Source organism: Cheilinus undulatus, linkage group 2, assembly GCF_018320785.1.
Source record: "Cheilinus undulatus linkage group 2, ASM1832078v1, whole genome shotgun sequence".
NCBI classification, from domain to species: Eukaryota; Metazoa; Chordata; class Actinopteri; order Labriformes; family Labridae; genus Cheilinus; species Cheilinus undulatus.
In genome coordinates, this window is record NC_054866.1 from 52595749 (window position 1) to 52665128 (window position 69380).

At 38.9% G+C, this 69380-nt stretch overlaps 2 protein-coding genes across 3 annotated transcripts; both read left to right on the forward strand.

Annotated features, from left to right (window-relative positions):
• Nucleotides 1–625: 625 nt before the first annotated feature.
• Nucleotides 626–46341, forward strand: LOC121522567 (interleukin-1 receptor accessory protein-like). Of its 2 annotated transcripts, XM_041807101.1 has the most exons (12): nt 626–1184; nt 9084–9169; nt 18479–18674; nt 20352–20435; nt 24873–25095; nt 26433–26601; nt 26701–26772; nt 35998–36127; nt 38009–38157; nt 39916–40059; nt 41349–41492; nt 43640–46341. In XM_041807101.1, coding segments are annotated over exons 1-12 (1848 nt in total). In that variant the 5' UTR covers nt 626–1182; the 3' UTR covers nt 44089–46341. The 2 variants fall into 2 exon arrangements, with proteins under 2 accessions (XP_041663035.1, XP_041663041.1); XM_041807107.1 differs by lacking the exons at nt 626–1184; nt 9084–9169 and adding an exon at nt 24638–24662 and having other exon boundaries at nt 18505–18674.
• Nucleotides 46342–47589: 1248 nt separating this feature from the next.
• On the forward strand, nt 47590–49532 carry LOC121517203. The gene is made up of 2 exons (XM_041798778.1): nt 47590–47593; nt 48612–49532. Exons 1-2 carry the CDS (start codon nt 47590–47592, stop codon nt 49490–49492), a joined length of 885 nt encoding a protein of 294 aa, XP_041654712.1. The 3' UTR covers nt 49493–49532.
• The last annotated feature ends 19848 nt before the right edge of the window (nt 49533–69380 follow it).

Here is a 69380-nt window from a genome sequence, read left to right on the forward strand (position 1 = left end):
TCTTTTCCTCTTTTCTGAATTTAAGGATCTTTCGGGGGGCGGACAGGAAGCTTCGGGGGGCCTGATATGGCCCCTGGGCCGTCAGTTGATGATCAGTGGCTTAGCTATTCTGTGAACTTTGGCCGTTAAATGTTTAGTCTTTTCACAACAGAACGTGTTTGAGATGTTTCTATTGATTTAATGTTGTATTTTTAAACGGGTTCTTCTATAATGATCCAGCAGCAACACAGATTTATTTCTATTTCCTGAAAAAATGAAATATTAATAATTAAAGCAGTTGGAGGGGCATTTTGTAACTAATCAGGTTATTTTGCAACAGGTCAGTGACATGACTGGTATAAGAGGAGTATTTTAGAAAGGCAGAGTCTCTCAGAAGTAAATATGAGCAGCAGTTCACCCCTGCCCCCCTTCTAGTCCACCAGTGTTGTGAATACTGGTCTTGGTTGTATTCTTGCAGAGTTACAGCTCATGCTTAGGGTGTTTGAAGACTTTTCCTCTGAGTCAGTGAAAACAGATCAGACAGTGATCAGTGCTCTCTCTACTGGTAAATCCCACTGATCGATGTCGCAACATGTTGTTGAGAAGGAGGAGCGACTACCGGAAAACAGTGAGCCTGCACTTCCTACTTAAACACACCGGCACAGACACAGAGCTCTCAGCTGCGTCATATGCTCATTTTTAGCGGGTTTTACAGCTATTTTAGCGCAAATTTACACTCATAAAGTTTAAATGAACTCGTAACAGTGTGTTTAAACCTTACTTTCTATCTCTGTGGGCCTCTGTTAGCGTTAATTGTAACTCTTCCTTAGCCGAAAATCATTTAATTTGCGCGTGGCTCGTTAATTAACGGGACAGCATCCTCGCGCGCATTTGGAAGAGTTCCCAGACCCGCAGAGACCGGCTCCGGTGCTCCAGCCGTTATTCCTGGAGATTTACAGCCGTGATCGGGCCGTGACACGGGGTCGTTAATCATCAGAGCCCCGCTGCCCCCGGTGGTAACGGAGAGAGTTGCAGGACTCTTTCTCTCACCTCGTACAGTAAACACAGACAGACCCGGGATACCCCCACTGTCACGGCCGGTCCTGGTGCCGCCCCGCCCCCTTGGGATACTCGGATCTGCAACCCCAGGACGGTTTATCCCTCCTAGACTGGCACCGAGCAGCGCTGCCTCACCTGCTGTCAATGTAAGTCAACCTCTGTATACTTCACCTATTTCGCCTTTAATTATAGATTTTATCTATGGGGTTCAGTACGAACCTGGAGTACACTCAGTTCAGTGAGAATTAAACGTATTCTGCAAGGTTTATTCAATGACAGTGGCTCATGTAAATCAAGCGTAGTACCATAATATTGTGGCGGAAAATTTCCAACATACGGTCAAAATATCCATGGTTTTGCTGTTAATTCCTATCGACAACTCTGCATGCGAATATTGGTTTTAAAATAACAGAATTTAATGTTGTATTGGTTAATTCTACCCTAAACAAAAAAGCTATTATCAAAACGTCACATTTCCATTGATGTTTGTAATAGATGCTACCTTTCGGCTAACAAACACAACACTAACATCCCCTCATATTAACATAAATATTACTTTTATCGCCTACGCGGTGATACGACGATCCCAAGCACACCTCGTTGTCTTAGTATAGTTGACTTCGGTGAAACTAAACTGTAGAATTTGTGAATATTTTTGTAGCCGAATAATGCTCAAGACTCTTAAGAGTCAATAAATATTACTAATTTGTAAGAATTTATTTAAGTCGACATTCTGCTCTTGTGCTGACCGTAATTCAGCATTTGTTCAACCGAGTTTGGTACTTGCCCGTGAGGTTGTAGTCGTAAAATTAATTTTAACGGCAGTTAAACACAGTTTTGTGGTTTTATTCAATGACAGTTGCTCAGACAAATAAGGTTGTTAGATTAGTTTTTGTGTTTGAGGGAAATATCCATTCGAGAAAACGTTACGTTGCTGTTAAGTCGTACCCAGAGTTCAGTGCACAAATATTTATTTGAAACACCTCAGTTTATTGTTTAATCGGTGAACTTTTCCTTAATGTTAAAGCTAAGGTTTAAATATCACATTCTCATGCATTTTTGTAACAATTGCCACCTTTCGGACAAAAATACCACACCAAACATCCTCTCATAGTTACACAACCATCGTAGAAAGTCAGTGGCTAATTCCGTATGAGTTGCGTGAGCGAATAATCGTTTGGAAATTCTCCAGCTTAAAGTTTATTGTCGGTTATTCCTTCCGAAATGTAAAAGCTGAGATCAAACTGGAAGTTAAATCATTTTTGCTTTATTTCGGCTAATACTTCATCAACCTGCTCTAAAGTCATCATAACTATTTCGTTTTGAAATCTACGGTTATTATCACTACAATCACAAAAACCTTGTTTAGCCATGAAAGTCAAGACAGTCTGGCTGCAGACTGTAGATCTTTGACGCATCCCTTATAGACCACTCAGTGAGACACTGCCTCTGTCAGACTGGGAACAAAAGCCAAAACTTTCAAAATAAAATAAGGCTAAGAAAAGTTACACTTAAAAACCTGACCTACAAGCCTAATCATAAAACGTGTGGTAAAGCTGAGTAAACAGTCAGCTTTAAGGAATGAAAACACTTGACACTGCTATCGTAGCTAAGGCTAAAGCTAATGAAGCCATATTAGCTGCATAAGATATGTAGGTAATAAAGCAGAGCAACTAACGTAGCTAAATCTAAAGCTAACAAAGCTATGTAAGCTACATAGCTAAAGTAGCTACAGAAGTAAAGTAGCTAAAGTTAAAGCAAAGAAATCTATGTTAGCACGTTAGATTAGACTATGTTCACCAAAGCTGGACCCGTTTTAGAAGTGGTTGTGTGAACGTCATATAACATGTACACAATAACATTTGCTATGTAGTTAGCGAAGCTATGTTTGCTTTAGCTAAACCTTACAAAGCCCAAGCGAGCCACTGTTAGCATAACTACTTCTAAAACCGGTCTATTCAAAATTGAATCCCGAACACTTTTTCTGTTTTGTTTATGAAATGCTGCTTAGCCTTTAATATTTGTGACATTTTATTTTAAGGATGTAACTGCCAGACATTGTTTATGGAAAAATGGGAATTTTAAAAAAACTTGTGGGCAAATTACGTCACTTCCATTCTGACAGAGGCGGCGTCTCACGGTAGCGGCCTGCGAGAGGGGGCGTCATCCAGACCCTTCTAATAAAAGCTGGCATTTATTTGGACTGAGCATGGATAACTGAATATTTTTGTGCACCCTAAGACCCTTAAGGCTGAAAAAGTTTGCTGCTATAAATTCTCATTCTTTAACCGAGTTTGGTACGAGCCTGTGTTGCTGTAGTAGTAAAAGTAATTTTATGAGAGTTCAACACAGTTATGCCTGTTCATTCAGTGACAACAGCTTATTTTAAACAAGATTTATTATATAATTATTGATACTGAGTGAATTATCTGATGTTTTATAAAAGCAAACTCCTGTTTTCTCTTTACTTGTATCGACAGTTCTGCATTCAAATAGTCGTTTTAAAAATAAAAAAGATTTCACATTACCTCAAACCCTTGTCAATAACTACTTTTCAGCTAACAGAAAGGACACCAGCCTCCATTTTAAAAATTATAATTTTATAATCCCATAACACCTCACTGTCATATCAGAGAGGTTAGCTTTTAAAAAGTTTAAGTATCACTGGGTGAATATTTCCAGAGCTTAATTCTCCTTAATTTCAGGAATGTGTGTGTAACCGTTGAGTGTTTTTCATTTTAAGGTAAGCACATTTTCTGCTCTCAGCCTGTCAGCTGGCAGCGTCGGTACGTCCCATCGATCCAGGCTGATAATCAGATTATCGTCAATCAGATCAGTTTGGGGACTCTGCAGTGATCAGCAAAAAGCACTGCAGTCCACCTGCCTCTTCATCATCATTATGATCACCGTCATCATCATCATCAGAGGTCTGCAGTCAAAGGAAAGAGTGTAGGATTGAAACAGATGGTGACAGTTCATCATCAGACGTCTGCTTTTAATTAAAACTAGAAATATAAAAATGTCTGCTGGCAGAGCGGCTCGAATAATCCGAACAAATGATTTCAGGAAATGTTCGCTGGACCAACATCAGTCAGACCAGAGCAGAACTTAGCTACTCCTGGATTCAGACTTTATATGAATCCTCCCAATGATGCAGGCTGGATTTTTATCCAACTTTCAGCCTTTTTGTCGTCATAAATAAGGGTAAAAATCTATTTACTTGCATCTCATGGTGCTGTAGTCAGAGAGATTTCGGCCTACTTTAGCGTGACTTGTTATACAGTCACTTTGTTTTCATGCTGTTAAAAAGTTTGCTCAAACAGAGTAAGTCAAAGTGCTTTACAGAGTTAAAAACAGTTACAAAACTGACTGGATTAAAGAGCATAGAAATTAAAACATAAATACGTCTGGGTGTGGAGCTTTATTTGGTTTCATGAACCCATGTAGAGATCATGTAGATCCTGCCAGGAAGTTTAAAATAATGCTCTTTGTATATGTGGTAGTTCCACTTGTCAGCAGATGGTGGCAGTATAACAAAGATTCTTATGTGTCGATGTAGTTGGGGCAGGACTGATATTCATCATTTAAATCAAAGGAAGCTAAGAGATTTTATGTAGGAGGTGTTACCGCCTACAGTTACGGCTTCTTACAGCAAAACAATGAAATTCACTTTTGAATGCGTAGAAGGAAAAAACCCTAAGACATATCAGATGTTTCATATGAGCGCAAGACCATCTTCTTGTGAAATGGCGAGATATGGAAATGCCATCACCCCTGAAGTTTCCTTTAATAAAAGATGTCAGTGTCATGGAAACTATGACGCTACTTTCAAAATAAATAGTTTCTGTACAGTGAGAAGAATAAACAATTGGCCCAATTATGTTACCTCCTGTTGCCAATAGGGGGCGCTTACATGAATTTCTGAAGAAGTTACAGCAGGTTTAACTCTATGAAAAAGCCTTATTTTGAAATTGAGGTGAAGCTGGTAGACTTCCTGTTGGGATTTGTTCATGGTCCTGGATGGTTTTTAGTAGCCATGCTAATTATTTATTGCAAAGATGATCTTAGATGAGATTAGAAATTATTTAACTCAGGCAAATCTTAAGCAAGGGAAAAAGTCTGCTGTCCACAGGGGACGCTGTGACTAAATAAAAGATTATGATTATGATTATGTGTTGAGGCTCAGTGATGTGTGATCATCCCTCTGTGATGTTTGCTGTTAAGAGTTGTATGGAATTATCGGTGTTGGTGCACAGTTTAAAGTACTAAAAAATAGAACAGCGTTGGGCCTCACTTCCTGTACATTTTAGAGCAGGGGTGTCAAACTCATACCGAGTCAGATTTGCTCAAGTGAAACATCCTGAGGGCCGGACTAGTTAGGCCAGGAGTGTCAAAGTTAATCACAGATTCTGAATTTAGACCTAACCTAAGAGCCTAACAAGGTCAACATTTAAACATAAACTGTCAACCTCATTTTCACCATGAGTAAAACATGAAAAAATATAAATAAGACAATAAATCATTGTGAGATGAAATAAGTCAAAATGATGAGTTTAAAGGCTCAAAGTCTGAGATAAAAAGTCAAACTTATTGGTTCAAAAGGTCAAAACAAATTTAAAGGCAAAATAATGTTTTAAAATGGCAAATATAGAGAGTCAAAATCACAAGTAGAAAAAATGTCTTAGAATTTTAAATTGTGAATCTTGAAAGTTTAAACATGAAAAATGTCAAAATCATAAGCTTAAGTCAGAATTGTGAGATGCAAAATTAATAATATGAAATGACAACATCAGTTTCTTTTCCCACCTTCCTTTTTATCTAATTATTTTTACTCTTTACTTTTTCAGGTGTTAATAATTTAACGAGGATATTTGAAATCATTAAGGTTAAGTTTACACTTTTAAACTGGAGAAAACCTGCAGACCTCTTACTGGTGGGCCAGTTCTAATAGAAAGATCACATGATCTTGCAGGCCCGATACAACTGTACCACGGGCCAGATTTGGCCCCCGGGCCTTGAGTTTGACATCTCTGTTTTAGAGGATGTCCACAAGAGACTTCCTTTTTTTTCCAAGCCTAATACATACTAGGGGTGGGGAAAAAAAAGCCGTTGCAGCATAGTATCGCAATATTTTGTCTGGTGATATATCGTATTGTCTCATCCACCAGGTATCGTTTTTTTTTTTTTTTTCTTTTTTCGGAATAATTGCTGGTATGAACTGAAGTCTATGATAATGGAAAAATAGAATCAACTGTTTGGACAATTGTATGTCTAGTGAGGTCAGCAGGGGGGACAGTGATAGATCAGGAGAAAGTTAGTACAACAAACATGGCAGTACCAGAGGAAGGACATTAGAAATGCAAGCAGAGCAAGAATGAGATGGGCATGACACACGAGGTTTGCAAGAAGTGCTACATGATAATAAAATACTGCAGAAATACGACAAACATGAGGGCAAGACTGATGCTTAGTCAGCTAAACAGTTGAAAAAATGGTATAGATCACAATGTATCGCAATATATGGTATCGCAATACTTTGTGTATTGCAAAATGGTTAAAATCATAATGATATCGAATCGTGACCAAAGTATCATGATTATATTGTATCGTGGGGCCACTTGTGATTCCCACCCCTAATACATATGTGTTCTGATTTTCATACATGCAGCTGTTAACCTGTCCTCTGACTGATGTTTGGGCCCCCCTCAGGACCCCTTGGTGGTGGACTTGCATGAAACCAGTGAAACACATACGTTTCCAGTGAAAAGTTCCTGGAATGTTTGGTGGGTTTTGGGGCGTGTTAAAGCTTCCAAATAGCACTTCTTTTCCTGGAATAATAATAGAAAATCATGAATCCTTCAGTTTCAGTTGGGTCCTCACTCAGAGATCCATGCTCAGGCTCTAGTAAGAGTAGATGTAAAATGTGAATTTAGAAAAAGCAGTGAAGAGAATATTGGATTTATTGGAATACAGTAGTAAATCTAGTTTGAAAGCCTGTTTTAAAGGGGCTAATTGATGTAGACAGTCTCAGGTTTTTGTTCCAGAGATGGCTGTAAGCTGTGAGACAAAATACAACTGAAGCACTGTGCACACAGGATTAGTATTACCTGTGTGTGCTGAAATAATTTAGAGGTAATTTGCTTAGGAATGTTTACTCTGCAAATTACAGACATGGTCGATTCACACAGACTTCCTGCTCTATTATTAGAAATTACCTGAGGTCCCAGGGTAATACTGGTCCCTTGTTACCAGGGCTTAAGAAGTCCAGGAGAGTTTTGGAGGCCATAGAGGAGTATAAAGCTCATGCTGAGAAGGATTTGGTTCCCATGATGGACATCCCACTCGTGTGACGACCAATCAGTGGTCAGTAGAGCCATGATGTCATATTTTAGCTCAGGTGATGGCCAAAAATGACCAGGTAGGATCTCTAATGGAAAACAATGAGTAGAATAAAGAGGATTGGAGCCAGCGTCAGTGAAAAGTCTAAACGAAGTCCGCAGCTGTCTGGGATGAAGCTGAATGATGATCAGGGTGTAAAACTGCTGACTGCTGTTTATGACAGAGCTTCTGTAAATGACCAATCAACTACCCAGAATCCTTTGGGGCCAGGCTAAGAGGAGGGTTAATTGTCATTGCCATACCTGTGGCACTTTACACTCCTACATAAACACACAGCAGAGGCTTTATCGAGCTTCATACAGCATGAGGAGTGTGTGATGGATGAGCTTGTTGAGCAGCTCCCGCTCTGTATGTCCCTCCTGGGATCCACTAGCTCTGCCTGATCGTCCACCATGACACATTATCTCTGCAACTGTCTGCTCTCGCTTCACTCCATCTCTTCCTCCTTCAGCTTTTTAAAACCCTCTTTATAACGTCCAGTCCTCTCTGTTTCTCCACAGTAGAAATACGCTTTATTTTGACGTGAAATATGCAAGAGAGGAAATTTCTGTGATACCACATTTTTAGATGACTCAATTATTTTATTTTAAAGCAACAAAAAATGATGTGTCCTCTGTAAATTATTAAATTCAAAGTTGATCAAACTCTGTCTGTGAGCCAGGCCTTCTGGTCTATCATCAGTTCCTGACCTCATAAATGCTCAACACCAGTGTTGCTCAACCCTACTCAACCAAAGTGCCAAATAGTTGCAAATACCTTTGCATACCAACAATCTAGGTGGTGAAAAGTGGCAAAAAAAAGCTTCAAATAGCAGTAACAATAAGTTAAATGAGGCACAAATGGTCAAAAAGCAACAAAAAAAATGGGTAGGAAAATGTGGAAAAATGGTCAGAAAGTCGCAAAAATGGGTGAGAAGTGACAAAAAAAACAGTTACAGGTGGCAAAAAAATGATCCAAAAGTGGATAAAACATGGCAAAAAAATGGGTGAAAAGTGACTGCAATGGGCAAAAAGCAGTCAAGAGTGGCAAAAAATAGGAAACAAGTGGTATTTAGTGGCAAAAGGTAGCTTTAATGTGCGAAAAGTGGCAAGAAAAATGGTGTGAAAGGGCAAAAATGATATAAAATTGCCAAAAAGAAGTGGCTAAAATGGGCACCAGGAGGAAGAAAGTAGTATTTAATGACAAAAGGTAGCTTAAATGTGTGAAAATGGGGAGCAAAATGGTGAAAAAGGGCAAAAATTGGATAAAAATGAAAAAAAAGGGTAAAAAGTTGCAAAAAAAGTGTCAAAAATGGGCAAAAAAGTGGAATTTAATAGCAAAAGGTAACTTAAATGGGCAAAAATTGGATAAAAGTGGCTGAATTGGAAAAAAAGTGGCAAAAATGGACAAAAAGTATGAAAAAAATCAGTATTTAATGGCAACAAGTAGCTTAAATGGATGAAAAGTGGCAAAAAAAAGTTTCCCCTTTTTAAGGTCTTCTGGGGGAATAATTGTTCAAATTAAGACATAAAAGAGCCACAAATCATCACGAAAGAGCCACATGTTAGGTATCACTGCTCTACACAATGAATGGGCACAAATTCCCTCAATAACAATCTAAGAAATAATTGATAACACACGCTAACAGCCTCTCCATCTCTCTGCAGGGCGTCCTTCATCTCCACCCCCCTCCTCCTCTTCATCGGGATGCTCTGGGTTATGCCAGCCATCAGTCAGTCCAGTGAGCCGGCAGGTAGGTTTGTGATCAGAGCAGAAATCTGTTTGTTTACACACAGCTATGACTATGGCTTAGCTTTGGCCTTTTGACTGGACTGCTGTCCTTGTGCCAGTATGCAAGCAAGGCAGCAAGCAGTAAACTGTTCTTATGTCCAACTAAAACATGGACAAATCTTCCTGCTGTTTAAATTTCATTCATACTCTGCACTTTTAGCACAAATTTGATTTCCTTTATCTCTGTAGCCTACAGCGATAACTGGAGGCAGACCATAGCTTGACTTCTACGCTAAGCATTTATGCATACTTACTTCTGGGTAAAAGCCTGGTGTGGAAACTTTGGAGCATGCTCAGTAGTTTTAACCCAGTTTGGGTTCCATGTACAGTGAGGTGTGCATACATACAGAGTGCATACATGCAAAAGCTAACCGATATCCAACCACATTAAGATATGGTATAGATAGCTCCATTGGATAGCTCCAATTCCAAAAAGGTTGGGGCACTGTGTAAAATGTAAATAGAAACATCTCATAAACAGGAGAAGAGTCTGGGTCCTGAACTGGCCTATCTGCAGTCCAGACCTTTCACCAATAGAAAACATTTGGAGCATCAGAAAAGGAAACAAGACCCAGGAGTGTTGAGCAGCTAGAATCCTACATCAGACAAGAATGGGACAACATTCCTACATCAGCTGGTCTCCTCACTTCCTAGACGTTTACAGACTGTTGTTAAAAGAAGAGGGGATGCTACACAATCATGGTCCCGCCCCTACTTTTTTGAGACATGCTGCTGCCATCAAATTCAAAATGAGCTAATATTTTCATGAATCTGTTATGTTGTTCATGTTCTACTGTGTATAAAATATGGGTTTATAGGATTATTTTTCACATTTTACACAGTGCCCCAACTTTTTTGGAATTGGGTTTATAAACATACTGACAGTAGTCTGACTTATCGTAGCAATTCACCCTAAAACCCACGTTTTACTTTCCTTCATGCAGGTTAATCTAAAACTCTTAAATGTCTTTTTGGTGAATTTCTGCAGAAGCTTTTCTTATTCTGACCTTGAATGCTCAGACGCTGCATTTTCCACGCATCTGCGTGCATTTACTCCTCAGATGAAGCAACATAAATCTGCGAAAGAGGATCCTAATAATATGTTCTATCTCCACATTGTGAACCTCAGAGAAGGTAAAAATCTTCTTCTTCATTTGGTGCAGCTCTGCAAAAGGCAGGGGTTAATTAAAAGCCGAAGCCTTCGCCCCGTGGGACGAGGAATGGATGGTTCCGGAGAGAGGAGGGTCATTTGTAACGCTGTCTGAGTGTGTGGGGGGGGGTTGGGGGTGGATGGTGGGAGGTTGGTTTGGAGGAGGATGGATGGAGAGGAGAGGGGAGATAGAGAGGAGGTAGATGGATGGAGTTGATGGGCTGTGGGTGAAAAACATTTTAGAGAATTGAATGAATCCTTCGGGGATTTTGGCTGATTTCACCAACAAACTGCAGTCATACATTCTTACATACATGTTTAATGAGCTGTGGATTCACTGCAGGAGGAAGCATGCTCGTATATTTTTAAGCTCTGGGAAATAACATGAATTTAAAACCTTCATATTTAAGCAAAGTATTTATTAATGATTGGCAATCAAACTAATGTTTTGTTGCAACTCCAAGCCATGTTTTTTGTCTATGTCTGGTCCGCCTGTATTCGTTATGCAAAAATGCCTGTAGAATCTCAACTCTTTCGAACACGGTCTAGTTAGGACATCTATTTTTTCAGGACAGCCTTGACTATCAGAATATATGTGCTGCAAGGATACCAGATGAGTGCTTCAGTACTTACGTGACCATAAAGACTGAGTAAAAGAACAGACAGGAGATGGAATCTCATAGAACTCTGTACAGATCACACCCAGATCAACAATCAGGCCGGAAAAAATAATTACATGCAAACAATCACAACAGGAACTATCACTGTCAACTATCCCTATTAAACCTGTGCATTTTTTGCATGCATTTGGTATTCCAAATGCAAAAAATGCATGCATCTGTTGGACCAGTGTGAATCTATCTTGATTGGAGGTCAGCACCTCCATGTCCAAGACAGTGGTTCTCTGCCCAATAATGGTGGATTGCTTCCTCCAGGTGGGAGGGTGCCTTTGCTCCAAGTGGAGGAGTTCAAGTATCTCAACCTCTTGTTCCCAAGTGAGGGTAACTGGATTGGTTTGGTGCAGCATTAGCAGTACTGCAGATGTTGTACTGCTCCACTGGGGTGAAAACTGAGCTGAGCTTGAAGGAAAATCTCTCAATATGCCAGTCGAGCTTAGTTCGAACCCTCACCTATGGTCACGAACTCTGGGTAATGACAGACAGAATGAGATCACAGGTTCAAGTGGTTGAAATGAGATTTCTCATGAGGGTGTCTGGGCTCAGAGGTAGGATGAGGACATCCAAAGGGAGCTCAAAGTAGAGCCGCTGCTCCTTCACATCGGGGTTGATTCATCTGATCAGGATGCCTGTCAGTCACCTCCCTTTGTGGCGGTCTTCTTCCTCGGAATCCCCCTGGAAGGGCTGAAAAATGTTGCTGGGGAGAAGAATGACTGGGTGGACTTGCTTGGCCTGCTGCCACCACGACCCATCCCAGATAAGCAGAAGAAAATGGATGGATGGGCCATTTTTTTCTTATCTTTCCAAACTGGTAGATACCTATCTTGTCTCTTGTTGGCTGCTCCTGATTGGTCGCTACCACCAAGAAAACAAGAGCAATAGAAATTGAAGCATTGTGATTGGATGACAGGCTGACAGGAAGTTGGAGTCATTTACTTCAGGTGTTTTCATCATGAAAGCAGTCCCGTTGTCGTGGTTTTAGCCATGTGGATTTTAGTATCAAAGCTCTGAATTGACACACTTTGCTCTTTTGTTAAAAATGTTATGGAAGAGCGATTAACTTCAGGAGAGCTCTGTAGATCAGCTTAAAGGTAAACTTAGATCTCAGTTTACTCCATCTAGATCTGTCTTATGGTTTCTGACGTATTTTAACCAATGCAAGAGCTGCTGCTTGGGGGCTCTGCGATCCAGCAGAGTTCAGTAGTAACTACTGGGACAAATTACAAAAAAGGGCCACTCAGTGTTCCTTATATATTTTAGTTTTACTCAGATTTTTCAGGGGTGTGATTCACCAGATTTTCTGACTTAGATGGTAAACCCACAACATTTTACATGTACGCTGTTGACACTGTAATGTTTCTTAAGAATCCCTCCCAAAAATCTCATCTTAACAGTTTATTCCTCTTCAAAGTAAAGTGCAATCCACTCTAGATATGTTGGAATAAGGCTGCTGTAAACATGTGAAATAGAAAGTTGTTCATCTCTATGGGGAGTAACCCCAACAACCCCCCCCCCCCAAAAGATTCAACGATATAAAATTACCAAGCCGTTTATCTCAGTACAGTCTGTTGTTAGCTGATGTCACTGCCTTCATTGAAAGTTAACAGCCAGCTACATGCTGTGCTTTTGTTCATTTTGAAGCTTAATTTGATAAAATTAGAGATGTTTTTCATGACTGAAATTAGCCTGGAGGTTCCTAACACAGTGGGCTGTCATACAACAAACCTAAATACAGATTTTTATCAGTATACAGGGACCGCAATAAAAAGTGTGCCATTCAATGTTTTTCAGGTTTATTGTTACTTAAAAAAGACAGGGAAGTAAAAAATAGCTGACTTCAGTTTTTTCTTTTCCTGTGTTTCATGCTTCCATTAAAATATCAACGACATTTTTCAAACAGGAAGTGTTTATTTTAAACAGAAGAGTCTAGATGGAAGCCTGAGATGGTTGGACCTACAGCAGGATGTTGTAGATGGATGATAACGTCTGTTTGTGAGGAGGTAAAGGGGTGGATGTTTGTGCACTGGGGCGGACAGCGAGGGTTGGAGGGTGAAGCTGAAGGTATTAGTGTAGATGGATGGATGTAGGGTGAGGCAGGAGGAGGAGGAGGAGGATGGATGTTGGAGAGGGTTTTAATAGAAAGACTAATACCCCCACTGGTAAAACCTGACAGGTCAATTACCACCACACACACACACACGTGCAGAAGGTGTACAGAGCCGCCATTAATCCAGTGTTCAGTGTTCAGCCGGAATGACACTGTCCCACACTGGAGGGTCTCAAACTGAGGCTCTGGACTGTGAAAAGGCCTCAGGTACCCCTGGAAAATGAGGGTTTGAGCTGCTGCAGATATTTTACAGATTTACAGCAGGTTAGAGTTTCAGTGTTGGAAACTTTTTCCACATCTTAAGTTTCTGTGATGTTAACTTACTAGGATTAATACTCTTGATTGATCAGTTTGATAATTTTGTCAGACATGAGTTCAAACTGACAATCAGTGATGTCTTCATTTGGAATAAAAGCCAGTAACTGATTTAGAAAAACAGTCAGTGGCATCATCTTTATCACTCCATGGACTATGGACTAACATTTTTAATAAATATATTAACGGAATGTTAATAATAATTCATCACATAAAGTATACATTTTGCCAATATTTAAGGCTCATATATGATATATAATGTCAATACGTATACCTGATATATCTGCTGTAAATATTGTGAGAATATTTCATATCTGCTGATACCAGTATCGCTCCGATAATATCATGCATCCCTGCAGAAAAGGCAGGCATGCATGATATTATCGGCATGATATCCAGTGTTAATTTTGTCGACTAAAACTATGAGTAAAACTGTTCATCTACAGCTTTTTTTTTCCATGACAAAAACTAGACTAAGACTAACAAAATAGATCTGTGATGACTGAAACTGACAAAAACTATGTTTAGTTTTCGTCAAGATGACTAATCTAGACTAAAATGTAATGAAGTTTTGTCAGACATTCAAAATCCATGATATTCCTCCACTGGTGGTAAATGTGTCAAAAAATAATGCAGCTGTAGCTATTCTGCCTCTCAGCTGTAGAAAGCATGGACCCCAGGAGTGCAGAGAGCACACTACCATGATTTGGTACCAGATTCGACTAAAACTTTAAAAGGGTAGAAATGACTAAAATGTGACTGAAACTGACATTTCATCTGAAGACTAAGATTAAAATTAAAAAAAGCTGCCAAAATTAACACTGATGATTTTGGTATCAGCATATATGAACAATTTTGTTGATATTTACAACCAATATTTTGGCTATTAAAATCTTCCAAACAGCTGTAACCTTGCAAAGGAGATGGATAGACCAGTTTCTGTGTTTCTCACTGGCAAATCCGTCTAGCAAAGGTCCTGTCTGAAGCATTTGGGCCCATTTAGAAAGTGACAGGACAAATCAGTGACGAGTGGCAGTACTTTCAGGCGTGGTGGTCTCATGATATAAGCGAGCAGCAACAAGAGGCCGGTGCAATTATGGTGGAAGAGATTAGCATGGATGCTGCTAAAGAGCCAGTTTCATCAGAACCTGACGACATTTCTTCGTTAAAAGAAGAACAAAGAACAACAGTGAGTTGTTTTCTTTTTATAAATGACAAAAGTCGTGTACTGACATGTCTACAGTCGCTATGTCATGTTAAGATGCTGATATAGAACTATCTGTAGACACAGTCATCACCATTATTTCCACGTATTCAGCAGTCATCATCTTTAACCCCCATCTAATGAACTCATCCATTATAAATGAGGACCAACTGGGATCTCTCTCTTTGATTGATTTGTTAAAGACAGGATCCTCGAGTCAGGGCTGACACCATTAGCTGATTAAAGTTAGTGCTAATTATCTCAGTTAATTAGTAGTTTAAGTCAGTTTTGTCTATGATTATGTGTGGATTTTAAATGTCCTTTTTAATGCGTTCATCAATTAGGATTTTTTAAATGTTTTTAGCCAGAGGGGTCGTCATATACTATGCAGGAGCTCAGCAGATGTTACTGTGGGAAAAAAAAAACAAAAGACCTGATGTGTCACTGATGTGTCAACACCAGGAGGGTTCATTTATTTAAACAGCAGCAGGTCAAGAGGAGCGAAAGAAATGCTCTAAATCTAAAATTTGTTTTATAATTTCTAACCTGTAAAACAACCCTTGACTGTGTCATCAGCTCAACAGTAACAGAACTTTTAAACCCTCTGATTGGGCAATGGCAGTGACCTTGGGGACTTTAAACTTCTCCAAATCATCCTCATGGAGTCTTTCACATCACTGGAGGGGTTTTTTCCCACTGTTCTTTACAGAATTGTTATAATTCAGCCACATTGGAGGGTTTTGAACATGAACAGCCTGTTTAAGGTCATGCCAGCTTCTCAATCAGATTCAAGTCCAGACTTTGACTAGACCACTCCAAAACCTTCATTTAATTTCTTTAATCCATTTGGCATCCATTTGGATCATTGTCCTGCTCCTTAACCTAAAGTGAGCTTGATCTTGAGGTCATGAACTGATGGCCCGACATTCTCCTTCAGGATTTTCTGGCAAGTGGTCCAGGTCCTGAAGCAGCAAAGCAGCCCCAGACCATCACACTACCACCACCATGTCTGACTGTTGGTCTGATGTTCTTTTGACCAAATGCTGTGTTAGATGTAATGGGACGCACATCTTCCAGAAAGTTCTACTTTTGTCTCCTCAGTCCACAGAATGTTTTTTTCAGAAGTAAGACGGGCCTTTGTGTTCTTGTTGGTCAGCAGTGGTTTTGGCCTTGGAACTCTCCCATGATGCCATTGTTGCCCAGTCTCTTTGTTATTGTTTAATCATGACCTCTGACCTTAACTGTGTCAAGTGAGGCCTGCAGGTCTTTAGATGTTGTTCTGGGTTCTTTTAGGACCTCCTGGATAAGTCGTCCCTTTGCTCTTGGAGTCATTTTGGTAAGCTGGCCACTCCTGGGAAGGTTCACCACTTTTCACAGTTTTCTCCATTTGTGGATATTGGCTCTCAGCATGGTTGGCTGGAGTCCCAAAGCCTTGGAAATGTCTGTAACCCTTTCACACTGATAGATGTCAGTGACTTTGTTTTTCATCTGCTCTAGAACAGGCAGCAGGGGTAGAGACTGTGTTGGAGGATGGTTCAGGTCTCAGCTCCACTTCAATGCAAAATCACGCTCCTTCCTGCACAGCTGTGTGGAGGTGTTGATGTGTTCTTTAGTTCTTTAGAGTGTAACCGGTGAGAAACAATCAGAAAATAACACACTGATTACCAGCGCTCTCTCTGCTAAAGTCTTTCCGTCTCACTGCGATTGTCTGACCAGTTCAATTTTTGTCAGACAAGAGCTCGATAACAAGCTAATCAACCAATGGACTGGAGGGTGTAGGCTGTATCGTATACATGCCTGTACTGGAGAGAACTGCAGGTTGCTTCCAAAGTTGAATAGAGCTGAGAGCAGGGGACTATAGTGCTCCGTAGGAATGAACAGGACCATCCTGGTTGTTTATAGCAGGGGTTCTCAACCTTTTCAGCCCATGAGGGGAAAAACGGGAGAGCTTTCTGGGGCCCAGACAAACTGGGGACCAGCAAAATCATAGTCCATTGTAAAGTGAAACTATGATATTTTATATTTAGCCTAAATAAAAAACACTCTTATCAAAGAAACAAATTTTAATTCATTTTTGTAGTAAGTAGTCCTCTTAAAAATGTAAATCCTTTTGTTATAAACAGAATTAAAATACATTAAAAATAGATAAAATGGGTTAATAATGGCAGAAAATGGCGGGGAAGTTGGTGAAATTAAATTTTAAAAGTAGCAGAAATGGGTTAGCAATGCCAAAATTTAGATAAAGGGGCAACAAATAACCAAAAAATGGCAAAATTGGGTTAAAGTGGCAAAAATAGGTGGAAATTTGGTAGAATGGGATGAAAATTGATATAAACTGACAAAAAGGGTTACTGGAGGCAGAAATATTCAGAAACTTGCAAAAATGGGCATATTAAATTGTGAATTGTGGCTTAAAATGTGGTAAAGAGGGGTTAATAATGGCAATAATATGTCCACAGAGCCAACAATAGGCAGAGAATGTCAAGATTTGGTTTAGAAGTGGCAAAAACAGGCAGAAAAAAGTGATGGAAAGGATTTAAAACTGACAAAAAATGTGTTTTAAGTTGCAAAAATGTGTTAAAGTTGGTGAAACTGGTGGGAAAAAGTGATAAAAATGGGTTAAAATTTTGGTGTAAAGTGGCAACAATGTAATTCAAACATGTTCTTGGTTTTTCTTAAGGCATCTTGAGACCCCCTCTCAGGGTCCCGACTCCAGCGTTGAGAACCCCTGGTTTAGAGTGACTGTACTGTTAGATTGCCTTTGATTCAACTGTTTCAAAGTAGAAATGTTTTTTGTTGTTGCTTGAAAGTTTAATATCCCTGTTCCTCACAGGAACTCCGAAAATATCTATTCTTTGTATTTATTGTGCAGCATGTGTAAAAGTTAACTTAAACTTAAAATCTGTCAAAATGTAATCATCAGAACCAAAAGAAACTAAGGCTAAAGTAAAAACAGATGTCAAAGTTGCTCTGAACTCAGACTTTTCCAGCCTGCTACAATAAATAAAGAGACATCAGGGAATTTTTTAATTCTGAGGTTAGGGATGAATACAGTCCTAAAACATCTCCAGTATACTTCCTTTTAGTTATTTCTTTATCCATGCTCATTTGTTGTCTAATGGATGTATTAAATATGAAAAATGAGGGCTGTAGATTGAGTTTAATCTTAGTTAAAGCCAGCCTCCTTGCCATGACTGATGTCATTTTTCTGTAGGAAGCGTTTGGCCTGCAGCTCTGATCTTTCTCAGGGTTTTAATGGAGCGACTGCCCTCTGTGCTGGAATCCTTTAATGAGATGGAAGTGTAATAACGTCCCTTTAACAAGGCCTGTTAACGATGACATCCACTAAGCTCTGTTTGATTCTCACATAAAAACTCTCAATCAGAAACGCTCCAATGGCCTGGACCAGACCCAGAGAGAGAGGGAGCCAGAAATGAGAGAGTGAGCTGTCCTGTCAGCTCACACTATCATTTTTCGTAATATAAAGTTATAAAGGAGGTTTTTTCACCCTGTAATCTTGTCGTTATGTTCAGTAAAGTTATCAGGATTCAATCATTAGTGCTGTAAAAAAGAATCAGAGGTGGTTTTAAATGTTTATTTGAATCTATAACACTTCATGTGAATAAATTGAGGTATCAGCTTTTCTGGGTTTTAATTTTTTTAAGGAAAACTGCATCAAAAAAATGTGGCCGTGGTGTTCAAAAAGTTACCCAACAGGATTTAAGCCCAGGATGTCCAAACTATGGAACTATGGCCCACAGTCAAACCTTAAAGTCAAACCCTAATGTGCCCTAACCTGTTTACTCTCCGTTCCTCAGAACCTCCATGTCTGGACTGGGGGGAGTCTAGCCAGGCAGCGGTCTCACTCGTGCAGGGGGACTCCGGTTGGCTTTCCTGTCCTCTTTTCTCCCATCCCACCGTCTACAACTACTCCTCCACCCAGAGTACCGGACACAACCTGTTCTGGTACCGCATCCCTGAGGGGCATGACCTGGAGGATCCCATCACATACAGGTACAGACATTGGCTAATACTTACATGGCAATATGAGCCATTTTCAGTTGGTAAAGTTTGATTTTTTAAACTGGTATAGGCCAATATTTCCAGCTGTTTTGGGCTAACAATTACAGCCGTTTTAGGTCAATATTTACAGCTGATATAAGCTAATAATTACAGCTGATATGTGCTGATAGTTCGAATAGATATCAGCCTATATTAAAAGTAGATGTAGGTCAATATTTACAGCTATCATAGACCAGTTTTACAGCTGATACAGGCCAATATTTGCACCTGTTTTAGGCCAATATTTACAGCTGTTTTAGGCCAGCATTTATCAGCTGATATGAGCTAATAATTACAGCTAATATGGGCTGATATTTACAGTAGATATCAGCCTATATTTACTGCTGATATGGGCCAATATCTACAGCTGACATAGGCTGATATTTACAGTTGATCTAGGCTGATATTTACAGCTGTTTTAGGCCAATATTTACTGCTGATATGGGCTGATATTTACTGTAGATATCAGCCTGTATTTAAAGCTAAAATAGGCCTGTATGTGCAGCTGATAGGCTGATATTTACAGCTGATATAGGCTGATATTTACAGCTGATCTAGGTCGATAGTTACAAATATTATAGGCCTTTTTTACAACTGATATAGGCCAGCTGAAAAAGACCAATATTTACTGCTAATATGGGTGATATTTAGAGAATATAGGCCAAGATAACAGCTGGTATAGGCCTATATCTACAGCTGATATGGGCTAGTATTTACAGCTGGTATAGGCTTATATTAACAACTGATAAAGGCTAAATTTAAAATTGAAAAAGGCCATCATGTACATCTGATATAGACAGATATTTACAGCTATTTTAAAGCTCATATTGACACCTAATATTGGCCGATATTTACAGTTGATAAAGGTCAACATTTACTGCTGATATAGGCAGATATTTACAGCCAATATAGTTTGATTTTTAAAGCTGATATAGGCCAATTTTTACAGCTGATATGGGTCAATATTTGCAGTTTGTACAGGCTGATTATTGCCCCATATATAGGTTTCATTTACTGCTGATATATGCCACAATAACAGCTGGTATAGGCCAATATCTACGGCTCATACAGGCTGATATTTACAGCCGATACAGGCCTTTTCTTACAACTGATAAAGGCCAGTGTTTACAGCTGATATAGGCTGATAATTACAGCTGAATTAAGCTGATATGTACAGCTGATATAAACTGAAATTTGCTGCTAATATATGTGATATTTACAGCTGATATAGGCTCATATTTACACATTGACTGGAGGCAAGGTCAGTTGAAGCTAGCAATTCGGAGGCAGTTTAGTGTCATACGGTTAGTTGTATTACACATAGAGGGCGTAAGTGAGATCATGGGTGTTTTTACCGAGTTCTTATCCTTTCATAAGGATACAAATATTGTGTTAGTTTCAAAAAATAGCAAAAAAGGATGTTGACTGGCAGATAAACACTCGTTGGACAGCGAAGTGGGAGTAACTAAACGATGGAGTGTGTTTAACGATCTCCCATCACTCAGGATGTATGGTGTTTTGGAGGCGAGCAGCTCGATTAGCGTCTCTGAACACTTCCCAGTTTGTTCTAACGTTGCTCTGATTGAATTGTTTCTGATTTATCACAGTCCCATGTGTCTCTCTCTGCAGCACCAGGCTCAGCAAAGACCGAGACAGACTGTGGCTGCAGCCAGTCACTGCTAATGACACGGGGCTCTACATCTGTATGCTACGGTGAGACAAAGACACGCAAAGACACAGAGACAAACACACAAGCATAGAGATAAGCTGACATGTGAAACAGGGAGACACAACATCCTGCAAAGACTGAAGCTGGGATGAACAGTATGCTGTTTTATCATCTTAGATAGATGTGGCCTTAAACTCCAATGTGATTTTACATGGATAGGTGAATCTCTGCCCATCCATACTTCTGAGAGACTCTGCCTCTCTAAAATGCTTGTTTTATAGCCAGTCATGTTACTGCCATTGAACCTTATTAGTTGCAAAATACACGTACTTTTCCAGCCTTTTATTGGCCCGTCCCTACTTTTCTGGTATGTGTTGCTGCTATCAAATTCAAACTAAGCTTACATTTTTTCATGAAATGGTAAAATCTGTCAGTTTCAACATCTGTTGTGTTGTTTGTTTTTTAGGAATAGAATATGGGTTTATGATGTCTGACAGTCGTTGCATACTGTTTTTGTTTACACAGTGCCCCAACTTTTTTGGAATTGGGGTTTTACTGAATGTCCCTTGGAGAGCTATAACATTATTTTAAGAGTCATACTTGAAGAAACATATGAAAGAACAGATGAAGTGTTCATTCTTAGCGCTGAAGGACCAGATTCAGAGCAGGCAGCTCTGCAGGCAGGCTCAGGCTGAAATTTACTCTACATGACACTATTAATAAAAAACACTGCTATGATTTTTTGGCAGAAAACTTTAAATATTTCCCTTTTAGGAAATCAGGATGAGAGCTGAAGTCACAGAGGTCCAGTAAAGATTTTAAAATACATCCTGATGTGAAAAAGTTCCACACAGCAGCTCAGAGATCAGATAACATCACTCTCTGAGGCTGCTGCGCTTCGATCCTTTGTCTCTGCACTTAATCAGCCAAAGTGGCCTCGAGAGCGCCTTAAAGATCTGCTGCTGCTCGACTCCCAGGATTACACAAATGGAGATTCAGGAGCTCGAATCTGACCCGTCAGCTGGACGTGGTCCAGACGGACATGTGACTCCCATGGAGGGGATCAGAGATCACTGAGTGCCATCTTTAATCACTGCAGGGTCTCAATCCGTGCTCTTTGACCGTCTCAGCGTTTCACTTTAATTTACTCTGGGATGAGATGGAGGAAAAGTGTGTGACGGACTCATACGGGGCAAGTTAATAAATTAGATTTTAACTTTGACTAATCCTATATTCAGGCTAGTGTTATAATAAGGAAACTCTGCAAACCGGCAGCATCATCACATTAAAACACAGTCATGCCAAATCTTTGGCCTCATGAACGTTCCCATCACTCTACAGCAGTGATCACCACTGGCGGCCCGAGGGCCACATCAGGCCCCTACTACATCCAGACCTCAGGAGATTATGAAATTCAGAAAACTTAAGAGGGATAGAATACAATATTTTTAAAGATATATTTTTGGGGGTTTGTGCCTTTATTGATATAGGAGGACTATAGCTGGCATGGCAAATGTAGACTTGATTAAAGCTGTGGTTTTTCACATCAGTTTTCCGCACAAGTCTCTTTGAGGGTGAAGTTTCCCTTTTTGAGATTCTACACTGAAGATCTGTCTCTTCTAGTGGACCTCATGAGGGGGCCAGAAATATGTAGTCAAATATTTCAATCGCCCCCTGTGGCTGGATGAAGTGTAGGTGACAGCGGCTGATTGCAAAAGGCTAAAAGTCCCATTAAAGGACACAATATTTTTACAAGACTATGTTAACCTGACCGTAATCTTGATTTGTATTGTAGTTGATTTCAATGCCCGGCCCCCTCGCTTCTGTTAAGAAAAATCTGGCCCTTGTGCAAATGGAGGTGATGACCCTTTCTCTAAAGCTTCAAGCTGCCACGCTTGTCCCCGGTCAGAGAATGACCAAACCAATCAGTGTCATTTGAGGAGAAAGAGCTGGTAGCTACGGGTGTGGTTTAGTTGAAGCAGCTGCAAACCTGTAAACAATGGTGACCAGTGAAGAGGTTAGCATGGATGCAGCTATAGTGACATTTTGATCAGAATTCAACAACATTTCTTCATAAAGGAAGAGCAATGAGCCACACTAAAGCTTTTCCTGACTGGCTTTTAATTAACCAACTAGCTCCACTGATAGTGAATAAGGTTAGAGATTCTCTCCTCTTGACCAGAGAAAGCAAATGTCCAGTTATCTGATGCTATGTAATGCTGAAATTTTTAGATCACAGACGGCACGATAAAGACAGATCAGTATTTCTTTAACCTGAAATGTTTCAAACCACCAGTTTAAGAAAATGTTTTGGGTGCAGAGATGTCATTTTCCACATACCATGCAAACATTTAAGTGTGTTTTATTAGAATAGTTTACAAAAATCCTACTTTCGTTGTTTTGTTTTTTTTCTTCGATGGACATGTTTTTGATGTGTGATTAGTGGAGTTGAACCCAGGATGCGGAGGCGGAGAAGCAGTTTGAACAGTATTTATTAACACAGGTAAATAATCAGGGAATGTGAGTCCAAGAGTCCGGGGGGAGAGAGTGCTGGAGCTGGCTGCAGTGAGCGGGGAGTGAGGCACTGGAAGGGAAAGGAGGAGGCACGTTAGAAAAGGTCCACAAAAATACAAGCACTGGAAATTACTCAAAGATCAAACAATAAACTCTGAAGACTTCTCTGAGGGTTATCTCAAGAGAGCGTGTGAGCCTGGAGCCAAGGTTTACCGCGAAGGTAGACAAAACTCAGGCGCTGGTGGAGAGCTGCAGCCGATCTTAAGTAGTCCCTCTTGATGAGAACTCGCTGCAGGTGTGATCTCTCCACAGCACCCGGGGGGGGGGAGGGGAGAATGCCTCAGGGAACACAAAGTCAAGTTAGCAGCCAGCAGTAGTGACTCCGGAAACCGGAAGTTAACAAAATAAATCAAAATGTACAACATGAAACACCACAGTTTTACCCCTTTAAGACAAGTTTATATCGGTCTCAGAGGTCCCCAAAACATTCCTGCGAAGTTTGTTGCTGAAAAAATACTCCAGTATTGGATGTTTGAATGTCTAAAAAGCCCCTCTGTTTCAGCCCTGCTCAGAACAAGCTGTTTCTGTGTCTTTGGCTTTAAATGTAAACGAGCTATCTGACTCCGCCCCTCTCAGGAAATGGAATGCTACTGAGAGGAGGATCAGGAGAGGAGGGCAGAACTTTCTTCCAAGCGGGGAGGGCCAACTGAACCTGGGGGCGGGGCTAACTCCCCACATGACATCATGAGGGGAAAATCTGAAAACGCTTTGGGCACACATTTTCTGAAAGGTGGTGAAAGGGGGCGGGGTAGGGAATGGATTTTTCTGGTACTTTAGGGAATTATGGACAGGCCAGGGGCATATATATTTTTGTTTGAAACACCTGAAAAAATAATTTTTGCATGATTCCCCTTCAATATAGCAATTGACATCAAATTTGCAACATGATTCAAAATAAACGCAATTCAATATTTTTTCAGAACCAACCGAGTTCAGTGTACCTAATTTTTTTGCTGGTTATGATGTAGAATGATGTTTTGCTTGTGTTTGTTGAAAAATACATAAGATAAGGAAATATAATGGCATATTAAATCACAATTGCAATACTGGATAAAAAATTGCCTTTTGATTATTTTTGCTAATGGCTCAGCCCTTTCATCCAGCCAGATTTTTCCATTGTGAGGTGTGCTAAGAGCGATTTTAGACACCATGATCTACTCAGTGGACAATCAGAGCTGCTGCGATTAGAAATTATGAATATTAAACATATCAAACATATTTATGATCAGGGATTCTGCTGATACCAGTCAAATACTCTCTCTTTGGATTACTACGAAGAACAGAAAAATGGCCAAGCTAATGGAGGGAGGAAGCACAACAAACACAGCCATGGTTAAGATAGTAAACATGAGGCATCCTCCATTCCTAACCTTTGCAGTCAGAAACTCCCACACATGTCTAACTGGGAAGGTAGCTAACAGCTAGCCACATATAACTGTTTCACACTTGTTCACTGCTCCAGATTTGTGTTGTGTTAGTGTTGACGCTCAAGGTCGTCAGAGATTTAAAATGCTAATTTCTTCAGTTATTGTAGCTCTCCTGCAGTTTAAGGCTCTTTTATGATCTCCCTCTCCTCTAACTACATTCAGCACTGACTGTAGTGAACCCTCAGCCTTTCACAGCTGTAGCTAACTTTCTGTTGATGTGACCTGGTTCCATTTTTTCTCGTCAGAGACGACATCCTGCTTCCTCTTAATGTGAGCATTTGACATTTACACTGAATACCAAGTCTTTGCTTTGTGGTTCATTCTGCATGTCTTTGACCCAGATCTGAAATCTAAAGTTTTTTATTTAGTGAAAGATCTTAACTAATGCCTTTATCATATTTTTAGATCAGTCTCAAAGGTTTTAGCTTTGTTGATAACCTTTTCAAACAAAACTAAAAAACTAAATTGTGTTCTCCACAGGAACAAGTCATCCTGCAGTAAGATCGCCATGCGCCTCACTGTCATACAGCGTGATGAAGTTGTCCATAACGCCTGCCAGCTTCCCGTTGTAGGACCAGCAAGTCAAGTGGTCATTTTTATAAACATGGGGAAGACCCTGCAATGTCCCAGCCTGCAGGACGCTACCAAGATGGCCGACAGTGAGCCAACAGTGAGCTGGTACCACGAGACGCCAGATACCTCGGTAAAGTACTCATCCATGTCTCTGAGAGAATAGTCACAACAGAGTTCAAATTCAACATTCTGTTTGAGTGGGTTAAAATGTTAAGGAAAAATGTATTTATACACTTGTTTGTTTGTATTTAAATCAAGTCTCTTAAAACCAGAGGTGACAATCTCATTTAAGGACCAGATTTGCTCCAATGAGCCGTCCTCAGAGCCAAAAACATCAATCCACCAAACACATGAATACAGCACCAAGGTATTCCCCCTCCTTGGATGTTTTATACTTTTATTGATTTTAGAAATGAATCATGACCAGTATGATTTGGCTTTTCTGACCTCTTTAATGTCAAAGTCAAAACAGAATTCTACAAAATAATGTTAATTAAATAAAAATGTGTCATGTAAAATAAGTGACTGCATAAATACTCACCCCCTTTTAAAGAGACTGACCTAACTCAACAGAGGTCCACACAGTTGGTGCTAGTAGCCTCACAGTTAGAGAAATGTGAATCACCCTAGTGCAGTGAATGTGTCTGAGTGATTGTAGGATAAAGACACCTGTGTCTTGAAGGTCCAGCCACTGGTCACTCACTATTCCTGGTTACCATTACACCATGAAGACAAAGAACGCTCCAGGAACTCAGAGAAAAGGTTATTGAAAAGTCTAAGTCAGGGGATGGAGACAAAAACATTTCCAAGGCTCTGAACATCCCCCAGAGTTCAGTTAAATCCATCATGAAGAAATAAAGGAATATGGCACATGTGTAAATCTGCCTAGATCAGACCGTCCTCACAAACTGAGTGAGTGTGCAAGAAGGAGACTAGTGAGAGGGGACACCAAGACACCTATGACTACTCTGAAAGAGTTGTAAGCTTCAGCAGCAGAAGATGGGATTGCTGTTACTTTGGAGAAATCTGTTTTCACTTTGACATTTAACAGTTTTTGTACATGTCTTTTTTTTTGTCAAAAAGCCAAATCATATTGACCATTATTGATTTATAAAATTAATTAAGGGGTTAAACATCCAAGGGGGTGAATAATTTTAAGAGGCACTGTATTTTACTTAAATACATCTGTGGCTCTTTTCTTTATATTCTGTCCAAGCTATGCTATCCTGCACATTTTCTTAATTTTGCTACTTATTACAACAGTGTACCCCACAAAAATCTGTTATTCCACTTCTTCCATTTCTGTATAAAAACATTTCAAATGCAGTTATTCAGGCTGATTTCAGATGTCATATTTTCTGTCCGTTAATGACATCTCTTTTTTACCTATAAGAGACATAAATGTGGTAAAAAAGTCCTGTTGTTAAACACCTGTCCTCCCCTCTCATCCTGTTGTCTTTTCCTCAGCGTTGTGAGAAATTCCCCTTCTGGAACACGCACCGTCAGCAGAAGGGAGCCGATCTGCGATTTAACCTCATGCTCAAAACATACAGGGGCTTATACTACTGCACAGTTCACTACAAGAGGAGAGGCAAGAGCCTGAACTACAGCCGGAGCATCAACGTCACTGCAGTCTGTGAGACACAACACCACCACTGCTAATCATACCGTTACAACTATTACTCCTACTTTACTGACATTTTTAAAACACCCCTGCTCTGGTTTATTCTCACAGATATATTCAACGGGTCCCAAGTTCCCACAATCCTCCAGCCGTCAAAGGAGCAGATCTTCACTGTCAAACAAGGTGAGTTAACAGAGCAAACATCGCTGTATCTGTTGTATTAGCTTGCATTAAAAATATGCTCATGCCTTTGGGAATATTCTCTAATAGGAGGTTAATATAAAATGAAACCTTAAAAGTCTCAGGTGTATCATCTACTAAGGTAAGAGGCAGAAAAAGTGCCTAAAATGGGTTAATAATGGCAAAAAAAACGTGGGAAAGGTGGTGAAATTAGATTTAAAGTAGCAGAAATGGGTTAGAAATGCCAAAAATTAGATAAAAGTGGCAAAAAAATAATCAAAAAATGGCAAAAATGGATTAAAGTGGTAAAAATGGGCATATTAGGTGGTAAAATGGGATTCAAAAGAGCCTGAAATGGCATTAAAGTGGCAAAATAGGTGGAAATATGGTGAAATGGGATGAAAATTGATATAAACTGGCAAGAAAAGGGTTAGCTGAGGCAGAAATAGAAACTGGCAACAGTGGGCATATGAAATTGTGAAATGTGGCTAAAAAAGTGGTAAAGAGGGGTTAATAGTGGCAATAATGTGTCCACAGGGCCAACAATAGGCAGAGTTGCAAGATTTGGTTTAGAGGTGGCAAAAACAGGCAGAAAAAGGGGTTCGAAAGGGTTTAAAATTGACAAAACATGGGGTTTGATTTGCAAAAATGTGTTAAAATTTGGCAAAATTGGTGTGAAGTGGCAAAAGTGTAATTCAAAAATTTTCTTTAGTTTTTTAAGGCATCTGGAGACCTACCTCTCAGTGTCTTGCGACCCCCAATGGGGTCCCGACCCCAATGTTGAGAAACCCTGCCCTATAGTATGATATGATACAATACAACACAATACAATTCCATATGACATGCTACAATTTGCTACAGTATTGTATGCTCCAATATAATATAATATGATATGACAGTCTTCAATATGGTGTGATACAAAAGGATATGATGCAACATAGATACAGTACTCTATGGTACAATAAAATACAATATGTTACGACACGTCACGCTACAACAGCAACAATATGACACATTTCCCTGTGATATGGTATGACTAGGGCTGTTACACAGTCAGCTCCATGTTTGAGTTTTAGTGGACTGGATAGGATGGTGTCACATGACTAGTGCTTCTTCTTCTCTTGGGTTTACCGCAGGCAACAGGCCTTATGCCTGGCTGTCTCTCAGTTTATGTTGGGGGGGTGCATTAGTAGAGAGAATTTCAAGGGGAAAAAATTAAAATAATTGACACGGCAGGTTTACGTCAGTTTGAGGCTCTAAATGTTGGTTTTGATTATTTTTCCATTAATTGCCCAGCTCTAAGTACCACATATTCCAATATGAAAAATCCTCTACAGTACGTTCCAATTTGATACAATAAGATACAATACAACATGATACGATATAATACAATACGCTATAACAGGAAATGATACAATATGATACATTACGATACAGAACAACCACTACAATACCATACAATACAATGCACTAAAATAAAATACAATAGGTTACAATACAGTACAATATGAAACAATACGATACGAAACCATACAATATGCCAGGATACGATACAACATGGCTACAATATGATATGATACAATAGAGAACAATACAACACGATACAATACATTAATACAGTATGACATGCTCCATTACACTCCAATACTGTACAATTCAACACTTAAGGCAAAAATAAGATACAATACAGTACGATACAATACAGTACGACTAACTACAATACACTACAATATGGTACAATACAGTGATAATTTTGGCTGCTATTTTTAATTTTAGTTTTAGTTTTAGTCATATTTTAGTCATTTCTACCCTTTTTAGTTTTAGTCTAGTTTTAGTCCATAAAAACTCCTCACATTTTAGTCGTTACTTTTGGTCCAAGCATTCATTTTCTTGCCTAAATCTGGTACAAAGTCATTTTAGTGCATTCTCTGCACTCTGCCAAACCTGGGGTCCCTGCTTTCTACAGCTGAGAGGCAGCATACTAGTAGATACAGCTGCATTGTTTTTGTTGACAGATTTACCCACAGTGGAGAAATATCATGGATTTTGAATGTCTGACAAAAACTAAATTACATTTTAGTCTAGTTTTAGTCTTCTTGACGAAACCTAAATTTAAACTAAACATTTGTAGTCATAGTTTTAGTCAAGCAAATTAACACTGGTACAAGACAACACTATAGGCTACAATACGAGCCAATAAAATATGATATAACAGTATAGGCTACAATACAATAGCGTTGATGGAATGAAATTTGGGCATCCAATGAAATTGGAATATTTAAAAACTCATGAATATTCAAATGCTAGAGTCACTATTGGAGGAGGGAGGAGGTGCAACAACAGGGATGCACAGGAGGTTGTATTCCTGAGAGTAATGTACGCGAGTGAAACCACGCTGCCCATGAAAGCGGATTACTGTTGTGGGCAGCCCAGTTCAGGTTCTGTCCCCATCCAAGTTTCCCTTCCTATCCCAGCTGACACACCGTGCATCCCGAGAGTTTTCTCCATGGCTGAGATTATAGTTGAAACAACACACTCTGCTCTTGATCTAGAAAATGTGGATGGCTTTGTGTTTTTGGCTAAAGACATATAGGGACAAAATATTACCAATACTGTATGAAACGTTTTCTGTTTTCTAATGTTTTTCATATTACTATTTGCCGTAAGTGTCGCAGTTTATTTTATTTTTGTTTAAAATTTAATTTCTAACATTTTGGAACATTTTTATCATTGGTCAACAGTCTTAAAACACCTGTGAAAGACCTCTGCAGCAGCTGGCTGTGTTTGAACCACCCTTTATTTCTACTTTGCAATGTGTAAAGTATTGCTTCAAGGCCCCCTAGTGGACAAGTGTGTAACTACATGGTGATTAAGGCACTGGCAGCTGAATGTTTTGTAGCAACCTACATATTAATTAGAATAATAATATATATGCATAAATATTCAAATATTATTCCTAATCTGGAATTAAGTAGAAATGAAATTCATCATATCTGAATGCTGTCAGATATCAGTGAAACAGAGCATGTGTGTGAGGCTGCAGGCTGATCGATTAGGGAGGATGACAGTCAGAGGTGGTGGATGAAGGATGAGGGCTTCATGGTGATTGAGGGGCAGAAACGTTAACTGCGGTAACTCCTTATTGATCACAATCGATTCAAGTTATGCTTATTTACTGTAACATGGCCATGATGAGGATAAATACTGCAATGAAACGAGGAAAAATGGAAATAAATGTGCACATTTTTTACTTTAAACACATTTTGTATCATTTATTTATCCCATGCTGCAGAAGGCTGAATATGAGGCTTCTTAAAAATACACTTTTCTTGTGTCATCCTGTCTCAAGAATCTGTCTCAGACATTTACTGGTCTTAAACAGTTTATAGTGTTTCCCATGTAGAGTACACAGCTCTGTTTTTATTGATCTGATTATTGATTTTATATCCCTGCTCTCCATGCAGAGAGACTCAGAGAAACAGGAGCTTGTGATCCGTCATTACAGAAGCAGTGAGTGAGTTCACAACGCTCAGACAGCAGAAGAGCGGTGGGATTTTAAACCACTGAGTGAGCAAATTTTACCACAACACCGCCTGAGGAGAGCAATACAGATGCTTTGGTGAAGAACAGATCCATCAAAATTGCAAACACCAGCATGAACGGCCTGTTTAAGGTCACGCCACAGCATCTCATCAGATTTAAGTCCAGACTTTGAATAGACCACTCCAGAACCTTCATTTAGTTTTTAGTCCATTCAGAATAGGACTTGCTGGTGTGTTTGGGATCATTGTCCTGCTCCATGACCCAAATGTGCTTGATTTTAACTGATGAACTGATGGCTGGGAGGGGTGTAAAGTAGGGGTGCACTGATCGATTGGCCAAAATCAGTATCGGTGCCAATTTCCTTAATTTTAGGAGATCGGCGATCGGCCGATCCTTGTAAATGAGATTGGTGGTTAAGATTGGTTTCATATGCCTCTACCTACTAAAATGTGAAAAATGAAAGACTAAAGGAACTGATATAATTTAGTAGTTTGGACAGCAATGCTTTAAACTTTTCATTTATATTTGAGAGAACTACCTCGTGCAGTTAAAACAACAAGTTTGTATTGTTTCACGGGTATTGTTCAATGTTATTCAGTAAAAGTAAGATTGGAACATGGAAGGTGTATGCTGTCAGTTATAAAAAAATCAGTGTCGGCCAAAATCAGAATTGGCAGGTCAGGCTTTTTCAAAATCAGTGATCGGCCAGAAAATTGCAATTGGTGCACCCCTAGTGTAAAGTTATCTGTATTTGTCCTGAACTGTCACAGTTCTGTGCTCATTGTCCCACAATGTTTATGTCTAAATTCTTGCTACTACTTCAGTCTGAAAGGAAAAACAGCAGTCACAGATGACAATATTCACAGGTGGCAGTGATGCTCATATCTGTTAGCTCACTGTTTTTACAAAACAAAGGAGAGGAAGAACCAGGCAAAACAAAACACGTGAAAAAGAAACAGGTGCAGTGTTAAAGGAGAGGCCAGACCAACTGGCTTCATCCTTCTCTGCACTGTTATCAGAAAGCCTCTGCATGTGAAAGCAGAGACTTAAACAGATTTCAAAGGCCATATACTGATATGAGGAAACAGAGAAAAGTGGCTACAAATGTGTGTTTATAGGTGCTCTGCTTAGACTCAGTTACAACGTCCCATCCTGTGTTTACCCAAATTTTTCAGCAGTGATTTTGACCTTAGAACTCTCCCATGATGCCCAGTCTCTTTCTGATTGTTGAGTCATGAACTCTGACCTTAACTGAGTCAGTGAGGCACACAGGTCTTTAGATGTGGTTCTGGGTTCTTCTGTGACCTCCTGGATGAGTTGTCATTGCACTCTTGGGGCGTTTTGGTAGGTCAGCCACTCCTGGGAAAGTTCACCACTGTTTATAGTTTTCTCCATTTGTGGATAATGGCTCTCACTGTGGTTCACTGGAGCCTTATTGATCTCAATAAATCTCCTCTTTAATGTAACATTTTGAAGTTTATTGGAATTTTCCATTTAAAACTGGTTTTGTTTCAGTTTGGATTTTAAGTTAAAGGCCTTTGCACACTGAGTCTGTTATTTTTTTGCACATTAAGAAAGAAAATCGAGTCCATGTTGTTCTATTCGTGTTTGCACACTGAAGCCAGAACTCAAGCCCATCATGATCTTTTTACAGAATGGCTTCCTTCTCACTGGCTCACCCCCCTCCCCTCTCTCTCCCTCTCTCGCACTGAACTCTCACTTTAAACGCCATGATTTTTGCAAGAAAAAAAAAAACACAATGGACCCAGTGTGCCAGGTTCGAGTGCGTGACGTTTTTTCAGATAACAATCAGAAAAAAATGCATCTGAAAATAACAGACCCAGTGTGTGAAGACCTTGACTTCCTGTTTGGATACAGATCTGCTTTTGTTTTGAAAGAAAATAAGGAACTTTGGGCAGATTCAAGATAATAGCATTATCTTAACCACAGAAACTGAGTTTTTAAAGGTAAATGAGACATGAAGAAGCAGTGGTGGACTTATTTTACATCACTGTGGCTGCAGAGACGCTAACGCTGATTAACCAAAGAAAAGGACAGTAAAGCATGAGATAAATGCAACCAGAATGAAAAAATCACTCCTTTTAAGACCTTATTTCATTGCAATTAATGCTGACTGCCCCATCAATTTACAGGTGCTGAATAAAAATACATAACACAACATCTAAATGATAAATAAACAAAGGTATGAGTGCAGAGGAGCAGTGAGGTGACTCCTCCCTCAGTAGTTAGAGGTATCTTTATAGCCTCATGTAAGCATATAAGCCTGCTGCACTGTTACCGTCTCCTCTTCCTCTCTCTTTATGACGCTCGTCCACCTGCAGCTGCTCTCTCGTTCATAAAGCTGCTCAGCAGTGATGGAGAGTCTGCTCCTCCTCTGCCAACAACTTCTTTAAATTGGTTTTCGCTCGGAGCTGCGCAGACCTGATTCAACATTCAGAGAGTTAATTGCCCGGACAGAATTAGTGAAGGCTGCAGGGGCGCGTTCATAAAAAAGGACGAGACGTTAACAGCATGTACAGACACACGCTAAAGCTTTACACACACATTTAAACCACACATCACACACTCAGACAGGGTCTTTTACTGCTGATGGAGCTGCAGAGATGTTACAGACAGAGACATGCCTCTATTTTTAAAATAGATGGAGACTGATTTAAAGACTGATTTAAAAACCACATGTCAGATACTGCACGGATGTTTAAGTGTATAATAAACTGACCAAAACGATAAAATACATTAGATTAACTTTTGTAGTTTGGCTGGAAATATATCCTGTTTTTATAAGATATTGATATATTTTCAAACGTGTGAAATTCATTGCCCCCCTTGTTAAATTATGAATTAACTGTGATTAAAAACATTTCAGTCAGGATCACTCATTTTACTACTTCATCAAAATGGAAATATAGTTTAACTTGGTGGAGAAGGCTCTGCTCTAACGATGCTCCCTGGGTTGGTCAGGCAGCATACTTTGGCTTTTTAGGGATTGCATGGCTAGAAAACCCCATGTGGATAGATATATTTATGACAATGTGTGTTGAATACAGTAAAATCAGTTCAGAATCAATGAATCCATAGTAGCATGAATCCGAATATGGGTGTGCAACAAGTTTTAAGCTATAAAGGAGGCAGCTGTGGTGGAGGAAGGGAAGCTTTTCCAGCAGCAGCAGCATGGTGTATCTGCATTAATGCAAGCAGGGATTAGTGAGAAATACGTCATACTTAAATACACTGCTGTGTTGAGAGAAAGAGCTGTGATTGGCTGTGGGAGCTGTGAGGTGACTACTGGGATCAGCTGGCTGTCAGTAGATCACGGCTGTCCATATGACTACCGTGTCCTGCTAGAACTAACACTGAGCTTAATTTAATCGAAAGCTGAGTTCAGTTTGACTATCCACACCCAGGCCTGATCACAGCCAGACCTGTTAAATCTAGAAGTCCCTTAAATAGAACCTGTCTGACAAAGTGAAGCAGGCTAAAAGATCTCCAACACATCATGGCGCCATCCAAAGAACCTCAACAACAGATGAGAATCAAAGTCACTGACATCTATCAGTCTGGAAAGGTTACAAAGACATTTCTGAGGCTTTGGGACTCCAGTGAACCACGGTCGGAGCCATTATCCATAAATGGAGAAAACTGTGAACAGCGGTGAACCTTCCCAGGAGTGGCCAGCCTACCAAAATAACTCCAAGAGCGCATGGATGACTCATTCAGGAGGTCCCAAAAGAACCCAGAACCACATCTAAAGACCTGCAGGCCTCACTGACTCAGTTAAGGTCAGAGTTCATGATTCAACAATCAGAAAGAGACTGGGCAACAATGGCATCATGGGAGAGTTCCAAGGCCAACCACTGCTGCCCAAAAAGAACGCAAAGGCTCGTCTCACATTTAACTAAAACATCCTGATCATCCCCAAGACTTTTGGAGAAATAATCTGTGGTGTGACCAGACAAGAGTTTCGGAAGGTGTGCGTCCTGTTCCATCTGGAGTCAAACTAACTGCATTTCACATCAGACCAACAGTCAAACATGGTGGTAGCAGAGTGATGGTCTGGACCACTAGAACCATGAATTCTGCCCTCTAGCAGAAAATCAGAGCAGAAAAAAGGAGAATGTCCGGCCATCAGTTCATGACCTCAAGCTCAAGCACACTTGGGTTATGGAGCAGGACAATGATCTCCTACACACCAGCAAGTCCACCTCTGAATGGACTTAAAACTAAATGAAGGTTCTGGAGTTGTCTAGTCAAAGTCTGGACTTAAATCTAACTGAGATGCTGTGGTGTGACCTTAAACAGGCCGTTCATGCTGGAAAACCCTCCAATGAGGCTGAAATAAAATCTGCAAAGAAGAGTGGGACAACATTCTTCCACAGCGATGTGAAAGACTCAGTAACAGTCATAAACACTTGCGATTTTTGCTGGCAAGAATAAAAAAACAAGTTAATAGGTTTGGGGGGGTGACTTTTTCACATAGAAAGAGGTAGGGTTGGAGGATCTTTAAACTGAGTTTTGTATTTACTCAGGTTGTCTGATATTTAAATTTGTAGTATGATAGATTTTTGTAGACGTTCTGAAACGATGAAGTGGCGAAAGACTGTGTGGTAAAAAAGCATGCAGTTAATCAAAATGTCTGATTTGTGCCTACTAAGACCATCTATTCTTCTATCTTTCTAAGTTCTACCTGGCCCTGTTGACATATAAAATATTATGTAAACAGAAGTTTGCCTGAAATTTCTGACAATTAAATCAATAAATTGCTTCCATTGAGCTAAAAGCACCCAAAGCCAGAGAACAAAAGACTTTGAAGCATCGCTTTTCAGGTCATAAAACCAGAAAACTACAGACTAGAAAACCCTCATTTATAAATATTTACTCAAAATCAGAGAGGACTGAATCATCTGCTCTAGACGAGTGTCCTTTAACACACAGTTCCCAGATTTCCTCTATGTGGTTTAAGAAACATCAGCATGCTTTCATGGGTGGATTACTAGACAAACAGACCGTGTAAAGGCCGCAAGTATGAAGGTCGGAGAGCACATTAAATCACTACAAAGGTAAAAGGGAGGAATAAACCAGAAATGTATCCACAAAGAGATAATAAGGAAAACCAGAGGACTACAAAGGCCACCAGCAGGCATGGTAGCTACAAAGAAACTTAAAATTACTAAAAATAGTGAGAAGAGTCATGAAATCACTGCAGAGAAATACAGGCTGTCAGTGAGGAGAGATAAAACATACACAGGAGGATCTCTAGTTCAAATACAGTTGTGTATCACCTGCAGAAAGAATTGTATTCCGAAGTTTCTCTCCAATGGGGAAGCAGCAGCGTTCAGTTATTTACCCTCATATTTAATCTTCATCATGGGCTCTACCTACAGCTGTTTTACTCTCCTCTATCCTCACTGACGAATACTTCCTCTTCATCCTCCTTCTTTGCCGGTCAGTGACAGTCTCAGGTTATCACACAATCAAACATGTGACTGAGCAGAGCTAAGAGTGAGTGCTGTAAGATGGGGGCCCTTCAGGGAGGTTTCCTACTGTCATTGCAGACTGTGGACATTTTTAGCAGCTGCTTTGGTTTAATGTTTGTCAGCACCTCAACAGGCCAGGGCAGCTGAACCTGCCACCATCACTGATGTAAATATTGATCTCTCTCATCAGACACCAAGGTGCAATTGGCCTGCAGAGGTCTGTTCCCTTACCACGAGTCACCCTGGGACATTTGGTGGACGGTCGATGGGAAGAAGCTGGATGAACTCCCTGATCATCAGAGATTCTCTAAAATCAACAGGTAGGAAGGACATTTTATTATCTGTATTTATAAAAAAAACACTCAGCCTGTCATCAGCAGAAAAATAAGAAATTACACTGAAGAGAATTATTATTAACCGATTGATTGTTTCATTTAAACATGCATAAAGACCACATAAAAACAGTTAAAGAAAAGAAAATAGAATAAGATCAATCACTGATCAGCACCAGTTCATAACAGAAGTTATCGTAAGATACTTTACAAGGTCTAGACAGCCCTCTGTGATGTGGCCTGATATAATAGACCAGTCTTAATAATTTATAATATATAATAGTATAATAATTTACTATACCCTGTTGTAATAGACCAGTGTTAATCATTTACATTATAATAAAAACTATACCCTGTTGTAATAGACCAGTGTTAATCATTTATATTATAATAAAAACTATACCCTGTTGTAATAGACCATGTTAATCATTTATATTATAATAAAAACTATACCCTGTTATAATAGACCAGTGTTAATCATTTATATTATAATAAAGACTATACCCTGTTATAATAGACCAGTGTTAATCATTTATATTATAATAAAAACTATACCCTGTTATAATAGACTAGTGTTAATCATTTATATTATAATAAAGACTATACCCTGTTATAATAGACCAGTGTTAATCATTTATATTATAATAAAGATTATACCCTGTTATAATAGACCAGTGTTAATCATTTATATTATAATAAAGATTATACCCTGTTATAATAGACCAGTGTTAATCATTTATATTATAATAAAGACTATACCCTGTTATAATAGACCAGTCTTCTTCATTTATTTTATAGTAAAGACCAGTGTTAATTTATCATAGCAGTGAGGTTGTATTGCTCTTGTATTTAATGATAACTGTTTAATTAATGATTGTAGATGTAAGAGTGATGGTAAAAGGTGAAGCATTGATCACTGTAATACTAGCATTAGCAAAATGATCGTGGTGAAGAGAGAGCTGTTTAACATAAAGGCGATAATAGAAATGAAGTTTTATAATTATAATAGTTACAAAATAATTATGGTAATAATAATAATAATTATATAATATAAATCAGAATAGTGATATAATAATATTTATAATAATAAAATTATCACCAATAATATCATTATTATTATTATATTTATAATAATAATAATGATAATAATATTATAATAGTTAAAATGATAATAATTCTAATAATAATAATAATGATTATAAAAATATAACACGTATAATGATAATTCTAATCATAATAATTGATGATATTATTTTTTTATTATTAATAATATTATTATTAAGATAGCTCTTATTAACTAAACGTTGATTTTATTTTGAACCCATTTTAACAATATTTTTCAAAATAATATTTAAAATGTATGATTTCAATTTATATGAAATTTCTCTTTGTTTAATTGAAAACATCCTGTGACCCCCTCCCCACCACCACCACCACCCACCCACTTTAGGAACCCTGCTTTACTGGCTGTGAATATTGATCCAGTCACTTATTTAATATTCCATATGTAAATTTGGTTGACATAACTGTGTAGAAATCTGTTTTCACTTTGACATTTTAAGGGCATTTTTTCCAGAAAACAAAATTATATTGACCATGACTGATTTATAAAATCAATAAAAGGGTAAAACATCCAAGGGAGAGAATACTTTAGAGACACTGTAATATTCAGGATTAGGATCACCTGTGGATCTCTGATAATTTGCGGGTCACCCCCTGACTTCAGTGTTTGATGCTGTACTAGAATCGTTTAATTTAAAACTTATAGACATGGTTGACTGCAGAAATGATCAGAAGTAAATCTTCATGTGTAGATGCTCCAGTAAACTGCTGAGACTGGGTGTGTTTTTATTTCGTCTTTGTTTACAGCCAGGTGAATTACGACTACGGGGAGCAGACAGAGGAGAGCATCCTGGTGATCAAAAATTTCCAGGCTGAAGACCTGAACAGAGAGTTTAACTGCTCGGTGAAGAATGGGAAAGGCTTCAGCACCCGCAGAGCCCAGCTGGAGGAGGAAGGTGAGAAAACAATCTAACCTCTGCCTGTCAGAGACAAGGGTCATACTTCTGAAACAGGGGTGGAAAGTAATTTCTAAGATTTACCCCGGTAATATAATCGAGTAGTTTTCTTGGGTACTTTTTTGAGAACATTTTAAAATCAGTGCTTTTATTTCTACTTAAGTTTTAACTAAACAGGAGTGTTGAATTCTCGGGGTTAAACATTTCAGAGTTGATTTTAACCCCCAAAGTGTGATTTTAACTCCATTCAGACAGAAATGATCTTTGGTGTTGGACTTATTTGACTGTGCTGATACGCCAGTGTTAGTTCAACTCTGGTCTCCTGTTCTTTTAAATTCTGGGGGGATGTGTGGGCAGAGCGTCCCATAATGCTCTCGAGCATGGGTGTTTAGATGTCTCCTGTCCTACAGTGAGTGGGATTCTACTGATCGTGTTCATGATAGACAGTTGTTATTCATGTAAGACACACCGAACACACTGACTCTCCATCTGTAGAAGTTCTTCTTCGGTGTACTCCTGTTCACACAAATATCCTCTCGTGCCCACAGTAAACGGCACATCATCATCACTCAAGTCAAAATCGCTCATATCATCTTTGTTCTATCTTGGTGTTTCTGTGGAAGCCCGCAGACCCACACCGCTGATCAGAGGATATCAGTGCATGGCTGAAGGAGACAAAATGGTGAAAGCTGCATCATAGATTAGTGCCTGACACGGGGGGGGGGGGGGGGTTTGGGGAGAAATAAAGTGCTGTGTACATTTTCGACACAGCGTGCAGGCAAGCCAACATATTTTCTTGGCCCATTTTTACGTAAAACTCATTAAGCTGCAGGGATAAAATGTTCCTATCTACAGCCACTATGCCACAGATCTCTCTGAGCTCTTTATAACCACAGGATCAACTTTCACAGAAATCACTGGAGACTAATGCCACTACTATAGCCAAGTACCTCATACAACCCAACTTAAAAAATCCTGAAATAGAGCTGACCACATTTTTAAAAATACTGATATTATTGTAAACTACACATAAAAAAATTATATCTATCATGTACAAGTTATTATCATGGATACATAAATTAGATATTCTACTGACAGCTGGGGTTCATTTTTCCACAACAACGCTGTTCAGGCTAATTTCCATTACTTCTCTGACCTGGAGACTTAAACCATAATAAAGGGAGCAGGTAGTTTTTAAGTATTTCTGCGTTGTAAACTCTGAGGGCGAGGCTGGCTTATTGGGGTGTTTAATTTGAATGACGGCTGTTTTCAGCTGACACTTATGAAGTCTGTAGCATAATGGAGAAGCTGGGGTGGAGGAGGGTTGCAAAAAGGGGCTTGCAGAGAGAGCAGAAAAGAAGCAGGCTTATATGACTGTGTGAGTGTGGTTAGCTAATCACGCCCTTAGAGTGATTTAGCCGATGAGTGCCTACCTGAGATCAGCTGATCTCAATTATATGGCAGTGCTTGACTCCGGGGCCTGCCTGATCTAACGCTTTGCAATAAGTTTTTGAGGGTTTATGCATTTACATGAGGAGGACGGGACAGTGAAGAGAGAAGATAGGGAAAGGAGCCACAGCTCAGATTTGCCAGCTATCTGCACACTAACATGACCCAACTGAAGCGTACTTGATTGGTGGACGGCTGAAACTATCTCATTAAAAACCAACAACATGAGTCCGAAGAGAGTCACTGTTGATGTCTGAGGATGCCATCAGAGAATACTGGTGTTAAACCTATATAACGTGTGTTGTTTAGTGTCACTGCCATCGGTGGAGCTGGGCTGCGGTCTCGGCATCACTCTGGTCTTGATGCTGCTTCTCTTCGTGGTTTATCACGTCTTCTGGCTCGAACTGCTGCTGCTCTATCGGTCCTGGTTCGGCACCGACGAGCGACACACAGGTGAGCACCTTCAAGTTTGTCTCAGAACATAAAAATCAAATGTCGTAACCATGTATCCATATGGTTGTTTGATGCAGTTTTTACTTTAACTGATGCTTTTATTTTGGCCTTAAAGCTGCCGAACTCGCTCTCTGATGCAGGTGTGAACATAAAGTTGGACCTTTTCTTTGATAGACAAACATTGTAAAGTATAGTTAATAAACTGCCGCTTCTTTTCTGCCAGATAACTAAAAATCTGCCATCTCACCTTCACAGCCTCCCTTTTTATATCCTGATACTAAATTTTTCCTGCTTTAACGATGATGCTTTGTATCTGGCTGCAGTCAGAGCATTTTGATTATTAAACCTCGTAGCACTGGAACTAAAGAAAGTGTAAATTCTTCAGTCAAGCTGCCAGATTTTTTCAATCAACCCCCAAAAATTCTGTTTGACCATGAGGACGGTTGGAGAACGAGTGCCAGATGAAGCATTTCACCTCAGATTTTATGGCAGAGCTTTTAACTCCTGAAGACACAAAGATATCACTGCACCGTGCTCCTTCTGCATGCCAGGGGAACTTAAAAAGAGATCGTAAAGTTTTACTCAACGCTTATTTTTTAAAGGGCCATCCTGGAGTTTCCATATCGAGGTGCAATGTTAGATTACTTTGGGTCAAATGGTGTGTAAATACAGAAATGATTTTGAATTTCTTTGGCAGATTTGGTTATCCTGCAGCAGAAGATTTTGCACAAATATTTAGACCCTATGAAACAACCGTAAATTTAGCTCAGTCTCCTCTCATTATTCTGGATCGTTGCTGAGGTGTTTCTACACCTTGATTAGAGTCCACCTGTGGTGATGTAAATTGGCTGGACATGATCTGTACGGGCACGCCTCTCTGTAAAGGGTATGTGCAGACCCACTGTTGTGTGTGGCTCCATTGTTTTGGGACAGATAGGGAAGCTTGGCACCCCTACAGAAGTGCACCAAATAGTTCTTTCAAGCCCACCTGACCTCCCTGGTGTATCATTTTAGTTCCAAAAATGCAGACAGCAAGTATTTTCTGTTGATTTATTAAATATAAAAGTGACTATGAGTTTAACAGCAAGAAGACGTAGGGCAGGTTATTTCACAGAATGAGATAAAATAACCACAAAAAGCCCAACAGGAAGGAGCTGCACGCGCTTTATGAGTCACATCAGATTGTGGGAGTTTTTATGTTTATGTCAGTGAATATAGACCTGATTTTATCCACACAGATAAAAACGTAAAGCCTTCTATCTTTAATCAATAACTCTGTTTGTGTGCAGATGATAAGGAGTATGACGTGTACATCTCGTACGCCAGAAACAGTGAAGAGGAACAGTTTGTCATGTCGACATTGCGGAGCGTTCTGGAGAACGAGCTGGGATACTCTGTGTGCATCTTTGACAGAGACAGTCTGCCAGGAGGGAGTGAGTATACACTCAAAGTACAGCACCACCTACTGTCAATATCAGGCCAAACACTCAACACACGGTTAGACTGAAGCATAGTTAGTAAAAACACACAAACATAATAAAATAATAACATTTAAATGTATGTACAGAGTCTGATTTTGTGTTAGATATCAGCTTTATTCTGTGGTCATTCTTCCACTGGTTCTGCTTCTTAGATTTATGATCTTTTCTGTTTACATCTCAACACTGAAGCCTTTTTGCTCCGTCTGTCTCTTGCTAACACTAGCACTCCCTAAAACATGCCTCTCTTCTTTCACATAGTACTTCTACCAATGCAACAACTTAAGTGCTCAAGCTGAAATAGGACAATATTTACAGCTGATAGAAGCCTATACTTACTGCTGATATAGGCCAATATTAACAGCCAGCTGAAATTAGCCAATATTTTCAGCTGATATTAACCAATATTTACAGTTGATATAAGCCTATACTTACTGCTGATATAGGCAAACATTTACATCTGATTTTAGCCAATATTTCCAGCTGATATTAGCCGATAGTTAAAGCTGATATAGGCCAATTTTTACAGCTGATATAAACTGAAATTTACAGCTGATATTAGCCAATGTTTACAGCTGATATTAGCCAATATTTACAGCTTATATTAGCCAATATTTACAGCTGATATGAGCCAATATTTACATATGATTTCAGTCAAGATTTACAGCTGTTATTAGCCAATATTTACAGTTGATATAAGCCTATACTAACTGCTGATATAGGCCAATATTAACAGCCAGCTGAAATTAGCCAATATTAACAGCTGAAATTAGTCAATATTTACAGTTGATATTAGCCAATATTTATAGTTGATATTAGCCAATATTTACAGTTGATATTAGCCAATATTTACATATGATTTCAGCCAAGATTTACAACTGTTATTAGCCAATATTTACAGCTGATAATAGCAAATGTTTACATCTGGTTTTAGCCAATAGTTACAGCTGATAAAGGCCGATATTTACAGCTGATACAAATATTTACAGCCAATATTAATAGCTTGTATTAGTTGACATTTATAGCTGATTTAGCTAAATATACACAGCTGTTATAAACTGATTTACTATTATATAGGACAATATTTACAGCTGATATAGGACAATATTTACAGCCGAGATTTACAGTTTGTATTAGTTGACATTTACAGCTGATTTAGCCAAATATACACAGCTGTTATGAACTGATTTACTATGATATAGGATATTATTTACAGCTGATATAGGACAATATTTACAGCTTACATAGGTTGTATATATTTGCAGACATATACTTTTTTATTTTCATATCTGCAGATACTGATAAAAAATAATTAAAATCCTATGTTTTCAATATTGATAATACTCTGACAATATAGAGCACCCCTATTTGATAATTAACATGTTTGATTTTCAAGACTCCTAACTGGACTACCTCCTCCTCAAAACTGCCAAGGAGAGCAAGCAGAAGTGACACCTCATCAACTGGAGGTTTCTTACTTTAACAGCTCACAAACATGGCTACGAACATAAACAACTGTGTCAGAGTGTCAAGATGAATATTTGAAAATAAGACCAGCATGTGGAATAATGGCAATGACACCAGCTTTTTGTAGTAGAAAGACATACCACAGTAGATACAGGATAACTGTTCTGTTTTTCAAGAAAAAAAAAAAAAATACACATCAGAGCAGCCAGTTGATGGTGTTGACCATCCACTACACTTGTTTTTCTCCTTAATTTCTGTTGTATCCTGTGAGTTTCTTTGAAATATCATCTGTGGAATCCCAACTGTGAAATTGATACAACAAAATATGTTAAAATAGAAGAAAGAAAGTTTTAATGTCTCTTATGGGACTGAAATCTTGTCACAGCTTTGTATTTAAGCTTCTTCTCCTGCTCACTCCTCTTATATCACTGCAACTCTTCCTCTTTCATGCTGCTGAATGTCTGCTGTTAGATTTTCTAACATTCTTGCTACACTTCCTTCTCTCTTCATCCTTGTACTTCTGTAGATCAGAGGTAAAGTTGAACAGAAAATAAACCTCCACATGTAGAAGCACTCTTCATCCATCCATCCATCATCATCATCCATCCTTCATTATCCCTCCTCTCTCTCTGCAGCCATCACAGATGAGACTCTGAGTTTCGTGGCTCGTAGCCGCCGCGTCCTGGTGGTTATTAGCCCTGGATACGCCTCTCAGGGCTCCCAGGCTCTGCTGGAGCTGAAGGCTGGCATTGACGGCATGGCTCGGGGCGGGCACCTGCGGGTGATCCTGGTCCAGTACAAGCAGGTCCAGAGGCAGGTCTGGGTCAGGGAGCTGAGGAGGGCCCGGGTGGCTCTAGCGCTGGTCCGATGGCAGGGCGACAAATCGAAGGAGCTGACGTCTCGTTTCTGGAAGAGGCTGAGGGTGGAGTTACCCGTGAGGAGGTTGAGCAGTGGGGAGGAGGGGGGGGGAAGTACGGAGGGGGCTCTGATGAGGCTGATCAGTCAGAACAGCACAAACTCACAGTCAGGACTCATCACCGACAAGGTCAAAGAGCCTCAGAGGGTCTTCAACTCTGCAGTATGACTGTCATATACGGCTCAGAGACATGTTTACAAGTGTTAGAAGAGGATGTTCTTCAGACTGGAGAGCACAGCTAAACAGAAGAGAAGCTTCATCAGGTTTCCGTTCAGAGAAATATTCAAAGACCTGATGATGGCGCTGGAGGGAATTACAGAGTCCAGTTTTTGGCATGTATTCTCTCAGGACTCTGAAGACTGAAACTAACTCAAAGCTAAATCTTTTATGGCTGATCTTAGCCTTTTGTGAGGTTAATGGTATTTATAAATGGTGACTGACAAATGCTTCTGATAAAATACATTTTATGAGAGAATTTTAAAAAGCACTGAACCACTGATGCTGAGGTCAAATAAGCATGTTTAGTACCTTATCTGACGTATCAGGATCCTTCAGCTCCGAAATCAATTCATGTTGTTTGTAATCATGAAGAACGATCAAGGCCAAGTCTAGGATTACGGAAGAGGATTAGGGCCACTGAAAAACTTTGAACCAATCATGTACAGGAATCCTGTCCTGGAAATTTGCTGCAGTTGTAGTCCTGGAAACTTAACCTTCATAAGGACAAGTCTGATTTCTGACAAGTCAGTTTCTACCGTTGCTGTGAGTGTAGCAATTACAAACAGCTGACACTAAGGGCCTCTTAAATGCTCTGGTTGCTGATTGCAGAAAACTTTGGATGGCATCAGTTTTTTAACTGAAAACAAGCACTGCCAAAACAGCTGGCTGTTGACATGGCCCAAAATGTTTCACATTCTTGCATTTATTTTTAGTATTAGCATAAATTTGAAAAATTGACTGCTAAGGCTAAAATTCAGTGAAATCAGAAAGTATTCAGACCATATCTATTTTTCTTGTGTTGCAGCCTGATGTAACAGTGGAAAATAAATATTTATTTTTCTCGTTTATCTACACTTAGTATCACATAATTACAGAGTGAAAACTGAATTGTAGAAATTGTTTCAAATGTATAAAAAAAAAAAAAAAAAAAACTGGAAAATCCCATTGACACAAGTATTCATTAGTGCGAAACACACAAAAGCCCACTTTCACATAGTGAGTTTTGCAAACTCCAAGCGGGCTTTCATGAGTTTTGCACTGAGCTGAGGCTCCCATCTAGCCAGTCTGCCAATCAGTTTAATTGACCACAGGTGGACTCCAATTAAGGCAGGGGTGTCAAACTCAAGGCCTGGGGGCCAAATCCAGCCCACAAGATGTAAATGTACTTTATTTATATAGCCCTTTACAATACCCCACAGGTGATCAAAGTGCTTTACAAAAAATCAAATAGCATTAAAAACACAGCACAAGACAAATCCATAAAGATAAATAACAGATGATCTTATATTTCTGTTATAACTGGCCAATCTGTCTGAGGTCTGCAGATTTCCTCAAGTATAAAAATGTGAACTTATCCTTGATGATTTAAGATATCCTTGTTAGGTCACAAAATCTGATGGAGTAAAAATGATTAGATAAAAAGTCAGGAATGTGGGAAAAGAAAATGTTTTGATTTCAGATTTTTAATTTTACATCTCACAATTAGGACTCAAACTTAAGTTTTTTACTTTTAATTTTGTACTTTGAGTATTTCAACTCATAATTTTGACCTCTCATATAATATTTTGAGCTTTTAGGTTCATAATTTTGAATTTTAAGTCATATTTTGACCTTTTTTTTTTTTACTTTTTCATATTTTGAACTCCTAACTTTTACTTCATAATCCCTTAGTTTGACTTTTCTCAGATTTTGAGCTTTTAAACTTATCTTTTTAACTTTTTTAATGTCAGAATCATTTATCATCAGTGCTAAGATTTTTTTTCCTATTTTATTTCTGGTGAAATGAGGTTGTCAGTTTATGGTTAAAAAGGTGACCCTGTTAGGCCCTCAGGTTAGACCTGAATCCAGAATCCAGCCCATGCTGATTGAGTTTGGCATCCCTGAATTAAGATGTAGAAACATCTCGGCAACAACCAAGAGAAATTGGAGAAACCTGAGCTAAATTCAAGGGTTTTTGTTGTTGTTGTTGTTTTTTTTTTAAAAGGTTTTAAAAAGTGATTTTTTTGTAATTTTTCATACATTTGCAAAAAATTTCTAAAATTCAGTGTAGATTGAGAATAGATTTTTTTCTACTGTATTGTCAGGCAGCACAGAACAAAACTGATAAAGAAAAATGAAGGGCGTCTGATTACTTTCTCAAGATTTTTACCAAGAAGTTTTTTTTTTTTTTAACTTGTTGATGGCACTGGAAGCTGCACCAAAGAAATACTTAGTCCAGTGAGATTTCTTCTCAGGGGATCATGAATGAGTGTTAGAGAAGAACAGTTTCGTGTCATCTGCATAGAGGGAAATTTACAGTTTATTGTAAGAGCTTTTAATATTTTTACAATGATAAATTGTAATATTTCAAGCAAAATTTTCTTAAGGATTACATATACTGAATATTAATTTAAAATGTAGCCATTTCTACACTATTTTAAGCCTTTATTTTTGTATTCCTAATTTTGACAGATTTTAGATAAATTATGTCAAGCCATATATTTTTTTTTCAAAAAAGCTTTTCATCATCTCCAACCCATTTAAAAGGGCAATGTTATTAATATCATGCATCCTGCACTTTGTCATCATTTAATTATGTTATTTTTTCATAATTTTTAAATAAAATGCATTATCATTTGTTAAGTGTTTTTTTTTTTTTCATTTCTTCCATTTGCACAAACACACCAACATGTAGTTAAAGCATATAATCCATTGGTATTCAAAATGTTTACCAAAAATCATGATGTTTTCCAGGAGGCTTTTATACTTTACTTATTCTGTCCACAAATTATCTCAAGAATTATTTTAACACCCTTTTCTGACTAAGAGTTTGTTGGATTATATGTTACTGCTGCATCACCAAAACATCATGTCAACAAATCTGAAATGTTATTCCTTTATGGCCTCAATGGCTGAAAAAGCCAGACTTTACTGAAGCAGCAATCAGTGAATGTCTACAGTGTTTTCTCTCATCCTGATTTCTTATTTTTTACATAATTTGTCCCACTTTCATGTTAAAGATTATCAAACATTTTTTTTTATAAACAAAATTAACCAGAGTGAATATAAAAGTCAGTTTTAAATGATGATTTCATTTATTATGGGAAAACAGCCATCAAAACCTACCTGGCACTAAGTAGAAACAGTAGTCTAATCAAAACCAACTGAAGAGATCAACCTGCCGTCAGTGTGAACAAAGAGCTGAGAACAAGTTATCACTTTTATGTTTAAACAGTTTAAAATTGTGTTTAATCCCTTTATTTTGTAATCATGAGTAACATTTTCATCATTTTGAAAACCCCACCATGCAAATTTGTCCATTTATATTTTAAAACAAAGTTTATATTCCATATTGCCATCAACTAAGATATTATTTTCTGTTACATCAGTTTATGAGTAAAAGAAAAAAAGCCACATCTGGTTAGCTGTTATATAGATGCTAGCGAGCTGGTACATCCATTTATAGGCAACATGTGTAATAGGTATAAAATGTTTTCTGTCAATCCATTGAAAGGTGTTTATGTAAAAAAAGGTGAATAGTGTTGCTTTTTATGCGTCTGATCTTTAGAGATGTGGATGCTTAGGCTTTAAATTATTTATTTATTTATTATTATTTGGATGAAAGAGGACAGACTAGAAATGCCTGCTAAATGTCATTGTAGCATCAGCTGATTAGTAAAAAAGCTAAATTTGGCTAGCTGTTAGCTTCCTGCTTCATCAATTTATAAGTAAAGAGGCAAAATGTGGCTAGCTGTTAGCTACCTGCCACAAACATTTATCAGTTGATAAGCTAAATGTTGGCAGCTGTTATCTACCTGCTACATACTTTCATCAGAAGATAAGCCAAATATGGCTAGCTGTTAGCTACCTGCTAGATCCCCTTAACGGTAGATAAACAGAGTGTTGATAGCTGTTAGCGGCCTGCTACAACCATTAATTTGGAAAAAAGCAAAATGTAGCTAGCTGTTAGCTACCTGCCACAAACATTTATCAGTTGATAAGCTAAATGTTGGTAGCTGTTATCTACCTGCTAATCCTTTCATTAGTAAAAAAGTTAAATGTGGCTAGCTGTTAGCTATCTACTACATCCATTCATTTGTAGATAAGGTAATTTGGCTAGCTGTTAGCTACCTGCTTCATCCATTACATGGTAAATAAGCTAAACGTACCTAGCTGTTAGCTTCCTGCTACACCCATTAAAGAGTAATTATGCTAAATTTTTCAAGCTGTTGCTATGTGCATGTAAACAAGCTAAATGAAGCTAGCTGTTATATATGTACCTGTTATATCAGTTTACAAGTAATCAAGCTGAATGTGGCTAGGTTTTAGCTACCTGCTACAGTATGTTACTGATGTCAGTCCAGCTCCTCTCCTTTTCAGTAAGACTGTGGTTTGTTTAATAAGACTAATAGACATGGTTATCTTATAATGTGTATCTGCATAAGTGTTTTTAATTCTGTAAATTTTACCTTTGAGTGCTGCTTTATTGTAAGCAAGTGAAAAACCTGAAATCACTGTTTTGACTCCTCCTCTTCTCCATCTGCCAGACCAATCAGAGGCCGTCCTGCTCTCGATGCAGAAAAGCCGCCGCCTCGTCTTTGTCCTCAGTCCGAACTTCCTGGCAGAGAAGAGTTTCAGCCTGCTGGAGTGTCGTCTGGGTCTGTACCTCCAACACAGCCTGCAGGCCTCCATCATCACCGTGGTCTACCGCTCCGTCAGTAAACTGCCTTGTGTGGAAGTCGCCCAGCTACGACATGCCGCCAACACTTCCATCACGTGGCGAGGAAGTCAATCTGAAGCCCCACGCTCCCGTTTCTGGCTGAGGTTGAGGCTGGCGCTGCCCGTACGGCCACTCGCTCTGGGCCGGAGGTTGATTGACAGCACGTCATCTCACTCTGACCTCGCCGCTCTGGCGCTGCAGAGAGTGCACAGGATCCAGATCCACAACCATGGAAGTGAAGCTAATCATAGCCACAGAAATAGGAGAGCTTCAGCCAATCAGAGCCGCAGAGACAGGCAGGCCATGCCCAGAGGTAGGGGTCGGATGAAGAGGAGCACATGCAGGGAGGACGGGTCCCAGCACAGCAGGAGGTGTTCAGGATGTACCGTGTTAGCAGGACAGGTAGAGGACAGAGGGGTGCCACCTACCGTGGAAGCTGAGATGCAGCAGATGTCACATGGCTGCACTGCCATCCAATCAGATCCTGTCCCTGAGACACAACCCCATCCACCTTCAGACTCCACCGTGGACCCAGTCCCAACACCTGACCCAGGCCTTGACTTCACCGCCTCTACCTGCCCACAGAACGATGACATCATAAAATGCACAGAACAGCAGCAAGTGATTGGTTTAAAAACCTCAGAGGAAGTATGATGTCATCAGATAGAGGAGAGGGCTTGTTCTACTAATCCTTGCACTAACAAACTGATGGACATATTAACCCAGACTGAGAGTGATGTTGTATACATGCAACAGCAGGAAAAAGTAAATGTGAAATTTTCTAATGACAAATGATTCATGCCCTTTATTTCAGTCCTTTCTGGTATTAAAGACATATTCTTATTGATCGATCAGCCTCCTGATGGTCTCTCTCTTCTCTAAGACTCTTAGCTGGCCTAAACCTTAAAACTCTTTAAAACTCTCTTAGCCAGTGTTACTCAACCCTGCTCAACCAAAGAGACGAATTGTTGAAAAATGCCTTTTGCAAGAGCCACAATCTAAGTGGTGAAAAGTTGCAAAAACGGCTTGAAATAGCATTAAAATAAGTTAAAGATGGCAAAAATGGTTAAAAAAAAAAGTAAAAGTGCATGAAATGGGGTGAAAATAGGGAGAAAAAGTGGAAAAAATGGTCAGAAAGTAGCAAAAATGGGTGAGAAGTGACAAAAAAATTAGTTAAAGGTGGCAAAAAAATGGTCCAAGAGTGGCAAAATAATGGCCAAAAAATGAGTAAAAAGTTACTAAAATTGGCAAAAACAGTCAAGAGAGGCAGAAATGGGCAAAAAATAGGAAACAAGTGGTATTTACCGGCAACAGGTAGCTTAAACGGGCAAAAAGTGGCAAAAAATGTTTTTAAAAAGGGTAAATATGGGGAAAAATTGGCAAAAAGAAGAGCCAAAAATTTGGGAAAAAGAAAACAAGTGGTATATAATGGCAAAAGGTAGCTTAAATGGGCAAAAAGTGGCAAAAAAAGGGCAAAAGTGGGATAAAAGTGAAAAAATTGGGAAAAGTGGCAAAAAGAAGCTGCAAAATGGCCAAAAAAAGGGTAAAAGGTGGTATTTAATGGCAAACCGTAGCTTAAATGGGTGAAAAGTGGCAAAAATGGTGAAAATGGCCAAAAAGTTTCCCTTTTCTAAGACCTTCTATAATAGTATTACAAATTAAGACACAAAAGAGACACAAATCCTCCCAAAAGAGCCACATGTGGCTCCAGAGCCACATGCTGAGTATCAATGTTTTAGCTGTCCTGGAGCGCTCCTGTAAGTAAAGCATCAAAACGTCAACAAGGTTAATTATAAGGCTGGGTATTTATAAACCATGCTCTTGGGTGAGCAGGCCTATGGGACACCATTTGAGCAGCTAATTGGTATTGCTGATATCAATTGTTGTGCACCTCTCTGAGAACTAGTGCCCAATATTTGTGTACTATTTTGTGACCTTACTAGTAAAGCTACAAGTATAGCTAGTAGTACTAGCAAGGCCAAAGATAGCTGCTAGTACTACTAGTAAATCTATCCATCCATCCATCTTCTATACCGCTTAACCCTGTTGGGAGTCTGGGGTTGCTGGAGCCTATCCCAGCTGTCATTGGGTGAGAGGAGGGGTACACCCTGGTTGACTGGTCACCAGTCAATTCCAGGGCTGAGAGACAGACAACCAGGCACCCTCATGCCACTCTAGAGTCACCAGTTAACCTAATGAGCGAGTTTTAGGTGCCATGGGAGGAAGCCGGAGTACCTGGGGAGAACCCATGCGAGCACGAGGAGAACATGCAAACTCTACACAGAAAAGCCCTGACCAGGGGCCTTCTTGCTGTGAGGCAACAGCCGTGAAGCCCCCTAGTAAATCTTATGTCATCTAAATCCACTAAAAGAACGTTTTTAGCCCTTTCAGTAGTACTAACACACTGTTTTCAAAGTTATTCTGCAAATATAAATCCAATTTAACAAACATTTGATTTTTAGTTTTTCAATTAAAGGTTTTCAGTTGTGCTGCTTCTCTTGCCAGTTTCCATCACTGACATCAATCTCGGACAGGTGTGGTCTTTAGTTTGCCAGGTTAGCCTAATTAAAGAGAAAGTACTAAAGGAGTCACAGGTTTCATGCAATATGGGGAAAAAGAAAGATCTATGCAGTGGAGTATCTTGCAAAAGGTATGAAAACACTGAATATTACAGAAAAATGGAGTATATCGTACTCTGAAAGGATTTGTGTGTGATTCAGAGTGCAAATTAGTTCAGATAAAGGCGTATAAAGAAAAGTTTCTACAAGTAAAATTCATCGTATTTGGGGAGCAACTGTGAAAAATCCACTGTAGCAAACAGGTATTTGAAGCTGCTGGATACAGGATCCTCCAGAGGCTTGCAAAGCTGTATTTCAACCACCCTTACCCAATGCCCACAAGGAAAAACAAATGGCTCAGGAATATATGAAAACTCATTTTCAAACAGTTTTATTCACTGATGAATGCCGTGCTACACTGTATAGTCCTGAAGGATGGAGTACTGGATGGTTGGTGGATGACCACCATGTCCCAACAACGTCTACAAGGAGGTGCCTGAAGGACTCAAAATGACCTCAGCTAAATATGTGAAGTTCCTAACCGCCCGTTTCCTGCAATGGTATAAAAAGAAGAACAGTGCCTTCTGGAGTATTGGAGTCATTTTCAGGTGAGACAACACACCATCCCATGCTGCAAAAACATCACTGAGGCCTTGGCTTAAGTGGACATAAAGGGAGAAACAACCTGGTGTGTCCACCATCATCCCCTGACCTTTAACCCTACTGAGAACCTGTTGAGCATCTTTAACAGAAAGCTCTATGAGCGTGGTCAGAGGGCAGTCTACCTCCAAACAGCAGGCATCCTCAAAGGAAATACAGGCGGAAACTAAACGTGGACTTAAAGTTGTTAAGGAGATATCAGAGAAGGGCTCCTATGTTAATGTGGAACTGGATCTGTAAAGATGGTTTTGATTGAAATAACTGGGATTTTATATAAAAATACCTCCTAATGCAATTGAGTGTTTTCAAACTCTGTTTTGCATAATAATTTGGAACACTGCATTTGAGTTATTTTGCATGAAAATTGCCATTGTCATCTTTGGTCATTTTGTTGAATAAAATCAAGATTACAGTGGGTTTTTGAAGACAGTGACCCCGAGCTTTTGGGAGAATATCCGCTTGCAGCAAAGAGGAAGCTGGCACTTCACTTTGATATTGAAGTTTTTTTTTTGTTGTTTGTTTTGTTTAATAAAATCAATAAAAGGGTAAAACATCCAATACTTTCTACAGGCATGGATGGATGGATGAATGGATGAAGGATGATGGATGGATGGATGAAGGATGGATGGATGGATGATGAATGGATGGATGGATGATGAATGGATGATGGATGGATGGATGGATGGACGGATGGATGATGAATGGATGATGGATGGATGATGAATGGATGGATGGATAGAATGGATGATGGATGGATGGATGGATGGATGAAGGATGGATGGATGGATGGATGGTGAATGGATGATGGATGGATGGATGGATGAAGGATGGATGGATGGATGGATGATGAATGGATGGATGGATGGATGGATGGATGAAGGATGGATGGATGGATGGATGAAGGATGATGGATGGATGATGAATGGATGGATGGATGATGAATGGATGATGGATGGATGGATGGATAAAGGATGGATGGATGGATGGATGATGAATGGATGGATGGATGATGAATGGATGATGGATGGATGGATGGATGGATGGATATATGGATGACGGATGATGGATGGATGGGTGGGTGGATAGATGAATGGATGGATGGATGGATGGATGGATGATGGATGGATGGGTGGGTGGATGGATGGATGGATGGATGATGGATGGATGGATGGATGGATGGATATATGAATGACGGATGATGGATGGATGGGTGGGTGGATAGATGAATGGATGGATGGATGGATGGATGGATGATGGATGGATGGGTGGATGGATGGATGGGTGGATGGATGATGGATGGATGGATGGATGGATGGATGAACAGAGGATGAATGGATTTGTAGTCCTGGGGAAAACTCAAAAGCTCAAAGCTTTATTTGTTATTTTTTTATTTAACAATTAATTGATTTTTACTGAATCATTTTATACTCAATGCTAATCACTTATAATATGATCACTTATAATGAAAACTGCACGAGAAAATCTGGGGAGTAATTTTATGTCAGAGTTGCAAATATTTTACTTAAAGGTAGACTATGCGATTTTTTTTCCACTAGGTGTCGTAGGAGAGCACAGCCTTGAAAATGTTAACAAAGAGGAGTTTTTGACACAGCTCCGCCACTTTAGCTTCTGTTGATCCTAAACAACGATCATATACAAGTTTATATGTAACGTTCAAGGCAACCTTTACTGCTAGTATCTTTTTTCAGCTGCAGTAAACTATTTCACGAGCTCTTCTTATCTTGGCCGGTTATGTTATAGCATCAATTAACGATGAAAACATCAGCTTCAAACAAGACTTGGGTGATTTGAGATAAACATATTTTGAGACACTACCTGATTTGAGTAGAGCTACCTCCGTCTGCAGCCTCCATTGATTAGCAGCAGGCTAACATTAGCACGCCTAGCTTCCATTCATTTTTTACCCCACATTTATTTCAGCCGCGCTGTAACACTCAGTTTAAATGTCCAACCATAAGAATAGTGCTGTGTCAATAAATCTACACTGGACAAATGTTGAGACAATGCGCACAATGAATGAAAAGATGTCGCCTACTTACGCATCCAGGAGAAGCAAAGCCAGTTCTGAGTCATGCGAGAGCTTTTTAGCATCGTGCAGGGCTCGCCACTGAGGAAAAGCAAGTCTGATATTAACTCTAGTTTTTCCTCTCGCTTTGTCAGAGGATTTCCTAGACTAATGTCGAGGCTTTTTAGTTGGAGGGGAAGCCGGTGGCAGGCCTTCGGTCGGCCGCTCCGGACTGGAGTCTGCCATTTACACTCCTCTCAGCTGTTTGGGTGAAACATTTACCTGCAGCAGCACTGCTGCCCCTGGGGGCGCTTCTAGGAGGAGAGGGTTAGCGCCCCAATCTGGTCCGGACAGGGTTATAAACATCCCATATAAACAAAACTACAGGGTACCGAAGTTTTAATTCAGTGTGTTGATACTGTACTCAGAAAAACATTTATATAGCATATGTTTGATTTTTATTACATTTAAGTGTAAAATGTCGGATATTCTACCTTTAACAGTAAAATGAGTGTTTTTATTACCAGCTGTCACCGGGGTTGTAGTAAAAACAGAGTAAATTCTGCTGGAGTAAAACTTTAAACACACCAACCCAAGTCTTAATTCAGCTCCATCAAGATCTCCTCACCTGGTGATAAACTATCACACCTGTGGTCTACAGCTGCTAGTCAGGTAACCTGGCTCCTCTTCAACCTTTCACTCTAGAAATATTCCAGTGATTGTTTTTTTTTTTTTTTTTTGTCCAAGTGATTAACTCCATTTTCTCCCCTTTTTTGCAGTGTCTCCATCTCTCTGCCATTAATTCTGCCAACCACTATTGCACTGTTGTTGATGTGAAAAAAACTTCTTTAACCTCACTACCTTGTCTCGTGCTCTACTACTGAGTCCTTGTCTAGAGTTCATTTCAATCTTTTCCCATTTCTATATGGAGATGAAATAGATCTATCATGACTGAAAACTGTTTCTATACCATATATACACAGCTCTGAAATGATTTAACACACTTTCCTGAATAATACAGCTCTGTTATGAGTAAAATTGTTATGTATTACTCTGTATTGAGTACATTTACTCTAGAGTTGTTTTTTTTCTACTGGAGTGTATAATAATCATTTAAATGAAAAAACTTTTAGAGTAAAATATTACTATGCAAACAGTACATTTTACTCCAAATAGACCTCATGCTCTGTTTTTCAGAGTAGAATTTATTCAATTTGAGTAAAATGTACTCTTGTATATTTACTATGAGACAAAAGATGATCAGGGTATTATTAACCCTAACCCTTTAGCAGTGAAATAATGGCAGAAATACTCCATGATTTAAGACTGCATTTAGAAATGGATACACCATGTTTATTTCCAGATTACCATGTCTTTAGGCCCACAGCCTCAGTGGCTTGGTTCTTTGTGAAATGAAAAAATAACTCAGTTTAGTTATAAAACTTTCACTTCTTTTGTCTTGACTTTGGTGCAAGATGAGTCTTACTTTATTCGTCTTATTCCACCTGTCGATTTGAGGCGTGAACTTTGAACAGAAACATAGAGGGCTTAAACATCCTCACTAAAATGAGCAGCTGTGACCGACTGGATCAGCAGGTGTCACCGTTAGACAGCTGAACTCAAACCAGTTCATGTTTCACACCAGAGCACGCTTTACCTTCATGATCCTAGTCCCTCACTTTTCAGATGTACACCAGATGTGGTTCAATCTTAATATCTGCAGAAAAATGCTGCCAAAATCATCATCAGTGGTATCAGAATCAGAACTTTAGAGGTGATTAACTCTGACAGATATTTTGACATGTTGACATCTGTGATAATGTTTGTTGTATACTGCAAAATATATTCAAATAAAAACAGTATTTATGGAATATGCTGTTCATGCATATTGCATAGTTTTGTTTACCTGCAGATCTGACTCACCTGGCTGAAAAACATCACCATCATTTTTAACCTACCTGTGCAGAAAGTAAATAATTATGCTTGCATCAGTAAAGTAATTTTAATCATTTTCTAAATAGGCTATAACAAAATATTGATTTCAAACTACAGTCCTTATTTTCTGCCAGTTTGTATATCTCCGCTACATCCCATCTATACTATTTGATTTTATTAAACTACATTAATCTGGTAACTTTTTCTGAATAAAAGTCAGTATTGTGTTTTGTATTATCCTCTGGATCAATGCTTCTAGACATGGGGGTCGAGACCCCTTGGGGGTTGCAAGACACAGAGAGGGGGTTGCCTTCTAAAAACACAACATTTTGAAATTATTTCAAATTTTATATTTGACCTATTTTATTCAAATCTATGCATAAATAAATATAAATAAACAAAAAAACCTGGTCATTTGGTCAAATCTATGCTGATATTTAATCACAGCACTGTATGCTGCAAATTCCAAAAAAAGATGTCCTTTTCTGTGAAGAATATTTAATCGTAAAGAACAGAGGAAGTGACTTCCTGATGTTTCAGATCAAGGTCAGTCCGTTTAGCTCGGTCTAGCTCAGCATCTGAGTCTCTGCAGGTTTGAGTAAATCTGTTAATCACAGTTATTGTCCCTCAAACAGAAACCAGTGAAACTAAAGCGTTTCCTCTCTGCAGGATCAACTTTCAATCCTGAAGTCAACACTGAAATCTAAAACTAATCCAGAGTCTCCCACTGAGCAGCACGTTCCTGAACCATTTCTTTGTCTTTTTATAATGAGAAGACCCTCCTCACCCCTACACTACTGTAAATGCTTTTATTAACAAATTTATCAGTAGTTCTAAGCAATATACTACATTTAAAGATACAAAGAATTAAGTACTCGGGTTTTAATAGCATAGACCCCTACCCTGGGGTCTGCTACTGCATGCCCCAGCGTACGGGTTATGCTAAGGTCTAGTAAGAATCAGCAGTGTAGTCATACTAACAACAGCTAACATGCTGCATGCCCCAGCATAGAGATACACTGCAGCATAGAGGATTTGTCGAGTTCTGCAGCCAGACCCTCTTGGAAGTTTGCTGTTTTAACTTTAGAAATAAACTGGTTTACAGCCTGGTTCAAAAAATGAAACATGTCTTATTAGCTAATGTCTTCACGGGGTTGAATTTTTTTGCACAAAATAGTTTCCATTATATTTAGGAAAAACTTCCCTGCGCACTGATTGGTGCATCTCATTTGACTGACAGACAGCTTGACAGGCAGACACAACCTATATGTTAATCAGAAGGCTAGTTTTAGTGCTAGCTTAGCTGACAGGAAGTCAAGCTCAGTGGGCGGGCTCTTGTCTGCCGTTAAGTTGATCCAAAGTTCGATTGAGACAGCGATTTCAATATGGTGGCCGCCACGGATTGGCTCCAAAAGTTAGGAGCTTTAGGTAACTCTTAAAGGAAGAAAAAGAAATCCCAAGTAAAAGGTCATAATTATGAGATAGTCATCTCATAATTTTGACTTAGGAATCTTTTTTCTTTTTTTTTTTTTTTCTAGAATTGCCTAGCTTTCACATTTTTCTTTTCTAAGTGGTGAGCGCTTTTGGTCTGGTCATTAAAAAAAAAAATCAGGCAGGGACAGCTTCATATGTCCAGGGAAAGTTTCCTATGCACAAACAGAGAAGTTTAAAGTGTAAAGAGGCTGTTCTTAGCGCAAAGGCAGGAATGGAAAGCCTGAAGACAAATTTGAACCCCAAATCAAATTGTTAAAATTTCTTTTTGATTTTTGCAACAATAACAGATACATAGATAGTTTATTGTCATTGCATCATAAAAACACAACAAATTCGGCAGTCTCCTCTGTAGCAGCAAACAGTCGTCCAAGCGGTGGTTAGACTGCGTCTTTCTTGCTGCCAGCTGCTCTGGTTGCCTGGCAACAATGTATTGTTTTATTTTAATAATACATGCAATGCAATGAGACATTTATTTAATAGTCATGTGGTGCAGTATTCTTCTCTTCTAAAATGTTTTCATGTGAAAAAACAGCAAACATTAAAACAATCGATCCAAGAAGAAACGTTTGGTTCATGAACTCTGAGCAGAGCTGACTGTGGGTGTGGATTTTTTTTTTCATGGATTAAATGACGGCAGTCGCGTGTTCTAAGCGTGTGTGGAATGTTAGTAACCAACAATACACACACCTGACACAATGCCCAAGCGCTGGCACGAGGCCATAAATACACTCAGTCCTGTACAAACAGACACACCTCAGAGCTAATGTTAAGCTGGCACCGACACTTGGTCTGCTCAAACACTAACGGGTATGATCTGACCAGCTAACAGTTATAATTAATAACCAGTCTAACCAGTCCACACACAGAGAGCAGACTGGATTTCACTCAGACATCTAAACTGTTAAATCCGATATCAGCGCTCACATTCTTCACATCGGCTCAGAATGGAAGTCAGTACAACAAAAAAGACCGACTCCAACTACACAAATCCAGTCCAGTAACAGCTCGTCGTCTAACGTTAAGCCAGATCTGTTTCGTGTGGAACTTCAAATGGTCCTGTAGTGCAGGGGTTCTCGACCTTTTCAGCCCGCGACCCCCAAAATAAATGTGCCAGAGACCAGGGACCCCCACTGTACCTGAAGGTGGTCGAACACAGCCATGCACATTCAAGAATAGTCATGTGGAGACAAGGCTGTCCATAAGGGGGGATAAATGGGAGAGCTTTCTGGGATCCAGACAAACTGGGGGCCCATGGAGTCAGCAAAATCATGGTCCACTGTAAAGTTACGCTGTGATAACCATATTTTAACCTGAATAATAACCACTCTATTCAAAGCAACAAAAATCTATTTTATAGTATAGTATAGTAGTTTTTATAGTACAGTACAGTGTTTCCCAACCATTTTTCCTTGGAGCCCCGCCCTACATGTACCTAAAAAAAAGCAGAGCCCCCCCAGGACCCAAGAGAGAAGAAAAAGTGACACATTGCTGTCAAAAATAAACATAGATTTGAATTGTTTGACTGATAAGTCCAAAAAAAGGCCTATGCATGCTTTTCTTATCAAAAGACCTTTGTAAAAACCGCTTAATAACTGCTTTACCATGGTCTTAGTTAATATTTCTGATTTTAGCAGCCTCAAAGCAGGCAAAGCCTTGCGCCTCCCCTAAGAACTTCGGCGCCCTCCTGGGGGAGTCCCGGACCCCAGGTTGGGAACCAATGGTATAGTATATAAGATAAGATAAGATAAGATATTCCTTTATTTGTCCCACAAGGGGAAATTCCAAAGCCATATAGCCATCTTAAAAATGTAAATCCCTTTTCTTGAACAGAATTAAAATGGGTTAAAAATGTCAAAAAGGTGGTGGAAAAGTTGATGAAATGGAGTGTAAAAGTAGCAAAAAATGGGTTAGAAGTGTTTTAAATTAGACAAAAGTGGCAAAAATGGGCACAAAACAAGGTGAAAAGGGATTAAAAAGTGGCAAAAATAGGTTAAAAGTGGCAAAAATGTGTGGACATTTTGGGTAAATGGGATTTAAAAGTGGGGAAGAGTGGTTCAAACTTGCAAAAATGGGCATAAATAGTGAAATGTGGTTAAAATGAGCAAAAATGGAGGTAAAAAGTGGTCAAAAGAAATTTATAGTGGCAATAATGGGTCAAAGAGACAAGAATAGGTGGAGAGTGGCCAGGACTGTTTAGAATTGGCAAAAAATGGCAGAAAAAAAGAGAAAGTGTTTAAAATTTACAAAAATGTGTTAAAATTGGTGGGACAAAGTGATGAAGATTTTGCACAATTGGTGTAAAGTGGCAAAACTGGTAAAAAAAAAATGAGGCAAAAATAGATCCAAATTGTGCAGAAATTGATGAAAAGTTGCAAATAATAGTAGGAATACTGGGCAGGAACCCTTACCCTAACCCTAACCCTAGGCTACCTTAGGCATTTAACCTATATCCCAAACCACCTTGGCCAAGGACTCTAATTTAACCTTATCCCTCTAAGGGACAAATTTTAGGATCTTACCCAGAGGACCTTGTACCCATCCTGGATCCCTGAATATAGTAACAACCCTTAAGGGCCTAAGCCCGATTCTAAACTTTGCTATATGGCCATTGGACTACACGCCTAACCCTAACCCTGGACCCCAAGAGGTTCCCAGGTTAATACATCCTAGGTGACTGACTTACCCCAACCTTAACCACTTAGAAATTCATGCCTAAACCTAACCCCTCTTTAGGGCTAAACACCTAACCCTAACCATAGGACTTAGTGTGGGCTCCAAGGTATGCCCTACCCAGCTACCTTGCCCTAACTCTAACCGCTTAGTGACTCATACTTAAACCTAACCCCCCCTTCAGGGCTCTAGACTAAACACCTAACCCTAGCCCTAGGACTTAAGGTGGGCTCCAGGGTATGCCCTACGACCTTGCCCTCACCCTAACCACTTAGTGGCTTATGCCTAAACAGGTGTTGATTTCAACACCTGTTAAACCTTTTTTGAATTTTAGTGTACGGTGCTGCTCTAAACTTTCATAATATATTGCATAAAAAGTCGAAATGATACGTGCACTTCGTGAAGTGTTAGAAATTACTTTCGTATTTATTCAGATGGAAATCAGGTTGATTTACAAAGGCTGCATTATTTAATGTTTAATGTTTTGGTCTTCCCCCATAAAAAGAAGAAATACCAGCCCACTGTAGACTAGGCCTAAAGCTGAAACTGGACATTACCAGCCCAGGAGTGCAGAGGAAGCGTTCCTTTAAAACCTTGCCTTACTGGTTCCTCTTTAACAACCTAACCCTCCAAAACTAAACATATAAGCAGATGATGAAGGGTTCATCTGGAGTCTGAGCTGAACTATAAATCGATGTGTGGATGCTGTGCAATCCTGTTTGGCAGCGGTCCTCGCCGTGTGCAGGAGATGACGGATGTTTCGGAGAGAGGACAGTGTCAGGCCGAGCTGCAGCCGCATTAATAAACGCTGATGAGCCTGTTTTTCCTTAAAAGCCGTTTCTGCTTTATTAGACGTAGCACAATGAGCGAGAACACGTGGAGACAGATGGGAGGAGGCCGTAAAGGTCAGAGCACCCACGATGTTCAACATCGCTCGTGGAGGTAATATAAACCCAGCTGCCGTCACTGCTAATGAAGTACGGCGAGTTTTAACAGCAAATCAGAAGAGGTAGAGGCCAGGTGGCACAAAATCAATTCAGCTCTATTTGATTCTCTTCTCCTTAGACTAAGATATGAGAGACAGACGAGCTGCTGCTCTGCTGCCCTGCTGCTGTAGGAATCGTTCATAAAATGGGATTAGAATAGAGGTGTTTATAGGCAAATACTTTCCCTCTCAGATTAAATGCAAATTGTTATAGTGTTAAGCAAACTATTCAAAAGACAAGTAAACACCTTCTACAAACCAACTTCTCACCATAACAATGCAAAGTTGGTTTACAGAATGTGGCTAAAGCTAGCAGTGCTAGCACCGCTGATCTTCGATCCTCTTTGCAGGTTAACGTCTGCATACCTGAGCTGAATATCATCGTTCAGTGCTTCAGTTATTTGCTTATAATCTGACACAGCCTACATACAGCTTTGCACTGATGTGAAAAAGTATCCACCCCTTCCCGATTTCTTATTTTTTGCATATTTGGCACACCTGTGCCAAAGTGAAGTAGGCTAAAAGATCTCAAAAAGCAACACATCGTGGCACCGTCTAAAAAAAATTAAGTCATTAACATCTATCAGTCTAGAAGGGTAACAAAGACATTCCCAAGGCTTTGGTACTCTAGTTAACCCCAGTGAGAGCCATTATCCACAAATGGAGAAAACTGTGAACTATGGTGAACCTTCCCAGGAGTGGCCAGCCAACCAAAATAACTCCAAGAGCACATGGGTGACTCTTCCAGGAGGTCCCAAAAGAACCCAGAACATCTAAAGACCTACAGGCCTCACTGACTCAGTTATGGTCAGAGTTCAGTGTTCAACCTGAATAATAAACACTCGTTACAAATCAACAAAAAAATTTTTTTATTTCTTTATGCTTTGGTGCAATATAGCCATCTTAAAAATGTGAACACTTTAAAACAGAATTACCTTTTTATTGGTATTGTAAAAATAAGGGCTCACTGAACTAATTAATGAGGAAAGTAATTTTACTTTTATAGCTAGTCCATAATATGCACAAACATCAGGATACCAGAAAATAAACCAAAAATTTTTTGAGATAATGTTAATTGAGAAGAAATGCATATTTGTAAAAAGGGAACAAATTGGTTAAAATTTGACAAAAAACGGATTAACGTGGCAAAATTGGGCAAAGAGTGGCTGAATAATAGCCAAATTTTGCAAAAATTTGGCATAAATGGATTGAAGGGGGAAAATGGTGACAAAAGTGGGCAAAATGTGGCAGGAATGGGTTAAAAATGCCAAAAGGTTGAAAAAAATCGTTTAAAAGTGATAGAAGGGTGTGGCAAACATTGGCAAAAAGTGGACAAACAATGGTAAAAATGGGTTGAAAGCAACAAAATTGGGTGAAAAAAAGGAAGAAAAATTGGGTTAAATTTGGCAGGGACAAGTAGCTAAAATGGGCTACAATTGGCAAAAAAGCAGCAAAAATGGGTTAAAGGTGTCAAAGGAAGTGGTAGAAAAAAGTAGTTAAATTAGTTTAAAGTAGCATGAATAAATATCATATCTTGCCATGCTTTTCATTTCCAAAATGAAGTAATAGTTAGCCAGGATGCTAGCACCAATGGTACTGATCCAACACACATACACTGATATCAACAGTCAATCATGACTGGGGAGTGCCTGAGGGGCCCTGCTTTAGATGTGTTCATAAGAATGACCTGGACACAGGTATAAAGAACAGACGGGCAACTGGATCATATGATTTCTCTGGCCTCACTCTCGCTGCACAGAGGTATAAACATTTTAAACCAAATTAACTTTTTCTAAATCTTCCAATATGCAGATATTGTCAAGGAGTAGAAGTTGAGAAACCATTCAGTCCCTCTGCTGATAATGTTGGCGGTTCCTTTTAGGTTAGTGTGTCTGTGGAGGCATTCATGGGGTTAATTGTTGAGCAGCAGACTGCAGCAGTTAGAATGTTGGTATGCAGTTATTCATCATCACAGATCACCATAAAGATTCTTTAACCATTAAACTGAGAGCACACACTCTGACATCAAGGTTCATCTGAGCTTTAAATTAAAGACAGGACAGTAATGTGAAGACAGCAGCATAGTTATTAAAATAAGATGTTCCCACAGTCACATCACACTATTCCAGACATCTAAATGAGTCTGGGTGTCTCTGGATTTTCAGGATTTTAGGGTCCAAAACATTGCAAAGACCACACTGGACTGAAAGCAGTTATTGAGGCTGAGCACTTAATTGCTACAAGGATCTTATGTAATTCCTGGGATTTTTCTTTCTTCTCCCTACTATGGTCTGAATAATGGACTTTTGAGGGTCTGGGCATGTTCAGAAACTCGTGAAATTCTGCCTATGTATGTAACCTTGCAATGCAGATGAACTGCCATGATTCCATGTCTGTCATCAGCCAAAGACATCTTACAAAGCTCCAATCTGAAACGGCTGTGCCAGCTCTTCGAACGGGCCTGAGCAATCAGTGCAGCAATTAGCCCTGGTGTGGTTTTAGTGTAGCAGCAGTTTCATAAAAATTGTACCACTTTTTTATTAAATAAAGAGCAAAGAAACACACTAAAAGTTTATCTTGGTAGAGAAGATGTTGTTGCACTTCTCCAGGTAGGCCTCAGCTTGAGTTTTATTCACCAACAAGCTGTCAGGCTCAGGTACTGGAGCTGAGCATGTCTGCTACCTCATTCTTTACTGATGCACTGATTGGCCCATAATGAATGTGACAGACAGAATGTTTGTCCAATCACCAGCTAAAACATTTTTGAAAAGTCCTGCCCTTCCCAAACCCTTGTATGGAAGCATTCCCAGATGAATGTGAACTACATCTATGTCAGTGATACTCAACGTGTGGCTCTGGAGCCACATGTGGCTCTTTTGTGTCTTAATTTTAAATACTATTCCCTCCCAAAAGCCCCCATCTAAGCTACCTTTTGCCATTAAATACTCCATTTTACCCATTTTTTTGGCCATTTGGAAGTTCCTTTTTGCTACTTTCCCCCATTTTTTCCACTTTTATCCCACTTATGCCCTTTCTTACCATTCTTTTGCCACTTTTTGCCCATTTAATCTACCTTTTGCCAGTAAATACCACTTTTCCCTATTTTTACCCATTTTTACAGCTTCTTTTAGACACTTTTTCCCAATTTTTGCCACTTTTTTCCCATTTTTGCCCCTTTTCACCATTTTTTGGCCACTTTTTGCCCATTTAAGCTACCTTTTGCCATTATATGTCACTTGCATTTCTGCCACTCTTGACTGCTTTTTGCCCATTTTAGTAACTTTTCACTCATTTTCTTGCCACAATTTTGCCACATTTTCCCCATTTTGCCCCATTTCACAAATTTTTTGCTGCTTTTTTACCATTTTTGTCATCTTTAACTTATTTTTATTGCTACTTCAAGCTGTTTTTGCTACTTTTCATGTTATCAAAATGCTGCACAAAACTCAAAGGATGTGGCTTTTCTGAGCCCTCAAATGTGCATGTTTTTCAAGAGACAGGAAGTTGATGATAACTCAGCCATGCATGGACCAATCTGATTTAAACTGTCTGTGAATAATAATGGACCATGCATGTGCACGATCATATTGTAATGTTTCATAGCACCTCCTAATGGTGACAGAAAATATCATTTATTATGCTAGAAAGTGCTGTTCTTAAACCATTTCAGATATCAACTCCAAATTTGTTTCAAGAAGGCCTGAGATGTTGCTTCATCCCTGCACAAAAACATTTGTGATTCCTGCTGGATGTTCCACAGACAGCTGTTAGTGATATAACTACAAGTGGAAGCATTTAGGAGCAACAGCAGGTCAGCCATGAAGAGGAAGACCACACAGAGTGAGGGCAGTGACTGCTGACGAGAATGTGAATCCATAACTGGGGAATTCAGAACTTCCACTGGCTTTGATGTAAGCACTAAAACTGTGCGGCAGGAGCTTCATGAATGGGTTTCATACGGTGGCCGAGAGGTCTCACACGAATACAAATTCAAAACGTTTTGCAAAAAGAAAAAACACAACGACATTTGAGAAAAACACATAAACAAAAGTTTACAACACAAATACAAAAACTTGCTGCAGCGCATGAATACAAACAATCAGTGCCGCACATGAATACATAAACTCGGCACAGCGCAGAGGCAAGCAGATTCCACAACAGCACAAAAATACAACAACTTGGTGCAGCAGATGCAAATAAAAAGTCACAACACAACGGAATTGGGGCCGTTATTAGGGATGGACCTGATAGCTTGCTAACAGCTCTGTTAGCAATAAAGTTATGTACCACAACTCAAACTTACTGAAGACACGCTTGGATCGAGTAATTAAAGTAAGTAAACACTGATCGTTCGTCAGCTCCACTTCTTGCACATTTTATTTTGTAATCGATAAGTTTTAGAAGTAATTTTAAGCAGCAAACAGCGCGGACAGCTACGTTTGGGGTCCGATGTGCATGACGCAAGCTGCCAGACTAATGAATGGACTCGATCAATTTGATTTAGATAGTTGTTTACATACATGTTAAACTGTACAGGAGGTTACAGTTATTAAAAATCATGAAAAACACACTACAAATTACATACTGTGAGTACAGAAATCATTTTGAGTAGCGGTGTTGTAGTAACTTTATTGCTAACAGAACCATTATCAGCAGGCTATCAGGTCCATCCCTAATAACGGCCCCACTTCCGTTGTGTTGTGACTTTTTATTTGCATCTGCTGCACCAAGTTGTTGTATTTTTGTGCTGCTGTGGAATCTGTTTGCCTCCGCACTGTGCCGTGTTTATGTATCCATGCGCGGCACTGAGTGTTTGTATTCATGCGCTGCAGCAAGTTTTTGTATTTGTGTTGTAAACTTTTGTTTATGTGTTTTTCTCAAATGTCGTCGTGTTTTTTCTTTTTGCACAGTGTTTTGAATTTGCATTCGTGTGAGACTTCTCAGCCACCGTAGTTTCACACTCACCAGAGTCAATTAAAACATTAAAGACGGCATATGAATGAAAGACATCTTGGTACCAGAGGCCAAGTTTAAAGAAATATCTTTTAAAAGATGCAAACTGGGTAATGGGATAAGAGAAATAACAGGGGGTGTTAGGGTCAGTGCATTTTCTGGCAGATCCATTTCCTGGCTGAAACCAGACTCAAAAAAATGGGAGAAACTGTCATTATTCCATTATTATTACAGCACAAAGAAATCAGAGTTCTTTATCACAACATATATTGCAACGTAGCCAGTTTGCCTGTAGGTCCTGATTATTTACAACAAGAAATGGCCCAGGATTGGAGCGTGTGATTTTTGTTTTAGTTGCCGTGGCATCAAACCAGAAGTTAGATTTTAACTAGAATCATATCAAAGTAAAAAAAAAAAAAAATGTACTGAGCTAAAAGTACATTAAAAACTCACCCAGCATTAACCGTCCTCCTCCTCTGCGTCTGTGCTGCAGGTTTTCTCCCTGACTGATCACTCCATCCAGAGGTCAAAGGTCAGCAGCATCCATACACTTATACATGACGTATTACCTAAAAGCAATTAGAGAGAAAACACAGCCGACACTGAGTCAATCTGTAACCCTGTAATGGTATGCATACTTGTGTCTGCATTCCTCACTGTTCAGGCTCCTCTTCAATTCCTCATCAATCAGCTAATTAGTGCTAGAGAGCGATCAATAAAGACCACACACACATAAACACAGAGGCACTAATGTATGGCTGCTGTTAGGGACAGAGGCTGAGGCTCATTATTTTTAGAAGTCTGATCACTTTGTGCTGTTTTTGCTTTAACCTTCTTAGACTCTGTGTGCACCTAGGAGGACGTCACATTTTAGCTGTCCTAAAACAGAGTCATAATTCTGCTGTTACATCTTTGGCTTGGAATGTTGGGATATTTCCATATGAAATTTTCAGATATTTTCATGGAAATTTAAAAGAATTTGTTTGGATATGTTGGAGAAGTCACTTGGAAAACTGCATGTATTTTTATGGAGATTTTAGGGAATATGGAAATGTCCAGGCATTTCAATAAAAATTGCAAGGAATTTGTTTAAAGGTATTTCACTGGAGATTTAGAAACTTGTTTGGAATTTTTGGGGCATTTTCATGGAAATTTGGGAATCGTGTTTGTAAATTTGAGCAAACTTCACTGGAATTATTATGGAGCCATCCTTTGATATTTTTTGTTGTTTGGGGAAATTTCATTTGCATAGAATTTTGTGGAATGTATTTGCAAATTCTTGGGAATTTGAACTTTTAGAGGAAATTTGCTAGAAAGAAATCAGAAATTTAGATCTAATTTTTTGGGAAAATTCATATTGAATTTTTTTGGCTTTTTGATAACGTTCCTCTGAGAGAGTTTGGAGAGTATTTGAAGAAATCTGAAGTATTTTTTTAAAGATTATTTAACATGCACCAAACAGCACTAAGACCAGGAAAAGATCCCACGACCAGTGCCTCTGTCACTCTACCCATTGAGCTTAACCAGCACCTAATTTTCCAAATTTCTTTTTGATCATTCTTATGAGATACTTTCAGAATATGTTTAAGAATTTTCACAGAAATTTTAGGTAATTTCTTTGAAATTTTGGAGAATTTCTGTGAATTTTAGAGAGGAAAAATTCCAAGACTTCCAGGACCTTTAGTGGAAACTCAGCTTTGTCTTTTTGTTTTTGTTTTACACATAATATATGGAGTTGTATTTCCTTTGTTTGCATTGTAACTGAATTATTATTTAAGCTACAACATCAAGCAAGCTCAAAACTCCATCACTACACATTTTACTAAACGCTGAAGTGAAGAATGAATCTGATGTCAGATTGGTGTTTTTTCTGGCAGATCCACTTCCTGTTTGAAACCAGTCTCAAAAATGGTGAGACACTCTTGTTATTCCGTTTTTTCATTTTTGTTAAGAATGGTTAAAAAAATGAAACATTTTTTCATTTTTGTTGTTTTTTGACAAAAAATTGACCAAAAAAAGAAAGAAAGAAAAATTAGTCGGTTTCCTGTTTTGTTGTTTCAGTAACAAAAATGAAAAAAAAAAAAAAAAAAAAAAAAAAGGAAATAATTTTAAAAAGGGTCCAATTTCTTTTAAATAGGCTACTTTCTGTTATTTTGTTTTCTTGTTTTAATGAAATTCTTGAGAAAAAGGAAATCATGTGACCCAATGGGAAAGGTGAATATTTCAAAATAAAAGCCCTCATGTCAAAGTTTTAGACTACATAGCCATCCACGGTGTTTCACAGTATAATAATAGACCCTTTTTTTTCTAAACAAAATATTTAAAAATTTCAGGTGTGAAAGTGCTGGAGAATGTAATGGACTACATAAATTAGGAAAATAAATTAGCATGGACTGTTTGAGATGTTTATCCATGTACACAGCAGACGTCAGATGTTCGATAATGATTATATTGTTTGGTGGAAATATTCATTTATTATTGTGTGTACAAAATAAACAATTAGATAAATAAATAGTTCAGGGGTGTCAGACTCAATCACAGCAGGGGCCAGATTCTGGACTTGGGTCTAACCGGAGGACCTAACAGGGTCGATTTTTAAACTTAGAATTATTAGAATTATGGGGGTAAAAAACTTGGCACTGATGGTAAATGATTTTGCAATTAAAAGGTGAACATGAAAAGTTAAAAACTCAAAACCTAAGATAAAAACTAAAACTTATAAGTTAAAAAGGTAAAAACATGACATTTAAAGTTAAAATAATGTTTTTAAGAGGCAAAATATGAGATACAATACTGAAACCATAAATTTTAAAAGTCAAAAACAGAGATAAAATTCAAAATTATGATTTTTAAAAGTCAAAATATGAGGTAAACATCAAAATCATGAGTTTCAAATGTCAAAATATGTAATAAAATTGAAAATCATGACTTTTTAAGGTTAAAAAAATGACATAAAATTTAAAGTTAGGTGTTGAAAAAGGTCAAAACGTGAGATAAAAGTCAAAATTAAGATTTTGAGAGGTCCAAAAACTAAGATAAAATTAAAAATCCTGAGTTTTAAAGGTATAAAAGACTAGACAAAAGTCAAAGTTAGAAGTTAAAAAAAGTCAAAACGTGAGATAAAAGTCAAAATTATTATTCTGAAAGGTCCAAAAACTGAGATAAAATTAAAAATTCTGAGTTTTAAAGGTATAAAAGATTAGATAAAAGTCAAAGTTAGGAGTTGAAAAAGGTCAAAACATGAAATAAAAGTCAAAATCT

Coding starts and splice junctions, on each gene's coding strand:
- LOC121522567 (XM_041807101.1), top strand. Junction 9,170..18,478: donor TCAGTCCAGTGAGCCGGCAG/GTAGGTTTGTGA, acceptor TCCGTTCCTCAG/AACCTCCATGTCTGGACTGG. Junction 40,060..41,348: donor CACCGACGAGCGACACACAG/GTGAGCACCTTC, acceptor GTTTGTGTGCAG/ATGATAAGGAGTATGACGTG.